Source organism: Phasianus colchicus, chromosome Z (assembly GCF_987193195.1).
Source record: "Phasianus colchicus chromosome Z, bPhaCol1.hap1.1, whole genome shotgun sequence".
Classification (NCBI taxonomy): domain Eukaryota; kingdom Metazoa; phylum Chordata; class Aves; order Galliformes; family Phasianidae; genus Phasianus; species Phasianus colchicus.
The window spans coordinates 34,784,848-34,856,936 of NC_143476.1; the positions used below are offsets into that span (position 1 = coordinate 34,784,848).

Sequence of the window (72,089 nt, forward strand, 5' to 3'; positions counted from 1 at the left end):
AATGATGTAAAAAGAATTGCAGTGGAAAAGGAAAGCTCTTCTGTTGGTCCTTTTCTATAAATTTTTTCTGAGACTTTTAAGACAATCATTCTGCAGACTTTACATGCAGAAACTAATTGATAAAATCTGGAGTGAGTAAGGCAGGATAATTAAAATGCAAATGATTTTCACTTTCTATCAGATGTAATGAAAGTCATAAATCACCCATATCGTTCAGATGTGAAACATTGATTTTCTGCTGTAGATGCTTAAAGCATATATAACATAATTACCTCTTAAGAGGAAGGTACAGAAAAAGGAAGCCTGCTGGGCACTTCCTGCCTCAGGAAGGACCTCAGCTGGGTGATGCATGGCTTGATGGTGACTGGCACTGCCAGTCATCAGCGTAGAAGACCTCAAGATGCACAGAGGTGGAGAAGGAGAAGCAAACTTATCTGGAGAGTGTTGTGATCTCATTAGAAATGAGGGCAGTCTGTGTTTTCCAAAGCAAAGTGATTCAGTCACACAGATAACAGTAAAATGAGAAATGATTGCAGCCTTGCAGGGCTGATGCCATGGGAGTGGGCTTGCAGGGTGGCTCCTGTTCTAAATGACAGTCAGACTCTGCTTCTGTGTGCCTATATAGGATCCTAAGATAGTTTCTCATCCTGCCATTTGCTCCGTAAGAGCAATGTTTTCTGAGAAAAATATGTCTAACATAAGGCATACTTACAGGTGAGAGAGAAAAGTCCTTTACATGATAGGACCCTATAAAGAATAAAAACATCTGAATGATTTATAGAATCCATACATCACCAGTACTTTGACTCAAGCAGAATATGTCATACCATAAGTAGGCTTAATCTGCACAAATTCTTTTGGCTTGTTTGACATTAATCCTTATAAACACTTGTAATTGTGGGAATGCAGATGGGTGCTGGTGTTGCAATCCGCTGCTGTGTCTCAAGTTTTATATGTATTACCAACATAAACATTTGTCTTCCACTGCTGAGAAAGGCTTCTGGACTCCCTTGCTCTTCCCCAGACAGCATTTTAGAAAAGTGAAAGTGAAAAAGGGCTAACGAAATAAGAGGATGAACAGCAAAAGGGAGATATGTGTGCTTGTAGAGAAGGAAGAAGTGTTCCCGATATTGGTAGCATCTGCACGTATTGATAGAATTTACAGCTCTTCAGGTGTAGGAGACACTCCTTGTTCACTTCTAGAAGTTACTTTGGGCCTCAAGCAAAACTCTAAATTTTATGGGAACATTGCTAATCATGTTAGACTACTTGTAATATCATTTGGGCAGAGAGAAAAAAGAGACTGGCAGAGGTCTTGCAGGCAATTCCTTATAAGCTTATTGATTAAAAAACTGTAGTTGTCCTTCAGGCATTCTCAGTGCTGGTCTGCCACTTAAATTAAGATTTAACCTCAGCATTCTTACACATTGCTTTGAGATCAATATGAATATAGATAGGATCCTCCCCTTAATTGATGCAGTCTTGTGTCAGTCACTAAAACAAAAGAAAATAAATTACGATATGATACATAAAATGTTCAATAAAATTAAACACTGGGTTGGAGTCCAACAGTTTCCTTAGCTGTAATTTATTTTACTGCAAAACATTATATTTTATAACATATGTATACCTTTTGCAGATGTCCTCAGACCAGATGACAGAGGAAATCTAGTTTCTTGGCCCTCCTTTGATTTCTCATAAAAAGTGAAGGAAATAAAAATCTGATTATCAGTGAGATGATCTCATTGGCTGTTGACCACACAACATCCACTAGAGCTTGAGAAGCAGTGGTAAAGTGTTCTTCAATCAGATAAAATAACTAAAAAGGTTATCTGATCTTTTCCTTGAAAACCATTTTGTGCATATCTTATTTAAAAAAAAAGTGGCTAGGCCTTCAGACCGCTTCATTTATTTGATTGAAATTGCTGAAGAATATCTTTAAAAAATCTAGATCTTCTTTTAGAGTCCTTTTTCTTGCCACAAATGTTATAAAAGTTTCAATATGATCTAATGTGCCCTTCTAATGAATAAAATTTTTGTCATAACAAATTTATTTTTCCCCTATCTCCATATCCTTAACGACAGATGGTGAGGAAAGACAGCGCATAAAATTTGTTACCAACCTCAGATCTTCTTTTAATTGGGGGAAAAAAAGCAAAAAGATGCTTTACAACAGACAGCCAAGAAATTGGACAAATAATATGAAAGCTGTGCTTTTTTTTTTTTTCAGCTTTACTTTCTTTTTAAATGAAAGATCTGAAGACAAATTGGGAAGTCTGATTAGCCTTACAACAGATAAAGACAACTGAGAAGGTTAGAAATAGGAAAGAATGTGTGATAAAGAAAATAAAATACAGCTGAAAACTCAAATTTGCAAAGGTGAAATGCCAAAATATATTACTTGAGTCAGAGGGAAAATGCAAACTGCAGCTCCCTGAGATATAAGAATCAGGCATGAGATTTGAGGGTATCTCCTTAGATACATTACCACAATATGGCAGAAGTACATGCTATTTAAGGCACAGTTAATGGGGGATGTTTAAAATTCCTTCAGATAACGGATGCTGTTTCTTCATTCTCAGTGTCCTTTTGATGAATTTGAAACATTAAGTGATAATAAAACTGGAGGAAGGCAATAAAGAGTATGAATGTATATACAGTAAGAATGTTAAAAGCAAAAATGCTTTACCTAGGATTCTCTAAGAAAGTCAAGCTGGCATAGGCTGAAGGTGTGCGTGAGTTGCATGAGTGTTTGAGGAAGAGGTCACAGAGGTGGGAATAACAAGACCGTATCATTAAAGGGTTCATAAAGTCTAATGAAATAAAACTTTGGAAGGAAGTACACAAAAATTACTTTGTATAGAAATCCCAAGATGTAATGCCTCAGGGAGATAGATTTTTGGGATAGCAAATATACTAAATGTACATCACAGTGGCACAGTGAAAAAAACAGTATACCTCTGCTGAAGAAATAGTGTTTAATCCCTCTCTTCTCCAAGCCAAGGACAAGGTTAAGGAAGCAGATTTGTAATTATTAGAACATTGTGCTTTTTTTTACCGAGGGAAATGAGAAATCTTTCCTTCCATAAAGCTGGCTCTGAGCAAATCAGCAAGCATATGCTCCATTTTAATTGGAGATATCCCACAGACTGGTCAAATTTGCAGTTCTGTAGGCAGGAGAGAGATTCTTCAGTTCATCTACCCACTTGCAGTTTCTTTGGGCCCCAGCAGAAAAGCCTACATTTTATGGGAGGATTGCTAATTGCATTAGACCATTTGTGATGTCCTTAGGGCAGAGAAAAAAGAGAAGCTGGCAGAGGTAAAATGATATCTGGTGGGCAAGAAGTAAAGAGTTCAGACTAACAATGTGCTTAGCACTGTCAGGTTCAGATACCACAAATCACACTCTAGAGGAACTTAAATTCACTCACTGGCTATGAAGTAGAGAACAGCCTTTTAACTCAGGCAGGTAAATTAGAAGATGCTCAAGAAACTACACATAGAGCCAGATGGTGTGCTTGCCAATTGCTAAAATAGAGAATTGATCAGAACTAACAGTGTTTGAGTCACTATCCTTTTTTTCACTGCTGCAAATTACAACTTCACCTCAACTCATAGAATCATGGGATTGTAGGATATCCTGAGCTGGATGCCATTTGTAGAATCAAATCCTACTCATCTAAAGTGAAATTGTCAGTTTCCTAGTGCTCTTCAGTTCAGAATAGCCCTGTTTTTAGCATTTGCTAACCAGCCACACAACACTGTGGCACACACATAGAGTTGGTACTCAGCAGTGCTCATATCAGACTCTTCAGCTCAGCCAAGTCATTTAGCATGGGTGTGCCTTGCTGTCTTCATTGCTCTTCATTTCAGTCACATCAGCACCAGAGCAGTGAAAGCCTTGATCTATGTCATTGTTCTGATTATTGCAGGCGACCAAAGAGATATAGAATATATGTAACAGAACCCATAGAAAAGTGGAATGTCATCTCTGGTTAATAAGTTCTGCATGGCTGCAGCATGGGTCTTACCCTGGGGGTCCAAACTGGCTGTTTGGCTGTCACCATCTTGCAAACCTTTGCAATGCTGCATCTAGAACTATCTTGAAACGTATTTATCCTCTTTGAGAAAAGTTCTGGTATGGCGATAAGAAAAATGTTCCTGTTCTGTAATTTTTATACTGTTGGTGTGTATGCCTCTAATGTTTACACTTCTACATTGTTGGATTAAGCAGATGATTTAGTCAGTTTAAGTAGTTTGTTGTTTTGACAAGAAAAATCTGTGCGAAACAAATGCAGTTTCATGGTCACAGTAGAAAACAGCTCTGCCTCAAATAAAACATGTGGCCAGATGGTGAGACAATGCTTGGACTTGGGTATTCTCAGGCATATGGGTACTGCAGTCTCCTATCCATTGAACACTGTAATACCAAGCACCCTAGGAATACGCCTTATCTTTTGAGTATTAAACATTAGTACTGCTATCACTGTTTCACAAAAGAAAGATGTAAGTGATATTGCTTCTCAATAGATTTCACTATTAAAAAAGAAAAAAAAAAAAAAGAAAAAAAAAAAGATAAAAGAAGAATCAGACTGAAAAGAAGCAGAATTCATGTTGGAGCGAGCCTCCAGACCAATCTCCTATTCAAAGCAAGGTCATCCCTTGAAGTAACTCCAGTGATAACCATCATCCTCAAGTCTCTTGTGCAATCTCCTGTCCCAGTAGTTCAGATAGAACGTGGCTTACTATCACAGACGTGAATGCAGTAATTAAGACTACAGAACATCTATCCTTCTATTAATAGATGGTCAAAGCCATACACTGCATCATGTTCACAAGTAGGCAAGCTGGACTGCATGTGAAAATCTTCAAGAAAAATCTGTGGCAAAAGTTACCCACAAAACATGCACCTTGAAGTGTTCTATTATGGAGGACTTGTCATGAGAAAAAGCAGTTGTGGAAAAGCAGATTTTTGTGGGGTTTTTTTTGCTACTCCTTTTGGAAATATCTCAGGTTTCTTTGCTGCTTTTGTCCTTCCCTTTTAGCAATGATATGCATATAAGCAAGTGAACTTTAAGCTTATCTCCAGGGTATGTAGTCTCCATCCATTTTCTCATCTTTGTGTTGCACAAAGTACTGTTTTTCAGTGGACAGCAAAGTGATTTTACCTTTTTTTATTTGTAAAAATACAAATGACATTGTATAACAAGCTATAGAGGATAAATGAAATAAAACCTGCTGTGTTTCTCCATGCAAATGTATGATTAATCACTAAAAATAAACTGTTTTTTTTTTCTTTTTTTTTAGGTGAGATGGGAGAGAAATAAAAGTGTACTAATACCACTGGTTCATGAAATCACAAAAACCAAGGGAAGCTGTAGCTAACAGAAGAGCCTTATATTTGATACAGGCTAAAACTAAGACTTTAAGATATCATAAGGCGACTGTTAGTCACTAAAATAACAAATATTATAATAACAAACAAAGGAAAGTAAAGACAACGTGTCATTAAAGGGACTCAGATAAAAATGGAAGTGAAAGAGAAACTTCACTTGTTGGATCTCTCTGAGGAACAGTTAGAACTTTTAGAGTTAGAACAGTTAGAACGTGTTTTCACAAGTCTCTTGGTCTCCAGGCAGCATTTTCTCTGCATTCTCCTTGAGCTTTGGACAACCTGAGGCAGCAAAAATGCTCCTTAGAACTACTTTGCTCCACAGCATCATTTAAACTTCTTAGACGATAAATCTTTTTGGGTTGGTAGGTAAGCTGGCTTACTTTTTTGTTGTTGTTGAAAGGACAATGAATGTTTAGCATGTAATCAGTATCTTTGAATTTGATTCAGATTTGTATTCTTTTGCACATCTCTGTTTTCTTTTTCCTGTGCCTCTCATTCCACTACTTCTGCTTGTCACAACCTATTTTTTGTTTATTTGCAAGAGAAATTTTTACCATTGGTCAAAGCGATAAAGTAAAAGAAGTTATTGGAAACCTTTTAATGGCAATGATGATTGTAAACTGCCAGAAGAATGACTTCTTGCACGTGTGTTTCTGGCATGAGGCCTACTTTTAAATCTCAGTTCTGTATCTTGACCCTTCAGCTGTAGCCATGTCAGATATTAAAGTACATCATCAGGAATGTCTAATCACTAGCAATTGACTAAAAGACCATCAATCATCAAGGCCCACATGATGTCCACTCAAAAGACAGAGTAATGGAGAGCAAGGTGATGTTAGACATGCAGGATATCGAAACATCCATCTCCCTGAAATGACAGATTGTTGGAAAAATAACATCTAGTTAGAAATTATTGGCATATTTGGAGTAACATGGAGTTTCACATTTCTGTCACATTGATAAGGAAATAATGAGAAAAAAGCTATTCCTATGCTACTGCCTGTTAGGCAAAAACTCCCCTGGGAGTGTTGAAAGTAAATTCTAATTTCAGATAATCTGTGAAGAGCTAATAAGGCCAGACTAGATGAAGATGAATGCATGAACCAGTAGTATCTTAAATTGCAGATCATGAGATTTCCCTCATGCCTTGCTTTGAACACTTTTCATGTATCAGAATTACATGTTCCCCTATTGTGTTTCAAATCAAATAAATTCCTTTATTGTATTGTAATGCATTTCATTTTATTTTTCTGAAGCTATTTTAATTACTTTGATTCTATTCCTGTTTGGAAAGGAAAAGGAGAGTTAAAAAAAAAAGCATTTTCAAACTGTGCCATGGACTGGAATGATCCTTTATAACAGTCATTTATTCTCTAATAAAGCAATCTCTAAAATTACTCGGTGAAGTCAGTTCTGGTGAGGCTGTATCTAGAGTTCTTTGGCCAGTTCTGAGACCCCGAGTTCTAGAGAGAAATGGAACTACTGGAATGAGTTGAGCAGAGGGCCACCAAGATGATCAAAGGAGTGAAGAACCTCTGCCATAAGAAGATGCTCAGCAATCTGGGACTGCTCAACTTGAAGGAGACTTGTGGGGGTCTCATCAGTGTCTATAAATTCCTGAAAGGAGGGTACAAAAAAGAAAGATGTTATTTTCAATCATGTCCAGTGAAAAGACAAGAGGTAATGAATGCAAACCAGAGCAATAGGGGTTTTCATCCGAACACCAGCATGCACTTCTGTGCTGCGTGGGTAGCTAAGCCCTGACACAAGCTGTGGGGTCTCCTTGAAGATTTCCAGAAGCCACCTGAACATGGTCCGAGCGCCCTACTGTGGGTGTCCCTGCTGGAGCAGAGGATGGGCCTGGTGGACCGAGAGGTCCCTGCCAACATCAGCCATGCCGGGATTCTGAGGTTCTGTGAAGCTGATGTAAAGAAATGTTCAGAATAGGAGTGTCAGTGTTAAATTTCACTTCCTGACGCTGAGAGAACAATACTTTGCTGCACTATTAGCAATAGTTACTCCAGTTGTCAAATGCACCCAAGAGAATTAGGCACATAACATCCAGTGAAAAGCATAAGTCAGAATATCTAGGTTACTGTGCTTAAGAATTCAGCAAAAATTCAAGCCAGACATTAAAAAGTAGGACACCGATTTAGGGAGTTTCTTTTTCCAAAGCTTTAAATCAGTCCTGCATTAAAACCAGTTTTGGTGTGCCATGTTCTAAACAAATCAATAATTTTCAATTCAGGATCATATTCATAATGGAACAATGTAACTTTTCATTTTACTGATGCAGTTTGATATTCAACTTCTTATCAAAGCTCACATACCTTTATAGACCTCAATGCTTAATAAATTCAGAGAGCCCAGACTGTGCTTTATATATGAGGTAATGCATGAGAGATTTCTCTGCAGACTTTTCTGAGGATTTTTACCAGACTCTTATCCAAAAAGATCCAAAAATTTAAGTTCTAGTGTACCTTTTTATTTTTTTATTTCTTTACATTTCCGCCAAATCCGATTCCACATTGAGAAGTTTCTGAACATTCATCACTGCAACACAAAAAGGATTCCTTGGTTGTAGTTATAATTTATTTTTTACTTTATTGATCAGTAATGTGGAACGGCAGTGAAGTGATTTGCAGTTTCACACACACCACAAATCTCATACACTGTATATCCAACCAGGGCTTTTTATGCCAGAAGAGGATGAGAGCCAAAAAGTACTTTCCAAAATGTGCATTGAAAGGGACATCAGAAGAAGTCATTTGTTTTAAAAATATGCCAAACCCACCATCATTATTATTCTTGGTTGAAATGGCAAAAGAAGAATGAAGAAAAATAGATAGGGATTAAGGGTAGAGATAGAAAATGAAAGAGAGAAAAACTCTGCATGTTTTGAGAGATTTTGTAAGACCAGGGGTTATATTATGTGAAAAGCTGTTGTTAAAAAGGGAGGTTTGTAATCGTCATGAAAGCTGACACCTCAAAGAAAGAAATGCATGTAGGTGAATGTTTCTGTCTAGTGTAACCTGCCGGAGTGCCTGCGAGTAACAGTTTGCTTATAAACCACTGCATATTATAAGAGCTCCTGGTGTTGCAACACAGTTTGAAAGCATACACTGTCCATCACACTTGCCCTGGTACAGGGCAGCTTTGTCCTGAGTCAGTACTGGTGGCGGGCACTGAGCTCTTCAGTGCACACAAGGGCACTGGGACATTGACCACAGAATGCATCCCCTACACGTACCTCTTGTGCAGCGCCACTGTGGGTGCTTTGCAGTGTGTCCTCTGTGAGCGAAAGACTGCCTGTTAGTGCTTCTGGTGAGGAGTGGAAGTGTCTCCAAGCATGGGCTCTTGAAATGGTTGGGCCACAGAGTGTGGTGCAAATATCCCTTTAGTGGTGCCAATCTCAGCCATTGCAGTACCATCCTATTATTAACAGTGTTTGTTATTAACTCAGAGGAGTCACTGAGCCCATGCAAAATAGGCAATATTTGGACTGCCTGCAATGCACCCTGTCTTGTGAAACAGGAAATAACTTTTTCCCTTGCAGTGAATGCAGTTGATTGTCTCAGGTATCCTTTCATATATTGTAATAACCAACGACATGCTGTTGACACATGGCAGAAATTTATTTCCTTCGTACAAGACACAAGTATCTCTCAGGATAAGTTCTGCCATTGTTCTCTATTTATTCAATACTCTCACACACAATTTCTTCTGTATTCCTAGTAATAGCTTGTTCACATAACCCATCTAAAAGCTCTTTTCCACCAATACTGAGTACTGTGGAACATGGTCAGGAACAGTTATACTATACATTTTCCAAGATATTAAGAAATATGTATTTATTTTCAAGAACATTCTTAATAACCCAAATCTGGGCTTAGTCCCAGTTTGAGAATAAATTGAAGACATAAACACTTCTCAATATGAAGCAAATTATTAACGTTAAAATGAGATTCAAAAGCTGTAGGTTTGAAGAAAAAATAATTCACATTAGTATATTTTGGAAACATTTAGTTTATATTTAGGGTAGATTTAGTACCATTCTATTTTTCAATAGAAAACCGTCAACCACTTTTGATATATATTCGTATGTGCTGTAAGAATTTATCAGAAATCTGTCAGAATTTCTTTCGAGTGTTTTTCTCCAAGGTACTGACTGATTGCAACTAAGACTTTGCAGTGATACAAAGGGAGCAGTAAAACTCCTTCCTATGCTAGTGACACATTCTGGATCTAACTGTGAATCCAGCTGTGGCATCCCTAATCACTGCAGGGGAGCTGAACTAGGTGGCCTTCTGAAGTTCCCTCTAAATCTAAGGATTATATTATTCTGTGATTCTACGACTAATAGTTCTGATAATACTACCAAAGAAGCACTGGTTTTGGTCACTGGCTGCCTTGAAGTAGTGCATTTGCTATTAATCTCTTGCAAATAAACAAGCAAACAAACAGACAAACCTATATCCAGTTCTCCTCCTGTTATGGTTGGAAAACTTCAAGATTATTTGCATCTCTTCTTTGTCGAATCCAATCTTCTTTGAATTTACCTCCTAATTCTGCATGTTAGACATACCTACTTGTGATCAAATTATTTTCCCTGAAGTTGCCTCCTCACAAAAGTACCTGCCAATAATTCTTTTTTTTTTTTTTTTTGTTCACTTTCCCTTAATGAGAATCTTCCCTTAATGAGGGAATAATCACTTCCCTTAATGAGAAATCCAGTTTCTATTCACTGGATGTCAGAGAAATCTCTTCCATCATCGCAGTTTGGCTGGCTTGCTTGTTTTCTAGACAGCCAGTTGTCCCAGCTTGCTATTTGGAAAGTCTGAGGTCAATATTATAGAAGTCTGACAAGTTTTCAACATGGTAATGTGTGAATCTAATCTTTAAAATGACATTTCATGGTTCCATGGAGATGTTTGCTCATGAGAGATGGCAGGGTGCAAAGCAAAGGGTCCTTCTCTGATTCCCAGACAGTACCAATACAGCAGCACTGCCTGCCTGCTGTAGGGCTGCCCACTGCTCCTACCTGCACTGCACGGGGCCCCTGTGAACCTATTCCTCCCTCATCCATCCCACTTGGAAAGCAGACCTGCTCAGGTGGTGTCATCTTGATGGGACCTCACCAAACTTTACACTACAACTCAATACTATTAACACACACATATATATATGTGTGTGTTTTTTTTTTAATTAATGAATTAGGGGTCTGAAATACACCACTTCCTATACAACTTCTGTGGTTTAATCATGAAAAGATGTGGTCAAATTTCTGTTTCCAGATAAGAGAAGTATATTTTACAAAGTGTTGAAGACAATTAATTCCTTCAGCACTTCCAACCTGGAAAAACAATGCTCTAGAAAAAATTTACATTAAAATTACTGAAAAAGGAGAAGTGACAATCCCATCCACCCCACAGCTTCTGCCTCCCAAATTCCTGTGCTGTCTTATACCAACTTTTAACAAGGTGTGGTAATTCCACTCATTACACACATAAAACAAGAGCTGTAGAACAGTAATAGCAAGATTATATGAGCAATTGCCTTTTGTTTTTGCTAGCTGAACAGACTGAATAAACAGAGCAAAGCAAATGATGCAAGATTAGGTGAAATATGCCTTCTTTGGGATTTATACAGCTTGTCTAGCTCTTAGCAAGCTGCAAAATTCTCAAAAGCAATGCTTATCTCCTATATAACAGTCTGCACTCTGTGATGTATTTCACCTGGTGCCTCTCCATCACACTGATGCAATCCTGATGAAGAGGTGATATCCTCTGTGTCCTTTTTCTCACAGACATCTTGCAGAACATGTTTAACTGTGTGCTGATGACAAAAAAAGAAGACCTTTGGAGAGTGAATATCTGGATAATCTCCTCTACCCTGTGACAGTGAGATTAATAGATTCCTTCAAAATAAGGGCAAATTTGTTTCTAGATGTTTCCCTCGGCCTGATCCCAGGTGGGACCTTGTCCCAGTTCTGTCTTGTGGAAAAAGCTTTTAGAACTGTTTAGTCATGACGAGGCTTTTTCAGTCTTACCTTTACAGAATTGCAGAATCATAGAACCATTTGAGTTGGAAAGGACCCTTACAGGCCATTTAATTCAACTCCCTGCATTGAACAGGGACACCTGCAGCTCCATCGGGTGCTCACAGCCCCCTCCAGCCTGCCCTTGAGTGTCTCCAGGGATGGGGCACCCACTCGCTCTCTGGGCAACCTGTGCCAGCGCCTCACCATCCTTACAAAAAAACCTTCTTCCTTGTATTTGGTATATACAGTACATATATATTCTATATACATTCAAAACACATACCTGAAGCTGGTTTATGGAGTTAAAACTCACTCTTCCCTATTCAAAACAAACATTTCATCCACTTGGTAATTAAGCCAATCTGTTATTTTCTGTCTGGACAAAAGATCATTATTTTTATAATTTTAATGTATTGTTTGAAATTCTACACATCACATTGCTTTTTGAGACAATTGTTTTTTGAACACTTTGTATATATGCAGTTATGCCAGTTACCACGCAGCCATGTGACAGCAGCTGGTTTTGAGTGCCTCATGCAAATCTTTTCTTCCTCTCCACTTCTCCTGGGAAGACGTTGTTTTTCTGACACTGCAATAGACATAAACTGCAAAGCCCTTTGAGAGCAAGGCTGAACATAAAATAGAATGGTTTGAAATGCCTCGCTTTCATTGAATTTTCTCCTGGAGGACTGATGTTCTCTGGCTAAACCAATCCATCACAGAAGTTAACGTGATGAGGGAGTTGGGAAGGTGGCAGGAAAGAGGGATGAGTGGGAGACTGGGGGCTTAAAGTGACAGTGCTTCAAGCAGAGGGAGCGCTGTGAACTTGAGGATACCCAAGAAGATGAAAAGCCCTCTCTGTCACCAGCTGTCCTATGCAGGTGTTTGGATTTCCCTCTGTAACCAGTACTATTAACCCTGCCAGCATCCAGCGTGCCAGCTCCACTCAAAAACTGTCACTGCTATTTACAGTCAAATCTCAGAAATGCTTTCAGCAGCATCATGTGAGCCATTGCTTTTTTGGAGTCCCCTCCAGAAGAGGGAAGGAGAGGAAGACAGATAAAATTTCAATGAAAAGCTAAAACAGCACTCACATTTTTTCCAAAAACTTTCTCTTGCTGTTTTCACGAGATTTGGATTTTGCCCTGCAGCAAATCACTGAAGAGGGAAAAAAGTTGGTCATAAAAGCAGCTTAGAATAACCATGCCTTATGAATAACACTTCGCTGGCCTTTGCACTACGGAAAGGGCAATATATTCACCTCACTCTCTTTTCCAACATCAGAAGTTACCTCTCTAAGATAATTTGACAGCTGTCATGACACTCTCTATTTAAAGAAAGAGAAAAAATGTATATTGAGTGTGTTTTCCCATCATATTCACTGAGCAATTTTCCTGAATTACTTCTTCATTGCTTTCTCTGACTACTCCTAAACGTATGAGCAGTTAAAGCCTTGGCACCATCTTGCTCTTCAGATCGAGTCTTTAATATTTTGAGAGCGTAAAAGGAATATGGCAACACAGGACTGAGATCTTTAAGGTCTGTTTCAACCTGAGCAGTTCTATGATTCTAAGATTTTATGTTTCTATGACTGACCATGCCTCAGATCTAACAAGCAGTAAATCTAAGATCACATCCTATAAGCTTTTGTAAGAGACATGAACAATTCAAGCCCACAACTCATTTTTGTACTGGTTCTTAAGGTTAATATTTTCTCTGCGAAAGTATTAAAGTTTCTAAATGATATGAAGCAAGTGTCATCCCTTGCATAGATGTGCTATCTGTCACACCCACCTTCAGGCACTGATACAACTTTCAAAGTCTTTTTCCGTTTTACTAAATTTCAATGACTTTGTGGAAAACAAAGCCATAAAAGGAGAGAGGGAGGCCTATCATGTAAATTAATTAGGTAGGTTACATTAGGTAATTTATTTCCAGATAGCATAGCAGGTAAATTATAAGTCTGTTAAAGAACAGAAATCACCAAATATTAACTACAGAATAAAATGTATATGGCTTTCTTAGAGTCCTTCCAATTAAATCTCCATCAGAGCTGCTGATATTCCACACTGTTGCAAATTATCACATCTAAAAAGCAAATCTTATATTTGGAGTGAGCCTGTCATCAAAACATGTGCAACCAATTTCTTCCAACAAGTCTTACTGGGAAGGAAAATGCCATTTCACAAAACAAAAGCTTTGGGAAAGGTAACAATCTTAGCTAACTGCAATCCAGCATTTTCCATTACTGAAAGTTTCTAGAAGGCCTATGAGCATAAAATGAAAGCAATTATGACTTTCAAACAGATGATTAATTGCATATTACACATCTATTTCCTCAAATAGCTAAAATCCTAAGAAATTCACAGAATTCTAAGAGATGAATCTTTCTAAGAGAAGCAACAGACTTTTCTCACTGGTCTTAAGCTCTCAACGATAATAAAAATCTCTTCCCTTGTTCAAAATATACCATGATCACAGTTCTGAAGGAAATAACAAATCTGAAGGAAAAGAAATGTAACTCTTCTTTTTTTTTTACTGTAATAACTTTCATTTTAAAATTTCTAAGCTCGTAATAATATAGTTCCAGTTGTGCTGTTAAGCCATGTGGATCGCACTGTTGGAAAATAGTTAGAGAGCCTGGGCATTCCTTTTACACTTGGAAAAAATTAAACATTCCATTTTTTACATTTTAAAATTGAACCAACATTACACTGGTAGAAATAGAAGAAGAGGAAATAAATATGGAGGTAAATATGTCATAGGACTAATGTGGAAAATCAACATTGAGGAAGTAAAGAACATGAAATCTAATTATTTTAAATAAAAGACTTCTTATGAGTAGAAAAAATATGTTGTTAGAAACAGACAATATTAGAAGGACCATAATATACTGATTTTAACCAGGGGGAAAAAAAATACTGATACTAAACAATGGAAAAAAGAGGGAAATCAACTTCTTGCACAGTCTGATCATGACAGGACAAGTGAGAATGGTTTTAAACTAAAGAAAGAGAGATTTAAATTGGATGTCAGGGGGAAGTTTGTCACTCAGAGAGTGGTGAAGCCCTGGCACATCTGTCCAGAGAAGCTATGGGTGTCCATCCCTTGCAGTGCTCAGGGGATAGGCATCCTCCTCTTGTGGATGGCAACCAGCCCACAGGGTTGAAACTGCATGAACTTGAGGTCCCTTTTATCCCAACCCTTCCAAGATTCTATGATTCTCTGAAAAGTACCATGAAATGTTACTATTTATTAATAAGTACCATTGAGCTCACACTGATATATTAAATTTTGCATGCAATATTACACATATTAAAGAAATACTACATTCTTATGAATTTTGAAGTCTTTCATGCCAAGACTTTCCAATTTTTATTGTAAAGAATATTTAGGGGAAAAAGCACAAATTGTGAGGAATTCTGCAAAAAAAGTTATTAAAACCTAGCTGTTCAGAGGAAAATGATAATAATAAATGGGAGACACGGGAAAAACTGTTTGTTTGTTTGTTTGTTTCTTTTAAAGGTGAGAGATTGAGTTATAAATCACAAAGAAGGGAAAAGCTGCTGATTATACTGTGCAAGAAATAAGGTAAGTAGGAATTGAGTTTACCAAGATTTAAGTAGTAGAATTAAATCAATATTATTCACATAATTCCAGCATGGTTGAGGTGTAAAGGAACCTCTGTGTTCATGTATCCCAGATTGCTGCTTGCTTGAGCAGAGCCATCCACAGCAGGATGCTCAGGCCCACTTCCAGGTGGCTTCTGCAGATCTCCAAGGAGAAGACTCCACAGCCTCTCTAAGTCCCTGTGCCAGTGCTTTGTCACCCACACATCACAGAAATGCTGCCTGATGTTCAAAGGGAATCTTCTGTGCTCTGGGTTGTGCCCACTGCCTGTTGTCATGTTCCTGGGGACCACTGAGAAGAGTCTGACTCTGCCTTCTTTGTATCCCCCTTTTAGATATTTATATATACTGATGGGGTTTTCCCTCAGTCTTCTGTGGGTCAGATCTTTCAACTATTCCTCACACAGTAGATGCTTTGAATCCCTTCATTGTACTGTTCAGTAGCTCCATGCCTCTCTCTTACTGGTAAGACCACAACTGGACAGAGGATGCCAGGTGTGGCCTTACCTGAGCTGAGTAGAGGGAAAGGATCATTTCCCTCCAGCTGTTGGCAATAGTTTGCCTTGTGCAGCCTTCAGTACTGTAAACCTTCTTTGTGGCATATTGCTGGCTCATGGTCAACTCAGCGTCCACCAGGAGCCCCAGTCCCTTTTCTGCCATGATTCATGTGACCCACAACATGTATTGCTACATGAGGTTGTCCTTCCCAAGGTGCAGGACTCTGCACTTCTTCTTGGACATCATGAGGTTCCTGTCATCCCACTTATTTAGCCTGTCCAGATCTGTATAGATGGCAATATGACCTTGAGATGCATCAGCCACTTAACCCATTTTGTGTCATCTGTTAAGTTGCTAAGGGTATACTCTGCCCTATCATCCACTAATTCAGATAACTCCTTACAATTAAATGTAGCTGTAGTGGCATATGCTTGGTGTAATTGATCAGTGAAAATGGAAAATATACCTAAACAGCATTACAGGAAACATAAGACATGAAAAAGGAGATGAGACTACATTTCTGACTTCCAAGATTGGATTTTTACAAAAGAAAAAGATGTTTCCAATTTCATCTGAGAGCAAACCATTTGAGATTCCTCCCTGTTTAAATGGATTACTAAATAATGTAAAATAAATAAATAAATAAATAAATTTGACAATTATTCTTTTCAGCTATTAGTGTATTTATCTTGTCTTTAAAATCTGCTACACTACCTATTACAGTAACTGCTAGAATAAGACAACTAACAAAATATGCAAATAAACAACAATTTAATACTCTGTTGGTTTCAGATGAGATAATTTTCTTCAAAGTGGTTGGTAAGGTGCTGTGTTTTGGATTCAGAATGAGAATAATGTTGATACATCACCAGTGTCCTAGTTGCTGCTGAGCAGTGCTGCATAGAGCCAAGGACTATTCAGCTTTTCCCACTGCTCTGCCAGTGCACAAGGAGCTGGGAGGGGACAGAACCAGCACAGCTGTCCCAAACTGGCCAAAGGGATGTCACATACCACGTGGAGTCATGTAGAATGACAGATCTGGGGGAGCTGGCCACAGGGCTGAATGCCACTTCTCCATAGGTGGTGAACAGCTGCGCTGTACATCACTTACTTTATATATTCGTTATTATGATTACTGTTCATTATTATTATTATTTTCATAATTATTATTGCCCTTCCTGTTCTGTCCAATTAAGCTGCTTTTATTTCAACCCATTATTTTTACTGTTGTTTTCTGTTATTCTCTTCCCCATCCCACTTGGAGAATGTAGATAGTCACAAAGTTCTTTTTTACAAATTCTGTTCAGAATTGCTCTTAAAAACCAGCTTTCCTGCAAAAACTTCCAGTAGCTAGCTTGTGCTAGAATATGAAAAGAAAAACATTTCAACATATTAAAATGTTTAAATGAAACCTACTCTAGGGAAATCTTTTTTAACAGGAATGTTGAACTAGACAGTCTCCAAAGGTGCCATCCAACCTGTGCAATTCTGTGATTCTGGGAAGGCAAAAATTAGAAGTGTTTCTCAAAAGCATATATATTTTTTTTCCCATTCAAAATATATTTATTTATTTATTGCTTCTTTCCAGCTCTTATCTACAAGTAACAGAAACACTGAGAAACTTTAAAACTCTTTTGGACACCGGAGTACTCACACGAGTGAGAATCCTTAAGCTGTATAATTTCAAATGTTTCACCTATGCAGCTTATGAATCCGTTATGTTCTTCTGCACTGCCTCAGTAACTGTCATCTACTTTTGAAGCTGGTCATAAGTCAAAGCAAGCTAAGATATAAATTTAGAATAAAAGTGTTCACCATGGCATCTTAATGAGATAAACAAAATAATAAACTCATGTTCTGTAAACTGTCAGCTCACTAACCCTAACAGCTCAGTGCATAACTATAGTTTCAAAGAATGATTTTAACCTATTGCTAATAAATCAGTGAACAAGACCAGCAGAAAAGATAATACATAATAATTTATGTTCAGTAAGAATATCATCACATTTATCAAGGATACAGTACTTTGTAAGAAAGCATATAATTTCCTCTTTCAACTTTTTTTTTTTGTCTTTTACTTCACATAAGTGAACTTTGAAATATTATTGCAGACATTTTCAGAATCTCCTCATTACTTTAAACTTATCAGCAATGTTCAATAACAAGATTAGATGACAGTAACAATAACAAATGTTTTTAGTTGTGTCAGGAGGTCAAACAAGCACACTGAGTTTTAATCGAACCTAAAAACACCTGATGCTTAAAATTTGTAAGTTTTCCATAATCCATTAAGTTATAACAGCAGGTTTTATTGTTGTGGTCCAAAAATAGTATTTCTTCTAGAAAAATGCAGGTTTTGTAATACAAGTTTTAAATATACTTGATGTTTCCTTTAAAAAATATAATTTTTCAGTAATCAAAAATTAAAGTTTTTTTCAATAAAAGTGGTGAGGCACTGGCTCAGAGTGGCCAGAGAGGTGGTGGATGCCTCATCCCTGAAGGCACTCAAGGTCAGGCTAGAGGAGGCTCTGAGCACCTGATGGAGCTGTAGGCATCCTGTTCTCTGCAGGGGAGTTGGGTCAGATGGCCCTTAAGGGTCCCTTCCAACTCAAGCTGTTCTATGATACTGAAACATCAAAAAAGCTAGATTTTTTTGAAAGTTCTAAATGTATTATTTTGAAATATTTTTTTCTCATTGTTATTTTCTAAGATGTCTCCTAAGCCCCTAAAGAAAATATCCACCCCATCATTACTTCCTCAGCTGAAAGAGTTTCCTGGCTAAAGTTTTGACCCCAACAGCACTTAGTATCCCTTCAGCTGGACAAGAGTTTTGTTGTGGCCTTCTTGGCACATGAAGTGCTCATGGAGACAGTGGTGGTTTCAAAACTGGAAATGTCCTTTGGCAAAGCATCAGCTAAGAACTTTTGCTGGAAGAAAAATATGTAAGGAAAATACCTAAAAATTAAATTATATAGTTATCCAGTCATTACCAGCAAAGAGTTTATGCTTTTCTGATAGTATCTGATTTTGGTCCTTGGATTTAAGGAACATTGGTTTAAGTAATTCAGCAGCTCTGGTCTGCAAATGCAGAGGCAAACTTTGTGTATTTTTATATGCTTCGAAGTGTCATCCTGTATCCGTATTACAGTGAAAGCAAAGGCCTTATTGGAGTGCTGTTGCTCGGTTTCTTGTACTTCAGCTCCTTTACAAACAGTGTCTCCAGTACAGAACAAACCTGCTACTTAAAGCTGTGAATCATCAATACTTTAACTCTTCTCCACTGTCAATGCTGAAGCATTTCACAGTCCTAACACATTCATTTTCAGTGGTGCTAAGACACTAAATGGAGTAAGAGATCAATTTTGGGTCATCCTATGTGCAGCCAGGGTTTGGACTCAATGATCTTCATGGGCCCCTTCCAACTTGGGATATCCTACAATTCTATGGTTCTTGTCAACATAAACAGTTTTCCTACAGCTAATCCAGTCAGTAACATTCAAAAAGCAAAAGATTTTGAATTTTGGCTGAATTGTTCCCTTTAGAGAACATGTTCTTTCTCCCCACCAAAAAATGGATACTCATTGAGAAGCTGTAGTTTAAGTACGGAAAGGGAGATGCTTGGATTTTTCTCTAAAGAAATGTGGGCTATGCAGGTGGGGAGAAATTCTCCTTTTAAAAGAATTTTAAGGATTTTTTTCCAAACAAAAATAGCTGTGTATTGATAAAAAGGCAAAGTTGGCTTCTTAGGATATTAGATTCTAATTCTTTTTTAGCTAGGCATCTTCCATATATTGGCAAGTAACATATTTTCAATATTCTTCTCTTTATATGCCCATTGTTTTAGTTTGAAAAGGTTTCAATAAAAGTGTGTATTACTTGATTTCTTAAATTTCTTAAATTGTTTCAGCAAGAAAATTCATGATGAGCCCAATAGTTCACTCTCATGTAAAAAAGTTGCTATTTTCCCAGTCAGCTTTCAACTTCTGTACTGGAAGGAATCATTTGAATTGCAACTGAACACAAAAATCAGACAGAACTTATTCATGTCTTCAGTAGTCTTACGATGGTCATGAAATGAAAAAGACCTTCATAAATGCTCATAACAACAATTTTATACTATAGGAAACAATAAAAATAGTGTGGGGGCCCTTGTAGCTCTCCAGTCATTTTTTTTTTACATTAGAGCAGGAAGCCTAAGGACCATTGCTACAAAGAAGCATGTTTTTTTATGCTGAAATTCATTTGATTGCAGAAATTAAGAAATCTAAATAACAGAAGAAATGTGCACAAAGGACTGAAATGGCATGGCCACAGGTATAAAACTACGCAGAGACTGAGAAGACTATAACCTGAAATGTCCTCAGACCTATGCCTCAGTCCTAAGCACTCTTTACAGTACTGCCCTTATTCTTCTGTAAACACAGCTAATTTCAGAGGTAGGGTAGTAGAGGAAACACATCAGTGATCTGCCAACCTTGTTTCTACATGAAGTTTAACATCCTTAGTTTCTACTAAGTTCAGCAAATATGAAAAGTTGAGATCAGCTTAGACCATGACGGGACAGTGAGACAAGCTCTTGCTTCTTCCATTTTTCTAAATACCATTAGAGATTTAATGACTGATATAATTATGATACAGTGCTTGTGAAATTCCAGATCATTAACCTCACCTGCCATGTGTAAAATGGAAAAACTGCATCCTTGCTATTAAAAGAACAATATACAGAAATAATTAATACTTATTATAGTAGTCACACTGAAAATTGCAAACTTAAGCAGCTGCTGAGACTGGAGCGCACTGTTTCTGGCTCTGCAAAGGGAGTACAACACCACTGAGCAAAGCTTCAGTGCCTACTGCTGCCTCAGTTGGGTAGGATGACCCACCTGACCTGCAGATGCATGTGGAATGCCATGGGTCTTCTGATGTTCAATCTCCAAGCAATAGCTTTTTTTTTGGAAAACCTTCTTCCATCAGTTTTATTGCTCATCATGACAATATACGATATGGAATATACCTCTGGTGAGTATAGGCCAGCTGTTCCACCTGTGTTCCCTACCAATCTCTTCCCACTGAGAAACAGAGAAGGCCTTGATGCTCTGCAAGCACTGCTCAGCAATAGCATCAGTCATTTCTCAGGACTGGACTGTAGATCTGAAACACAGCACCATGTGATCTAACTGTGTCCTAGCCAGACCCTGTAAAAGGAACCCTAATTTTTATTGTTTATTTTTTTACACCTTGAATGGCACAGAAGTGTGTTAGGAGGTGTATTTAAATTTGCCCAGAAATGTAATGGCTCAGTAAGCTTGTGATTTGTTGATACAGATAGACACTCCATTGGCTTACTGCTCCTCGGGAACTCTTGGACAATGACATGACAGTAATTAACTAGACAAAGCAGAGGCAATTTAGAGGAAAGGAAACAGAAGCATCCTTCCTAAAGAATTTTACTGCAGTCATAATAAATTAAAACTGAATGCTATGTTGAACATGGAAATCTGCCCTTAAAAGTAAAGGCAGATACCAGATGTAAAAGGACAGACTATAAATGAAATATGAGATATCAGCTGTGTTGATTTTAAAATTAGGATTGGTCTTTAACATTTTATAGAGGACAAAGAAATGTGTGCTTCAGTAACTGAGCTCTGGTGGAAATCAGTGCCTACTCTACAGGATCAGCATCGAGTGCCTCTGGCAGGAGTATTGCTTGCAAGGAAACAAAGGGAGGCACTTATTCTTTTTTGTAAGTGCTCTTATCACAGGAGACCACACAAAGCACTCAAGTCTTTTCACTGCTTCCTCATTTTCATGAGCTGCATACAGAGCATTGGCAAATTTCTCCAATCCACCAAAGATGCTAATTTTAGTTGGACTATTTGTATCAGTACAAGACAATTAGTCAGGAAAAAAGGCGAATGTCAAAAGCACATACTCAACAAAGTTACTTGCTTCTAAGTTCTGTAAAACCTATGAATAAGTCTTACATAAACTGGCTTCCTAAACCTTAAGTTATTGTACTCCGGGGTGGATTAGTTAAAAATATTAATGGCTACATACTATGGCCAGTATGTACTCTTCCTCCCTAGTTAAAAATGTAAATCTGCTTGTGTTTATTGGTTGTATAGGGAGGCAATTGAAACTCAAACCTGACTGCAAATACAGTCTAGATGTGAGAAGTGAACAGTTGGAACCAGAAGTTGCTGGTACCCTCTGAGAATAAAACTACATTCTGACATAGTGCTGGTCAGTCTACAGAACAGTCATCGTCTCCCAGACTGCTGATAGTCTGGATGACATACAGATGTGTACCTCTGACACAAAGTCCCAAATAACTGCCCACTATCTACCTGAGAGGGGTATTTGAAAATATTTTATTATCTTAGTAGATGTATGTCCAGTTTGCACTTTAATGTATTTCTTACTATCCGACCAAGGACTGAGATGGTAACTGAGTATAAAACAACATCTGGAACGGAAAGCAGTATGGTATGGTATGGTATGGTATGGTATGGTATGGTATGGTATGGTATGGTATGGTATGGTATGGTATACCACGATGCAGAGAGAACTTGAAGCTCCCTGAACACAAAACCTATCTGCTCTAAGTAACATAAAGCTGAATTGTGACTAAGATGCTTTTGTACCTTAGAAATCTCTTGGCAGATTCACAGTTATGGTTTTCAATGATTTTTGCCTAACAAGTTGGATAAAAAATTACTAAGATGTACTTTAAAATCTGAAAACTCTCAAATCCAAGCTATATAAAAGTAAACAGTTATTTCTTAATAATATTGCTTTTGGTTAAAAAGATAATTAATTTTCTTCAAAGAAGAAAAAATATATAATCATTTCAAACATTGAAAAACTATTTCATTATTATTGACATTTCATTGTTATTGAGATGAATGAGAAAATGAAATTGGAAATCATGAAACATGTTATTCATCTTAAATCTGACTTTTCAGCTCTGGCTTTAGAAATGTTTTAGCAAAGGAAGATAAGAGTCTATCTCATTTTACAAGTACAAATTTTTGACATGACTTCGCTAACAAAATTAGGTTACTCTGAATGAAGCAGAGTTACAGACAAGCCTATTCTAACCAAAATATGGCTGCTTTTTTTTGTTGTTGTTTTTCTTTTCCATTTTATAAGGAGTTATAGGCCAGTTGGACCACAAATTTAAAAATGTGTCTTTAGATTTTAATTACAAAGCTGTAAATGATTTTCTCTGTGTATCTCAGGGTGTTTCTTTCTCTTTTCAAAGTCATTGCAGACTGATTTAAAGCAAATAACCACAAACAAAACTGAAGTTCAGATGCCAACCAGGGAGGTTCCCAATGTCTCTTTCTCCCTCTCCTAACTAGATGGTATGAGAAATTTAATGCGCAGAGATTTAAAAGCAGTCAGAGAAACCACCAAAGAGTGGAGTGCAGAGATACACTCTTTCACTAAAAACATGCACTTGATAAATAGTCATGCAATTAACTTTGCATAATACTAAACCTTTATTGACCTCCTGTTGCTGCAGAGCTGCAAGTAGGAGCTTATGCTGCATCACTATATCAGTTTTTGATGTAACAGAGTCTAATTAGAAAAATGGTTAGTACCTCCAGGAGATTTTCTGAAGAAGTCAAAAAGGAGATCAGCAATGTTTGGTGATTAGCCAGATATTCAGACTGGGTTGAGTATGTGCGACAGAAGTATCCATAGCATGCAAGTATCTGTAGGAGTGACTGATGGTGGTATTTCAGTGTATCTGAAGGACAGCATGTCAACCATAATAGGGTCAGGGAAACATATGTCATTGCTACAGTCTGAGGTTTCCGATTTTAAAAATGCCATGCTTGCTTTCTTCACCTGGTTGAGGCTGACCTTGAACACTGTAGACAACGGTATAAACAATGTTTTTGCCAACTGTGTGATAAAGACCATTAGCAAGATAGAAAATAAAATATAAGACCTGCCACATCAGATCAGACATACTCTACATCAAGTCCAGTGTCATGTCCTGGTCAGCAGCCCATTCCAGATGCTTAACAGAAAAGTGAGAGAAACTATGCTGTTGGCAAGCTGTGAAGTGACTATTACACAAGAAAAATGTCACTGACATGTCTACTCTCAATTAAAAAAAAAAAGGAAATGGTCCTAGTATTTAGGTGTATAGCCCATGAAGCAGGCAAGATAGACAAGATTTAAACATAATCTCACTTGAAGATCAGTGTTATGTGATCAGCCCAAGAGTCCTACAGGAAAGCTGGAAATTGATCCTTTTTGATGAGCTTTAACAACAGCAAATGTAGAGTCCTGCACCTAGGGAGGAATAAACACATACATCAGTTCAGGTTAGGTGATGATCTGCTGCAAATGAGCTCTAAGGAGAAGGACCTGGGGTCCTGGTGGACAACAGGGTGACCATGAGACAGCAGTATGTCCTTGTGGCCAAGAAGGCCAGTGGTATCCTGGTAACATTAAAGAGCGTGGCCAGCAGGTCGAGGGAAATGATCCTTCCCCTCTGCTCTGTCCTCGTGATGCCACATTTAGACTGCTGTGCTTGCATTTGGGCTCTCCAGCTCAAGAAAGTCAGGGAGGAGTCCAGCAGAGGGCTACAAAGACGATGAGAGGACTGGAGCATCTCCTTTATGAGGAAAGGCTGAGACACCTGGGACTGGTCAGCCTGGAGAAGAGAAGACTTGAGAGGGAATCTGATCACTGTTTATATCTAAAGTGTGGAAGTCAAATGGATGTGGCTGGGCTCTTTTCAGTGGTGAGCAGCAACAGGACAAGGAGCAACAGGCAAAAACAGGAACGCAGAAATTTCCTTGCAAATATGAGGAAGAACTTCCTTACAGTGAGGGTGACAGAGAACTGGAACAGGCTGCTCAGGGAGGCTGTGGAATCTCCTCTGGAGACATTTAGTACACACCTGGACACTTTCCTGTGCGACCTGCTGTAGGGAACTGCCTCAGCAGGGGCTTGGACTTGATCTCCAGAGGTCTGTTCTACTTCCTCCAATTCTGTGACTCTGTGATTCTGTGAGGTGGATGCCATGATTGCTTACTCTGTGGTATGTGTTTCTGAACTGTAACTTGGGACCATTCTGGTTGTGTGAATTTCCACACATATGAAACCTCTCATGAGATCAAATGCAACAATAGTTGTTCACATTTGTATGATCTAAAGGCCAAATTTTTAAATGAATTGTCACTCAGATGCATGACCAGGCATTGAGAATGCCAGTTTGCCAAAAAGATAGAGTTTGTACTATTTGACTGAGTTTTATTCAGGGGCTGCAGGCTGGATGCTCAGCAGGCTGAATTCCTAAACCCAACCACAACCACAAACAAATCTCTTATCTGAGCTGAAAGTGATGTCTACATCAAAGCAAATGTAAATTTTCAGTTGGATGTTTGGAATTAGGGTGGCTTTAGTCAGTATTCATCCAGGGAAGAAGATGCTCATGACAGTAAGATAGTAAATACAATGTTTATCATGACTTTTGTTAACTACAAGCTCAATTCTGTAGTAAGGTAAGGACTCATAAAGTTAGTTCATCCTGATATTAGCATCACGAATGAAAACCAGTAACTGCATATCTTAAATCAGGAAGGGGGAGAAAGTAAGGAAAAAAGTAAGGAAGAAAGAAAGGGAAACATAAAAGGAATTAAAAATAAAAGAACTCTTCTGAATGCATTGTTTGTATGCTTTAATAGCAAGAAGTTTCAAGCTGTTTTTCATCATGCTTGCTAGCACTTATTTAAAGCAGTGAAATGAGGTTACTCTCAGCATTAATTTTAACTTAAGATTCTGCTACTTCTTCCTGCAAGATATTTGCAAAGTTAAATTTTAATTCATTCCAGTAATATCATATAGTAAGTTGTTGCTTATATTCAAAGAAGAAAACTCCACACTGCTGCTGACAATTACAGCAGCAAGCAGCTGTTTTCAGCTTTATTTTTTCTAGTGAAAGTAATGATAACACCAAGTAATGGATCCTTTATAAATTGTCCTGGAGAGCAAAGTATGAAATGCTTTAATGTCTGTTGCAGCTGCACATTGGATTTGGGAGAGTTTATCTGTTGCCAGCTCTCCTTATGTCAGGACACAGGACCTACACCTCTGTGACCAATTTTAATTCCTTCTGGAATTGAAAAGTTTATCTTGTGGTCCTTCTGTACCTTCCAGCTTATAGGCAGTACCCAGGCAACAAAAAGTGAGACTCTGCTCCTCTGTAGTTAATAATCATGCAATGACAGCAAGTTCAGCAGTAGCAAAGCCCTGTTCTCTTCACTTACAAGGAGGGGTACATGTTTCCACCTTATCACTTAGTATGTCTGCCATTGGCTGAAGAGCAGTTCCAAGGCTGAGGTGTTGCCAACATCAATAGTATCTGTTTTTTTCTGATGTACCTTTATTCATTCTTATTGTTTTAATCAGTTAAATGAACAGCAATTAGGAACTCACTATATGGAGAAAAAAACTTGCATGGAAGGGTGGAAATGGTCAATGGCATCACTACCAACAAATGCAATAATAATGAATGAATTATTTGTGTGACTGAGCTTCTGAAGGACAGAGTAAAGATCCTGATTCATTATTCTCTTCCTAATATGGACAGAATAAAATTGAGATAACATATCATGCACAGTATAGACTGTGCAACTTGAAACAAACAAACAACAAAACAACAAAAATAGGCATAAAGTTGTTTTTTAAAATTTATTTATTGGAGCAAATTCCATGTGTTACCTTTCAAACCTTTAATAGACAGAATTCCAGAAACCTTGAAGATGCAACTCACAATAAGAAGGTGATGGTCAGGCTTCATTGTGCAACTGCTGTGTAAAATAGAAGATAATAGTCCTAACACTCTAAATGAGTACTTTATTTGCTGAGATTTCACACAACTACAGCTACACGAAGAGCCTGACTGCTGAGAGTTAGTTTCATGTGAAAATGTAAAAGGGTAGAAAGAGAAGAGCTATATACCCAGTCATTCTTGAAATAGGAAAGCAGTCAAAATTTTTAAAATAAATTTTGTAATGGAGAGTCACAGCTGTCCATTTCAAGTGATTCATTATTTCACTTAAAATATCTTCCATTATAAAAATGCATCATTTTCCAAGATTTTTTTTTTTTAATTACAAAAGAAAATCAAAAATTCCTTTATGAAAGGCTCTGATGACCTGGTACTAACAAATTCTTTAATGTGTGCGCTCTCTTGTTTTGGATTACAGCTCCTATGTTGTCTTAAAAAGCCATGATGACAGAAGCCACTAGTGACAGAATATTTATTATGAGATATGGTTTGGCTTCAGCATAACTTGCTTTCTTTTTGCTGCTTGGACTCCATTTCTTTTTCCTATAATGTCCTATGACAGCACACATGTGCAAAATAAGATTTCCACACATCTGTTGGTGAATACAAAACATCTATTTTATTCTACCAAATGAGACAATTATCATAGAAAAGAAATTTTAAAACAGCAAGAACAAAACAATGTGTGTAGTTGACTGAAAAATACAACCAACTTGAACTCAATCTTTCCAATATATACTGGAAGGGTCCCCATTCAGAACCAAGCCAGAAGAAAACATTTGCTTTCCTAATGACCCCTCTGAAGTCCTTGACACAAAGTCAGTGTGGCAGCGCAGTGAGACAGAGAGCTGCTCTAGACCAGGTGCTGCCAACTGCCCAGCTGTCTGCCAAAGACACGTCAGGTCTCTTGCTCATTCCATGTCCCTTCTCACAGGCTCTGACTGACAGCTTGGTTCTCAGGCATTTGCAAAGCACACCTGTGACCTTGCTCTGACTTTCTTCTCTCGTGAATCCTGCATGTAACTGTTCTTCCATTAGAAGAGAAAGTGAATGGGAAGCAGATGAATTTTTCATAGGATGATGTTGCACTGAGGTTTCTCAGCAATCCACCACCAAAGGAGCTCCCCCCATCACAGCACCTGACACTACTCAGATGTGTGCGTGTTGAAGTGCTGCGCAGCACAGACATCCTTCACACACATTCCCCACACTCCTGCACTTTCTCCAGCCTTAAATAGGAAATGAAAAAAGGCTCAACGAACTACAGAATTACTAATCTTAACAAATCAATTATGACAGAGTAAGGTTAACTTACAATGTTAACTGAAAATGCTGCTTGCATGGCTGGAAATACAGATGCAGCAGCTCAAGAAAATAAGGATTTTGTATGGTTGAATACACATGTACACAATATGACAGATAACATTAATACGAGCAAAGACACTTCATGGACAGTTCTCAAACGTGTTTACAATAAAACAATAATTCCCTAGCTAACAGTATTATCCTATTGTATCCACCTTATTTGCCTTCCTGCTTGAGTGGAGTAAAGTTGAATGGCAATTTCAGAATCAATTTGATCTCCACAATACATTTAAATGTTTCCTCGAAAATGAGGAAACAAACATGTAATTCATCTGCTGAATGGCCACCATTTCTTGGGAATTGGCGGGGCATCACTCAGCTGCTGGTGGGTTAAACAACTACAATCCCTCCCTCAGCTCTTCTCTTTGCCTAAGCAGTTCAAACCTTTGCCTGGGGAGCAAACTAGACGCCGTAATATAGATTTACACAATCAGCATTTTGTTAAAAAGAAATAGCTTTGATAATGGGGAATTTAACATTTTAAAGGGTATGCAAGCTTCAGGGAGTGCTGGGCATCCAGTGCTCCTTTCAGTTAGCACACAGCAGAGAGTGCTGCATCTACAGCATTCGGGCTGAGATTTCCTTACTTGCTGCAACATATCTGACAAGTAATCATGTACTTTATTTCCAGCCTTTGTTCTCCTTCAACTGAATTACTTCTGGGATTTTGTTGATATTTGTAAACCACTGCTCTAGCCTTTAGACTAAATCAACGCATCAAGAAGACTTCTCATTCTTTTAGGAAAAATGTTCATGATGTAGGTTTGCAGCATTTGTTGCTGCGCATTGTTCATTGTTCTTTATTTCCAGAGTTGTAGATTACAGTGTCATCCAGTGACAAATAAGCCCTTTATCTATACCTAAAATCCCCTGAAGTACTCTTATTGTCTTGCTGTTCAGTGCTACTCCAGAAGTACTTAGAGAGAAAAATTCCCTGCTTCACTACACTTTTTGTTTATTTGTTTGTTTGTTTTTCCTTCCTGGAAAATACATCTTATGCGTTCTTTTAGAAAGCTATACTTGTGGTGTTTTGTTTTGTTTTTTTAAAGGAAGCTATAGGTACAAGGTGAAGGTCAGATAACAGTTCTGTGTTACCTTTCAGAACAATTGCTCCTAGTGCACAGCAGCTTCATAATAAATCATCAGCTGACTAAAATGGCAAAGCCTTGGGCCATGGGATGTCACTCAGTTTCTCTGCAGTGCAGACATCCTCAGTGAGTGTCTTAGTAAAGCAAAAATGTTGACCAGGTTATTACACTCAGCGTGCCATAATTCTAGCCATGCAGTGAAAATTATGAAGTTGGTATCCAGACTTTCCAAGAAAAAAAATCCTCACTTATGAAAAGGATCACATCACTGTCCACCACAGCTGACTTACTAACTTCTGATAGGAAACAAAAACCTCTTTGAAGTTCAGTGAGGATAAGAAAGATGTTTTCAACTGAACTGGCACTGTTATCAAATACTTGACATTCCAGAAAGCATGTTATATGTCCAGATATATGAACTTGCCCAAAGTATGTGCTGTCTCCTCAACAGAAGATTTTACCAAGGAATAAGATAGAGGACTGCAGCAGCTAAAAAGGTGGTTGCAGTACAGCATAAATTTCTCTCAAAACCAAATGCATGGTGTGGTGAAAGACCTGAGAGAATACTACCACAGGGACATTTACTAAGGATGAACTTTCAAAAATGCAGATCAGAGTTATCTTTGTGGTGTAACAGCACAGACTGGCAATACAACCCGTGGAGGCTTCCTTTATAGCACTACTCTCTGGCTGTAGAATGATATTTTATCCTAAAAATACCTACAGAATCTGCTTCTATTTACATAATAAGACAGTGGTGACTCATGTGCTTTCTCACACCTTCCTCAATAACAGTGAGATTCATTTTTTAAGTACTGAATTATATCTAGGGCTCAGATGTCTTCAGTGCAGCAAATAGATCTGCTCTGATCAGTGCAGCTATGCCTCCACAATCACTTAAGGCAGGAAATCACTGAACTGAGCCCTCAAAGTGTATTACTTCATCACAGTGAAGTTTTCTCTGGCCTCCATCTATGCTTGATGTAGTTGACAATCTTCTCTAGGGCAGATGGGTTTGCTCTAAGCTAAGCAAACCCAAGGACTTCAGCCACTCCTCATGCATTTTGGCCTCCAGATCCTTCCCTATTTTCATAGCCCTCCTTTGGACAGTCTGTGATAGTTTAATACCCTTCTGGCATGGTGACACCCAAAAGTGCACATGGTGCTAGAAGTAAGACTGCAACCAGCTGCAAGCTGAATGATTATTATGCAGCACAGATTATAATCATTAGGTATGAAAGATTATACCATTGCAGTAAAATGGATTGACTGGAAAACACACTTACGCAGCTATCAATGTAATTTGTTATGCAACCACTCAACAACACAAAATCTTTGTAGATGTGTCTAACTTCTGAATGCAGTTCAAAAATAATCATAGAATAGCTTAGTTTGGAAGAAACCTCAAAGATTATCTAGTCCCACAATCCTTGCTGTGAAATCACTATCATGTTGTGTTCTGCTCACGTAAGTCCCCTTAACAAAAAAAAAATCCCATAAAATGCTACACAATCATAGTAGCAGTTTACCTTCCTAATGTGACAGATTCACGTTTTTGTTGTTGCTGTTGTTCTTGCCCTTGACATTTCTACTTGGGTGAAGGAAAATATAGAAGTATGCAAGAAATACCAAGGGACAAAGGAAACGCATTTAAAATTTCAACAATAACACCATATTTTATACAGAGAAGCACTAATGAGAGTCTTCTAACTAATTTCTTTAAAAAAAATGTATTCAACTTGCATATTTCAAGTACAGTTTGTAAGATTGTATAAATAGAAAATCCTATCACAAGTGTAATTAAGCAGATTTGCTTCCAGGTGTGGTTTTTTTCTTTGTTTTTCAGGTTCATGATTTATTCACTATTTTCTCACAGGACAAAGGTTATTATGCTCACAGAGCTTTAGAATTGATGGCAGCATTCACCCTGAATTCAAACTATGAAATAAAGCCTTTTGCAAATTGATTCAAACAAATAAAAAAGTAAGTAAAATTTCATGGTGGATGGAAGTTGGAGAGGAGAACTTGGCCAAAAGATGTTTTTGTGAGAAAGGTACTAACCTGAAACATAAGATATTTTACTCAAGAATGTATGCAACTACGTTTTACAATGAAGGTTTTGGTCCTCCTCTTTATGATCTTCCAGATACAGAACTGTGAAAATTATTTTCATTCTGAAAACACTTCACTGAGCTGTTCTCTTATTATTATTAATCTAAAATTTTCTAATTACTAAAATATTGGAAGAAGTTGCGTGCAGAGGCTAAGCAGGAGCCTATTTAGTTTGCAGTGTCATAAAAAATCAGTGATACTAAATATAAGGTAGATAAATAACTAATGCTTTTAATTGGGATAAATGCATTGAACTTTTCTATTTTTTTAGTGCAGAACTCTACCACAATGCACGAGTAAGTCTGCAATTACTTCAGTATCAAAACCCCTTGCTTCTACTATTTTGAACATGTTAAGAAGCTCGAAAGTGATACAATACTAATATTATATCAGATCTTAATCATCTCAAATTCTTAAAATCTGCACTAGAGCACAATGTGAAAAAAATACATGAAGGCAACCTGATACAACAGAGTGCTACATAGCAAAAGATTGATACTATGAATACCACTGCAGAATAAATAACTTCTGGTTGAGAAAAAAATTGAAAATAAAATTTAAAAAAGAAAAGAAAGACTTGTTAGATTTTGTCCTCTCACTAACATTATTTTTTTTTTAAAGTAAGGGTAGGAATCAGTTAGAACATACAGAAATATCTATAAAAGACTTTACATTAGCTTTTAGATCTTTTACCATACAAAAGGATAACTCCTGAAGGTAAGAGGGAAAACTATTAAGAAAAAGCAAGATTAAAATCACAAAAGTGAAATTGGAGGCTAGAAATCTAATGCTTGAAGCTGTAAATCCAAGGATGCTGCAGCTTATGGAAAAATAGAAAGGAGGCTTTATCACCTGCGATCTCCCTTAGCTGCCACATTCATGTCAGGAAGCACCAGGCAAAAATACTGTTTTTCTCTCTGATATTGATCTTATATATAAAACCACCTTAGGAGTTGGCGGGGACTCAGAAAATAGACAAACTTTCTCTAAGGAGGTATAAACACAGGCCATGTTACCATCTGACACAAATTCCTATTGCTTTTCTGAGTTGGACTGAACTCTAGACTGAACTAGTCTTGAACGGATCTAACACTATGAATCTAAGCTGTTCTTTGCATTTCAATGGATTAGGAGATTTCAACAGCTGGTGTAGTACATTACAGATTAGTTTCCCTAGAGAAAAAAAAACAGAACAAAAAAGCAGGGAAACAGAACCAAGTTTTGCCAGAAGAAGCCAGAGAGAAGAAAACAGAACACAGACTTCTGCCTCCAAGCTGTATTCTGTGCAAACAGCTGTATGTTTCAGTTAGAGGGATTATAAATCACCAAACTGCCTGCTTTCCATACCCTGTGGCTTCTTCACTCAGAAGAAGTGTCCAGATTGCCATTGTGTTATCCCATCACCTCCAAGATACAACTCCTGTACAGAGCTCCTGCTGGGAACTCAGCAGGATAGGGTGTCACAGCCATTTCTCTGGTTTGCATCCATCAGTAGACACTGGTTCAGTGCCTGGATGGCTCACTGTGTTTCTGTCCTACAGCTCTCCAGACAACAAGGTACTTATGAACCCTCCAAACCTTCTGTCATGCCACTGCAGTGCTTGAAGCAAAGCTGTCGTGGCCACCAGCTCCTTCTACAGGGAAGGGGAAGAGAGAGGCAGTCCCAGAAGACCACACAGGCCCTTGGAGAGCTGAATCACTCTGAAGAAGCACCTCAGTTATTTCCACACAAAGAATGAAATGCTGTCATTGCTTCCAGACAGCTAATTTTAGCACCTCACAGTTCACTGACATTTGATGGCTCAGCTAAGTGAGTAAAATTGTGCAATATGAATGAAGTTATCTTTCCCACAGATTATTTTCTTTTGATAACGGGAGAATAGTTGCAGTGGGGTGAAAAATGAAATTCAGAGTTTGTAACAATCAATTCCTTTCCATCTTCCAGTATCATCTTTCCTAAGTTAACAATCTACCACACAGTCCATATTTACCAGATACTGTGCATATGATCATCAGCACAAGTCCAGCTTTTGTATGTCTTATGTTGTATGTTTTAACTTATGAGTTTTAAAATATTATTGGAAATCTTTTTTTAGTTTTGTATTGTTGTTTTAACAATGTCAAAAAACTGAAACATCACAGAGGGTAAAAGCTATTGCGCTATAATAGCTGTAGCATAATAAATAAAATGATTTTATTTTTTAAAGATTGCCTTAAAATAAGACCAGATAATACAAGCAGATTTCAGGTTATGTATTGTAGACTGCTCAAGCCAAACATTAGGCAGTGTTTTTCTAAAAATCATGCAGTTATTCTTTAAGTAAAAATACAACCAGCTATTTTTATGTCAAAGATGAACTGCAGTTTCAGCCTCACAATCAGCAGTTTGAGGAAAAGTATCCAATTAACATATAAACAAAGGAAAAAAATGCCATGAACTCTTTTTATTTTGGCTTTAGGTATCAACATTGTAATACTTTTTCTTTTTTTTTAAGGATCATGTACGAGATTTTGTTGCCATGCCACGATTTAATTTACTCCTTCAGTGAACCCTAATCACTCAAACTTTCAGTTAAAGCATTAAATGCTGTGTTAAACTTCCACTTAAAACCTCACGGGAGTTTACCCGGTGCAATTTTGTTAACAAAAGAAAGAAATTTAAAGCAGAGAGTCTGATTTTCATTTTCTGGATTTTGAAACTACAGAAGTATTGTAAAATAATCAACATTTTTGTCATCTACCTTTAAGGCACATTTACCAGAGAGAAGATGCAATTTTACAGCAGATTGTTGCAAATAAATAACTCTTTCTCCCTTCACATTTGTGTCTATATAAAGGTTTGTTTCCTACTTTCATCACTCAAGAGTCTGTAGATGGCAGTGCTGGGGTGTTTAGAAGGCTGGTGGTAGATCAAGGAGCATCCTGAACTCTAAACCAGAACTTCACTGCACACATTCATTGACAACGAACTTTTTCCTAACGGTCCATACCTTCTCACCACTCTTCACTACACAAAACTCTTTCAGCGTCTTTCAGACAGTTCAGCTGACTGTGTGTCAATAATACCACGTTGCAGAAGGGTAGCTGCAAACACTGCTGGTCGCAGTCCTCTATAGTTAGCTGCAAGGCAGCATGACTGCAGTCACTGTGGTCAGACTTGAGAGCTTCTTGATGAAAAAAACGCACATTATTTCTGTATCACGTTTCCTAGGCTTTCCTTGCTGTTCTGCATTCCTGGACCCTTTTAATCCTGGATGGAATCTAATTTGCTCCTAGTAAAGTTTGCCTTATTTTGGGTTTTGTCACCATACTTTTGTATTCACTATCATGTCTTACCCACTTTGTCCCTCATGCTTACGCTGCTTTTTATCACACAACCTCTATTCTCAAGTGCTTCCTAAACACCACTACATATGCCTTACCTCTCAGCTTGTGCACTTTTTAAAAATACATGAGCATTTTGTTGACTGTGACATCACAGTGCTACTAAATACTTATACACTGCTGCTGGCTACACAATTTCAGTATGTTTCTGTTTGGATTCTATGTGCTGTGGCCAATTCTTCTGTTGGGTTTAATTTCAGTCTTGATTACTGCATTTTCATGCATCACAGGCCTGTTTTGCTACAGGACTGAGATTCATAATTAGGGATTCAATTTTGCAGTGATCTCATACATTCATTTATCTGGAAGAGACTTTAGTGAAGTAACTGACAGCTGCATGAAGATTTTTCTCATTCATCAAAAAAGTGAGGCCAAACTGAAGTGTGGTACTTCCAATTAGTAACCTCGTGACATGATACAAGGCAAAGAAAGGCAAGTGTACCCCTTACAGAATAGTACTATAAACAAAACCAATGAAAATTTGTTTTGAGCTACCACAAAGAAAAAGACCTTTTTCAAAAGAAAATTTATATTTATTTAAACTCATTTGCTGAAATCATTTTCTGTCTTCTTCAAGAAAGATCTTGGCATGCACTCTTAGTCAATGAGAAACATGTATCAGTTTACATTCATTTCTCAAAGTGAGATGAGTTCTGAATGCTGTTTTTCCTAGAATTAAAATAGACATTTACATCTGGGCCAAAACCTCTCAAAAGAACAATCTATGCCTTCCACTCTTAATGTCTACACAGTAGAATGACAGTGTCATCCTGCTGCTGGTGGCTTTAATCTAGCTCCACTGTGTAACAACATCTGAGAAGAGATCATCTTGATGGTATCTACACACCAGAGAGTGTGACAACATTCTCTTCCCTTCTTCTTTCTCTTTGAAGCTGCTCAGGAAGATTTGTGTGACACAGTTGTGGGAAGGGGGAGATATAAAGGAATTACAGGATGTAAAAAGACAAGATCAGGCTGTGAACAACAACAAAAAAAAAAACAAAGAAATGATAGTGCTGTCCCACAGGGCTCCACATTCACTTGGAACTGAAATACAAATAGCAAGGCCACTATGCTGCCCAGTGTTAATAATGAAAATAGCTACAAAAAGCAGGAGCAGCTCATTATGACAGTTGGGCTAGAAATACAACAGAAAAAGCTTTTACTCCAAAGAGATTGTGATGACACTGTGCTGTATGAGCAAGCTTTGATCACCTGCCAGAAACATCTGCTTTCCAAAGCAATATTTTTCCTTCTATTTGCAAAAGTGATATAGATCTTCCCAGTGCCACAAGTAGTGGGAAGATCTGCCTCCAATTTTGGCATGGCAAGCATCTAGCAAAAGCAGTTGATGAGGCTGAGAAAATAATTCTATTTTGCCTTACAAAGTCACATATTTTCAGAAGGTATTTTTAAGCTCTTTGTTGAATTTGTTCAGTGACGTGCTCAGATTCCAGAACTTGGAATTATAAATCTAGCAGCAGTCGATGCAGTCAGAAACAAATGAATTGTTGTCTGTCTTTGATGAAGGAGAAAAGAGCTGGCATGCACTTGTTTTAGGAAAGGGAATATCTATGCCTTTCAATAAAAATAAGTAAGTAAATAAATGATTTTTAAAAAGGGGAACAAAAAGAATATCCATTTTCATTTATGAAATGTGAAAAAGATGAAAAAATACATAAAATGTGTGGAATATAACAAAGGAAAAGTCCAAAATAGAAAATACAAGTATGAAGAGTCAAAAACTTCTGTGAAAAATTCTGTTGGATCAGTATACTGAGTCCTACAGGAGAAGTCAGAAGGTAAAAGTAGAAGAAAAAGAATGATAGTGATGGCAAGCCCAAGGTCCCAGAACACCACCAAGATGAGGCATGGCCGCAGCAGAGGCCCACAGCAAAGGATATTTTAGCTTAGGTACGAAGTAGATTTGCTTCTCTCATGTTGGATACAACTATGGATAAGGTTTGAGTGCACAGCTTCAGCTGGTAGTATGTCTAGATGTCAGCTCTACAAGATGACATGAATAAAAAATTAAGGCATACTGTGGGATGGCACTTGGAATTGTCCTTTCAGCCCTAGATTGCTCCCCACATTAAGCAGTGAAGCAGTGTGGATGAGTTCACACCTATCTTGGCAAGATGGGTTAAAAATAGAGCAGGGCTTCAATGTCTGAGAGTAAATGCAGCGAAAAAAGGAGGGGTGAAGAGAGGAGGAAATATGTCTCAAAAACAAGAACAAACCACATTTTTAGCTTAGACTTTCACTGCAGAAAAGATATCATCTGAAACTGCTAAATCAATGTTTTGATGTTCTCTAATGGAAACACCTCTAGCTGTATTTTGTGGAAAACAACACTTTGTGACTCTGCCATCAAGTAGGACATTGTGTGTTGCATTGGGGCTAATATGAAATGTCTGACTTGTGAGCTGCTCAGCTGTGCTCACAGCAGCAGGCAAAGATCTGGAAATATCTCAGCCTGCATCCCTGAAAGAAAGGCCGTGGGAGGAAAAATATATATATCATTGATGATTTGTAATTGTCTTTCTTTGCCAGCGTAAGAATATATCAGGTACCCATCTACTGTAACACAGTTTATAGACTGAGGCAGAGCACAGTCAAGGCTTCAAGAAGCAATAAAGAGAGCACTGTCTCTGAGGGAAACGCAGATACAGAGGCTCCAAGAGATCATTTACAGCCCATGTCCTAAAATGAAACAGGATCAACGATACTTGAAACACCGCTGAAGGGTCTGCTCTGATAACAGCAGTGGGATTGAGGCTACTGTCTATTTCCAGCATAACACAGCTCACTGCTCCTAGCTCTGGCTGTATCACCTTTGGACAATGCACAGGAAAGGTACAGTTTGTATTCTCCATATTCCTGCGTGCTCAGCTGTTAGCACAAAGCAGTAAATCCCTTCCAGATATTCCTGTTCTTGGACAAGTGACTGTGCAAAGCTGCAGAGCCTGGATTCATTTCAGATTGCCACATGTAGTCAGAAAGGACAGAATGTGTTCTGCAAGCATCAGCATACCAGCCATGCTACTGCACCAGCAGTTATGTCTCCACCATATCTTCATCACTATGGAGCACACCAGCAGTGTGCTCTTGCAGTTTGGAAAGCAAATGGTATCGTGGGCTCCATCTGAAGAGGGGTGGCCAGCAGGGACAGGGAGGTGATTGTGGTGATTGTCCCCCTTTACTCTGCTCTTGTGAAGCCCCATCTGGAGTTCTGTGTCAAGTCTGGGGCTCCCAATATAAGAAAGATAGAGAGCTATTGGAGATGGTCCAGAGGAGAGCCACAAAGATGATCAGGGGACTGGAGCACCTCCCCTACAAAGACAGGCTGAGGGAGCTGGGAGAAAAGAAGGCTGCAGGGTGACCTCATTGCAGCCTTTCAGTACCTAAAGGGAGCCTACAAACAGGAGGGGAATCAACTGTTTGAAAGGGTAGATAACAGCAGGACAAGGGCAAATTTTAAGTTGAAGGAGGGAAGATTTAGGTTGGATATCAGGGGGAAGTTCTGTACAGAGAGAGTGGTGAGGTGCTGGAACAGGCTGCCCAGAGAGGTTGTGGATGCCCCGACCCCGGAGGTGTTCAAGGCCAGATTGGATGAGGCCCAGGGCAGCCTGGTATAGTATTAAATGGGGAGGTTGGTGGCCCTGCCTGTTGTGGGGGGTTGGAGATTCATGATGCTTGAGGTCCCTTCCAACCCTGGCCATCCTGTGATTCTGTGATTCTGTATGGGCAGGGGAGAAGTCACTGACAGCACACAGTGCACCGGCTGCTGCCACAGCTGGTCTCTGTGATGGGCATGAAGCTGGACAATGGCAGAGGAGATAAAAAGAGCCAAGGTCAAACTTAGAGCTTCATACTTTTCAAATGACAGAGTGAAAGAGATTTTTAAAGATACTGACCGTAGTTTTTCCTGTGAAAGGAGGTAACCTGCAAGGAATTTCCTGACTGACAGAACAGCCTCTCCTTCTCATAAAGTGGGAATGTTCATATTTCACTAGAAATTAAAATCAGTCCCTTCCGGGCTGCATGAAGGCTATGGAATTAGCATTTGCATCATTTGCCACAGATGCACAGGCAAAGTATTTATAGTATGATTCAATTCTCTCTTCCATCAGAGCCAAGATATAGATTCACACAGATTTGTTTTACATCACTGGATAAATGGGTAGCAATTAAATGGTTTGCACAACTGCAGTTCCTTTACAAGGTGGTGTATGCACTTGTGCTGTTTGGACTGATGTTCTCCAAGTCACTTCTGAAGATTTTCGCTACTAAAAGACCAGTCCACTTCATGGGACTGACATTTATTGCCCAGTGAGAAGCTATGAAAACACACATCTTATTCTTCCTGCAGCCAGATTATTTGCCGGTGCTTGATTTAACAGGATGGCCAATTAGATCTGAAATTGAGAATAACAACACTGACATTGAGAATTCTCAAATGTAAGAGTGGGCAAGAAAAACATCTGAACCCACACTTTATGTGTCTAAAGACTTAGGAGTTACCTTTCCAACCCTCCTTGCAGACTGAGTCATAAGAATTCTTAAAATTAAACTGTCATTAAAATTAATTGTACCTAAGTTCTGCTTCTTTGCATTATAAAAATGAACAGACTTTTATAATTTACAGAGGAATGTCTGTTTTCTCTGTGAGGAGGACTGGAAGGTGTAGAAGTAAAATCAGTAACACAAAGATGCAAGTAGAAATATGCCACAACAAAGAAGTATACAGATTCCCTTATGTTAATAGAAATACAGCTAACCTTTCAAATAAACATTCGTTTTTAATTTTTTTTTTAATTAATGTCTTATTCATAGATGCACACCAGTATTGTATAATCAAAACATTTCACTGTTATGACTTTCGTCTTGACCTTCAAAGGGAACTCATTTATGGAGAGGACTCCGTTATTCACTGGCTCCAGGAGGCACTTAGCCAAAGCAGGGGGTATAGATTGAAAGAATCCATGGGGATATCAGTTATATTAATTTGCTTCCTTGCCTTTGTCATGAGAGGCCTTGTTCTGAAGAGGCATTGAGATAGCAATGCTAGTTCTATCACGTATCTTCAGAAAGCGTGTGGATTGTAGCATTGTTCAGACTAACCACTGGCTGCAACGGGCACATATTCACACTAATTTTAGAGAAGATGTGCAATTATGATTAGGCATCATTCTCAGAGGATTTATACCATTGCCATTAATGTGTCCCAAGCACAAGGCTGAGCAAATTAAAAACATTAAATACTTCAAAAAATGCAAATTGGCCATCAGCTTCTTAGCAGTTGTTTGATTTTTTTTCATTCATAAAACAAGCATTCAAACTAAGAGTAGGTCACACAAAAATTTTTTTAACTTCTATACTGCTAATGGGCAGAGTGGAACCTGATGAGGTTGAACAAGAGCAAGTGTAGCCATGCACTTGGGGAGGAATAACTGCATGCATCAGCATGCTGCTGGAGTGGAGCTCTGCAGAAAAGGACTTGGGTGTTCTGTTGGACAACAGTTTGGCCATGAGACAGCGGTGGCCAAGAAAGCCAAAGGTATCCTGGGGTAAAAGAGGTGATCCTCCCCTCTACTCTGCCCTGATGAGGCCCCATTGAGAATATTGTGTCCAGTTCTGGGATCCCCAGTTCAAAAAACACTGGGAACTTTTAGAAGGAATCCAACAGAAGGACAGAAAGATGATAAAGAGCCTGGAGTATCTCCCTTTTGAGGAAAGGCTGAGTAACCTGGTCTGTTCAGCTTTGGGAAGACTGAGGTGTTTGGGATCTGATTAATATTATAAATATCTGAAGGGATGTGGGATGCAAATGGATGAGGCCAGGCTCTTCTTGGTAGCATGTAGTGACAGGACAAGGACTAATGGCCTGAAACTTGAACACTGGAAGATCCATACAAACATGTGGAATAACTTCTTCATGATAAAGGTGACAAAGCACTGGAACAGGCTGCTCAGACAGGTTGTGCAGTCTCCAATGGAGATATTAAGAACCTGGCTGGACACCTGTGTGTCCTATTGCAGGCTACCCTCTTTAGCAGAGGGGTTGAACTTAATGATCTCTTGAGTCCGTTCCATCTCCTGAAATTCTGTGATTTTGTAATTTCTCACATTCTGTAAAGAAATATAAACCTTGCAACAGAGTATTTAGTTACATGTAGTCCACAGAAAATACAAGCTTCCGTTCACATGAACTAAATGAGACATTCTGCTTGATATCAGCTAGTTCAGGACTTCTACAAGGACATCTATTACCTATTGCTCTTGAAGATCAGTTTCACTTCTCTATGTAGTAGTCCCTGGTGAATCTATGGAGACTCTGCAGTATCTGTTCCATGTTCCCCACTGTGAATTCTAAAGAGAAAAAGATTTCTGAACATCTTTTCCAAACAATTGATCATCTCAGAGTAACTTCAGCTGCCCTGGACCTATAGTATTAGTCCCATAGTAAGTTATACACAATTTTATTTAATAATTAACCCCAAACTTATTGAGATAAATCTCTCAGAAATTCAGAAACTTTTGGATAACAGCTTTTAGCAATATCCCTTATCTGTCACTTTCTCTGTACTGTCCCACAACAGAGCAAAATAACTTTTTACTGAATGTTTTTATTCACTTGTTTACTGTTATTTATCTGAGCACTGAAGTGTCCCTTTGTACGGGAAGGAAAAAGGAGTTGTTTTTGCTTCTATGCCAGTGTACATATTTATTGCTTCTTCCAGTTAATCGGAGGCAGATGAAGAGACTAATTCTCATACATATTAATACTTTACAAAAAGACAAAAGCTGCAGAGTTACAAAGCACATACCAGTATAACTAAAATTGGACAGTTGGCTGGCAGCATGGGCATGTTATAGCACTACAGGTGTGCTCACCCTGCTCTGCAATTCTCATTAAAGAACAGTCAAAAGTCACACATTTTTATCAAAGAAACTTTGTTCAGACCTTTCCAGAATATTTTAAGTAAGGAACTTTCCCCTACAGCCTTTCTACCACTTTTCTCTGCCAAAGTAGATGCATGATAGCTATGACTGTCCAAGGATATAAATGAGTTTCTAGATAAATGAAAAAAGGTGAATTAGAGGGAAATTTACAAGAAAGGATGTGCTCCAGTTTTGCTGGAAAAAGCATAGTTAATGAAAACTGAAAGGTAAAATCTTTTAAAATGGAAAAAGAAAAGGTATTATTTTGAATTACAGAAAGAATGAATTCATGGTAAGCCCATATGGCAGATTATATTAATATCTTATCAACTTTGATGTGAATGGAAGCATGTGAGAGGATGTCAGTGCAAAAACACAGGCAACCCTGATCAGTGTTCTTGCTAACAGCCCAAGTATGTGTGCGGATATGGAAGGTGAATAATTGCCCCGTAAGTCCCTGCAGGATCATTTCAGGGACCTGCTTAATTCTATGAAGGCTCAGTTAGAATCAGACAAATAAACTTTCATTTTGTTATAGTAAAAAATTTCATCTGATTTGAAGAACAAAAACTTGGGCTGCTTCAGGCAGTAATGAAAAGTAAAAATCCCACATAGATAAAAGCCAGAAAATGTCCAAGTGGAAACTTGTGGTTAAATAAACTCAAACAGCAAACACACTTGCAGAAAACAAGATGTATGCAAAGATGAGATATGTTTTTTTTTGCTTTATACAAAACTCATGAAGAGTTAATTAAGCAATAAACAAAATTATAGTGCTGGAGCAGATAAAGCAGAAGTCATTCATTTCTCATTAAAAGCATGAAAGGCCTAAATCCTTTTTGAAAGCTAACTCAGGTAGTGCTCTTTTTGGAGAAATAAAGCCAGAAGCTAGGTTAGGACAAAAGAACAGGTCTGTCTTCTCTCTTCTGACCATCTGCCATCCTCTATTTGCCAATGAACACCTACCTCAATTTTGCCAAAAAGAGCAATGTCATTTGCTCAGTACAAAAGAATATTTTTGCACATTTTTATAGGCTTTCTGAAATGCCAACTAGCAAGACCATCAGTCAGTGCCAGAATTGTCATATGTGCTCCAATGACTAAGCTTTTTATTGTGTATACCTGTTAAAATGATTTCAAACTGCAGCACAGCTGTTGCAATGCTGAACAAAACCTTATGATTTACTTCCACAGCACGTGACACAGTCTTAGGGAAAAATACTGTAATATCTATTGGTTGTAATCGTTATATGAACCTCTAAGTCTAGTGGACTTAATTCTTTTCACATAAGAAAGGGAAAGTAGAGGTAAGATCTAAATGGTCAGCGTGGAAATAGAGGAGGATATAAAGGATCAGAAGGCATTGAGGGGCGGCGATGTGCAAAGTGGGCCTACCTGGCATCTGGGAATTTTGTGAGGAATAACACCCGTGTCAGAGATATGATTTAATAGGGAGCAACACAAAACGGACTGCCTCATATTTTGCCCAAGCCAGAAACAAAAGATGAGTAACCATAGCTTTAGAAAAATGAAGCCTGTACAGATAGTCATGTCTGAGTGGGTTGACAGATGCTCAATAACTGGAGGAAAACTGCTGTTTTGACCCTACAGTGGGAAATTACTGTTTCTTTGACAGCTGGGTCACAGATGTCAATGCATTGTTCATGCACTCTGTATATCAATTTACTTTTCCCTCTCTTTAAAAATCCCACAATTTGATTTGAAGTCGTGGTTGTTTTCAGAGACCAGGAAACATCTACCATCGCCAGACTAAAACCACAGGCCACCCAGAAAGTGCAGTTCTCAGCCAGCATTTTGTTGGTGAAATCCTAAGATACTATAATTCCAGAAATAAGCCCATTTCAAAGCCTTTAAAAGGTACATATATGACTAAAACCTTGTATCTAACCTGCTAATCTTTCACTTATAGATTGCACGTGCCAAAAAGAGCAGCTGTAATCTATGTGTCTTTGTGATAATTAATTTATTCCAGTGATGTTGGATTAAACATAAAGATCAGAAAAATATGCAAGCAGGTTATGCATAAGGTTAAGCAACTGGCACCTATAAATTATCCTTTTATACCAGGAATCTTGGAATCCTTGTTCTTAACACAAGAAGAAAGCAGACCAGGATAAGCTGGGCTCAGCCAATCTGTGAGACACTGCAGCTTCATCCTGTGCACCAGGGACCAAATGATGCTGCCTGTACTTCCATACTTCAAATCTCTTAGATGTCTACCCGTTATAAACCCAAATCCCTATCAGGTTTGCAAGTTCCGTCTTGCTCTGATAGCTAGCATAATAAATAGACACCTAGATTGCTTGTAGCCCTGTAGTGCTGCCTCTGCAAGAGGTACAAATCTTACAGGTTTAACAGTGGATGGGGCTGGTAAAACACCTATGAGGAGATGTTTTTATTCAGAGTCCAAGTAGTCAGAAGGCAAAGAAGAGTGTCATTGTAAGAGAAATTCCATTACAGTTTTTCCTCCATGTAGAAGATAAGTAATTTCACTGGTAGATTTTACTAGGCAGAAAGACACACAAAACAGTTTTCTCAATGTTAAGATAGATAAGCCACTCCAAACAATGTTCATAAGCAACTTCAGTGACAGAGTTTGTCATGGCGTTTTTTACATTTTGTTATGCATTTTGTTAAATTTTGTGTTAGGTGACTTGTCTTGCTTTCTCTCTTTATCATTCAAGGGCAATATTGGAAGTGAGAAATTTTATTTTTAATTATTTCTCCCCAGTAAAAAATTTTGCTATGGAAATATTGCTTTCAGCATAACTCAGATTTCACTTCCTTTGCATATTTTGTAATTACATTTGCTGAATGAATGTGTCCAGTGTGCAAAGGTTAGCAAGTACAGGTTTCTATGAGAAGATGGAGCGATGCAAACGGCTTCGGACTGCAGGGCTAAGCTGAAGAAAAAACATCATGAGCTAATGATTCCAAGATGCACAACATAAGCTTCCTGTGTCCTCTATTGTGTGGGTTTCAGTCATTAAACTCACTCTTTTCTTGAGGGCAAAGGGACAAGACAGCACCAGTAGCAACAGAAAAGGCCATCAAAATCCACTCTTCCATTCATGAATTTTATATCTAGTGCATCAAAAAGAGAAGATTAAATTGCACAGTCTGCTGCTGACCTGACGAACTGTTCAATTTTCTAGATTCTTGTTACTAAGTACATGGTTGTCATGCTCAGGTGCCATACCAAATATGTTTCTGAAGAGCACGAGTATCTCCAAATGCTTGTTGGGCACAACTCTTTTTAATCCTTTTTTTCTTGAACCTGCCTTCATTTCTTGAACTTTGTTTAAAATAACGTTAAATATAGTGTGGAAAGGCATTCAAATGGATTTGATTTTAAGCACCTTCAGGCACAGGGAGGAACAGCATTTGATTTTGTAAGGTTCTACTATCGTGTTCCCCTTTCTGCTGCCCCTGACACTTTGAAAAGAGATGATAAAAAATAATTTGTTTCACTTCTACAGCTCTACTTCTATTAAAAATGAATGGTTTTCATTATTATCAAATAAAATTGAATATTTAATTTCTAGTAAAATGTAACGGGCTGTATCTTAACTTTTGTTCTCTTTTGTGATTGAAATGGAAATATACCCTTCACTCTAAATAGAAACATTTGCTTCAGTTTGTTTCAAAACAAACAAAACAACCACCAATATTTATTGTAGGACAGTCTGCTGGCAATGGAAAGTGAAAAGTACATACAATTTGGTAAATAAAGCACTGGCCTACTGTTGAAACATTTGGAGGACTTGGATAAAAATCATGTGCTCGAGACCTATCATTTATTATGATTATTAAGCAAAGTTAAGTTTGACTCTAAAGCACAATGCACCCCTTTGCTGACCTAATGAGTGCGCTGGAGAAGTAGACTCTCTGTAATTTTAAGGATTAGATAAAAAAACAATAATCAGATCATTTGCTGAAATCCATTCATGTAATAAATGTCCTGCTCCAATGTTTTCTGCATCACATCTATAATTACAAAATAAATAGGAAATTGTGTACACACCTCTTAGAATAGCAAAATGGCTGAATAATGAAAAGTTAATGTTTGCTGACTCAAATCCTAGAATCTTTCCAGTTTTGCAATGTGTGACAGCTTTTACTCATATTTGAAATGTCCTCTGATAAGTGTTTTTTTCACCTCACACAAAATGTGTGAGAAAGCTGCACTCCATAAAGAGAAACATTTGGAAGGAAATGCAGCATTTTTCTTTTATTATTGACCAAGTACAATATATTATTTTTTATACTATATTTTCAAGTGAGGCCAAATTTCCACTCTGAGAGCAAATCAGTACAATCTGTCTTTAGATGATCAGACATACATTCTAAATAACTAACAGAGAATGTTTCCAAACATTTAACAGTTCTGAAACACAGCTGTGAAATTGTTCCTTTATAGATCAATATGATATTTACCAACATCTTCCAAGTGAACAAAATAGCCTGAGTTAGCCACTGAGGAAATCCCCCATGACAGGAGGGTTGAAGCTAGATGATCTCCAAGGTCTCTTCCAAACCACGTCATTCCATGTCTCTGTTGGAATATATTGAAATTTAAACCAAAGACATGATTTAGATGGCTCAAGTATCATCCCAGCCAAGCAGTTTTGCATCAGCCTGACATTTAAGTCCTCCAGACACAAGGGTCTTCCAAGCAAGAAGCATCATGGAACCACAGTCATAGCAGACTACAGTAATTAACGTACCTGTCTGCAGTACATCTGTGAAATAAGTAATTGCCATTATTTCTTTTATAAACAAGAAGCAGACAGCAGCAGGATAACATGAGAGCAAGTCTCTCAAACTATATTCCCTAGACTTTCCTTATCCTCACAGTTTTAACCGTCCTTTGTTGGACATTAGATGAGACCACACTAGTTGCAGACCTGCTTAAGTCAGGATTGTAATCACTCACCATATTCAGATTGAATCTGACTGCTTTCAATGATCTAGAAATTCTATTCTTTTTGCAAGAAAGAACTAAACTTTGGCTAGTTTGCAAATATTTAAGAGCTCTCTTCAAAACTACTACAAATCAAAGCTGTTAGAAGTAGCAGAGCAGAAAGCAATGGGGGGCCTACTTAGTAATGCTGGAGGCTGACATTTCATTAGATTCATGACTCATTCCTGGCACATGATAACCATAGAAGGAAAGCAATTACTGTTCATCTCAAAATACAGTAATGTACTAAACTACTTTATAAAGAATATATTCTTTTTTAATCATAAACTCATAGAAATCACTGTTAGTTGCTAGAGAGAAACATGGAAGAAAAGAGTTTTCAACAAGACAAAAGAATTATCAAGTTCTTCTCCATGCATAGGAGTGTTTCACTGTTATTTCACTAATTTTTCCTACTCAGAAATATAACAATATGAAAATCTCAAAGACACAGATCAAATGGATATATACAGGCAGCACAACATCTGAAAATTGTACCATTTATTTTGATTGATGTTTCATTTATTCGCAGTTGTTATTCTTAACAACTGTCTCTTGTGTCTCTTTGCTGGTCATACTCTAAAAAAAAAAATCTTCCAACTTAGTTGTCTCCTGTATCTACAGTTAGCCAAAAAAGCCCCTGTTTTTTTCCCAATATGGTTCCTTATTAATACCCGTCAAAGGTTACAAATGCTAACTACTCACAAAGATATCATTTTAATTATAAAGCACGCTGCAGTCCCAACAGAGAGATGCTGTAAAAGTCAATGTCAGGTTATTACTGATGGAAAATAAAAATTAAATGATTTCATCTAGTTTCCAGTGTAGAAGAAATCCTCTATCTTTTATGACAGAAATTGCATTGAGGTAATATCTTCATTACAAAAGAATCATTAAAAATGAATAACCAGGCTGGCTTATAATTGTGATGATATATTAAGAACTTGAAATAAAGCAGAGTATTTGCTATTGCTTACACAGTAAGAACAGATCAAAGACAACACCTCATTTACTTTGCTCACTTTGCACTGGATAGTAGTAGTATGTGTTAAAAGGCCCATTAGTGTCTCCTGTGATCTCACTTTGAGTTGGAAAGGACCTTTAAATGTCACCTAGTCCAACTCCCCTGCAGTACAGGCTGAGCAGGTGCTCAGAGCCCTGTCAGGTCTGACCTTGAATGTCTCCAGAAATGGGGCATCTAACACCTTTCTGGGCAGCATGTGGGAGTTCCTCACTGCTCTCATTGAAAAAACAATTCCTTGTATTCATTCTAAGTCCTCCCTCACTTTTAGTTTGAAACCATTCCTATCTACTCTTGTCTCTTTTCTCCTTCTCTCCCCCCTTTAGATACTGAAAGACCACTGGGTCTCCCTTAGCCTTCTCTTCTCCAGGCTTAATACCTTCAGCTCTCTCAGCCTGTTCTTGTAGGGGAAGTATTCCAACATTTTTGTAGCTCTCCTCTGGATGCACTCCAATAGATCCATGTCTCTCCTGTGCTGAGGATTCCTCATCTGAATCCAATACTCCAGATGAGGTTTAATCAGCACAGAGAAGAGGGCAGGATCACCTCTCCTAACCTGCTGGCCACACTTCTTTAGATGCAGCCCAGGATACAGTTGGCTTTCTGGGCTGCAATGGCACATTGCTGGCTCATGTCCAGCTTGCTCTTCACCAGCTTTCCATCCACCCTGATGACCTTTTTGGCAGGACTGTGATGTATCACTTTGTCCCCCAGCTTGTATTGATAGTGGGGGTTGCCACAACCCAGATGCAAGACATGGCACTTGGTTTTCTTGAACGTCATGAGGTTCACCAGGGCCCACTGGTCAAGCTTGTTTAGGTCTCTGTGGATTGCGTTCCATACTTGGGAAGTGTTGATTGCACAGTTTGGTGTCATCTGCAAACTTGCTGAGGATGCACTTGATCCCACTGTTGGTGTCACTGATGAAGGTATTAAAGAGCATCAGTCCCAATACTGACCCCTCAGAGACTCCACTTGTCAGTGATCTCCATCCAGACACTGAGTTATTAAAACTAATAGATGTCTGAAAACTCACAATAATGACTGCCTTAGAAGATATAATTCATTATCTTTGTGTCCATACAGGATAGGGAAAAGCCAATTTCCAGAAAATTTGCTTTATATTTTGTTTATCCATAATATATTTATACTCCACTCAACAGAGCAACTTTGAGGCTTTAGAAAATCAGGCTGACATTTAGATGGAACAGAATTAATCACAGAAGGTTGGGAAAGATCCTTAATTTCATGAAGTCTATTGACCTTGCATTACCAAGACCACCACTAGACCTTGTCTATTTTGAAGTGTGATGGCCACATGTCTATTTTCAAGGAGAGAATGGTCAAACATTGGAACTGTATGCTGAGGAAATGGGTGCATGTGGACATGAGGCTCATGGGTGCCTGTATTAGTGATTTCCATTTCTGTCTTCAAGTGTAATAATATCTGTCACCATTTTCAAAATGTCTTGTATCTAACTGAAAGCTGGAAATCTTGAAAGTCTGTGTCTAAAAGAATGCAGCCTTCTTCCAAATAAAAACTTGAACCCATGTCAGGAAATTACAAAGAATAGACAATGATGCCTTTATTACTTTCTCTTTCATGTAGATATCTTCAGCAATGTGGTCAGTTATTCAGACACATTAAACATCATTCAAACATAGCAAAGGCACAGAGGTTCCACATTACCTGCAAGATTTTTGAAAACTATGATTCTATGATTCTAAGCTGCAGGAAAAAATGATCCAAATATTCTTTCACTCCTGGAGAAAAAGCTCAGCTATACAGTACTGGTGAACCACTTGGAAAAGGTTCTGCTACTCATTGCATTTCTTTTCTCTCAAAAACTGGCTTAGGCTCCTTCCTGAATCCTTCTGCAGTCACTTCCATGTACATACTCCATTCAGATAAATTTAATGGCTGTATATCCTTCCAGTACTTGAAGGGAGCGTATAAACAGGAGGGCGAACGACTGTTCACTTGGGCTGATAGTGACAGGACAAGGGTGAATGATTTTAAATAAGACAGGAGAGATTTAGGTTGGGATATTAAGAGAAAGTATTTCACACAGAAGGTGGCGAAGCACTGGAAAAGGTTGCCCAAGGAGGCTGTGGATGCCCAGTCCCTGAGGGCATTCAAGGCCAGGCTGGATGTGGCTCTGGGCAGCCCGGCCTGGTGGTTGGTGACCCTGCATATAGCAGGGGGGTTGAAACTAGATGATTGCTGTGGCCCTTTTCAACCCAGGCCATTCTACAATTCTATGATATCGACCTGTTAACTTATTTGTTTTTTATCCCACACACAGATGAAAGTTTTGCCACATGACAAAAAAATGAAAGAAGCAAATAAGGAAGTAGTGCAAGGTTTTAAAAGAATTAAGGAAGCATGTTTTCATATAAATTTTAAAGAAGCCTGTCACAGAAGTGGTCTACAGTAGCTAAAGATGGGCAAGTAAAATGGGGAATGAAAAAATACTAACAATTTGAGCTTAGTGTCCTCATCAGAGCTCCAGACAAGTAAAATAGTTTCTACTTTTAGAAAGAAAGAGAAAACAGAATAAAGAAAGTGAGGCACAGAATAAAAAAGATTTAAAAGGATGTTCCCTATTTTGAGCACTCCAGGGTTGACCTTATTTCTAATACTTAGCAACAAATGTCAGTAGTGCTTAATAAGTAATCCCCAAATTCTTTGAGGTTTTGCAGTGCAATGCTTGAAAAATATGTCTTATGAGGTAGCATAATGTTAAATGACAAAATATTTTAACACAATGAATAGTAAAACAAAAATGATTGTAAGATAATTCTACTGAAAACTACGCATAGCAAAGGCAATAATTTTAACACAACTATTCCAAATAATAAAGATGATTATTTATTTATTTATTTATTTATTTATTTATTCACAATATATCTAATACTAATTGGTGACAACTTTTGCTGCAGTGTTTCCCAATAAATTTTTTCAATCCTGAACATAGTTGAGTAGAAAGTCAACTTTGGAAGAAGACTTCTTTTCTAAAAATGAAAAAGGAAAAAATGAAAAAGAGAGGGAATATTTTTAGCTCTGTGTCATGATCACTTTGCCCTATTCTTTTGGATAAACAAGTTTACAAGTATGTGTGGTGCTATCATTAAAAATAAAGATTAATGTGGAGACTGATGCAGAACTGTCCTTTGGCAGCATCCTGCCTCATGATGAAGAAAAGAAGCCATCAGAGAGCTTCCGTGACAACTCCAAAAACAAAAAATACTAATAAAAAAAAGTCCTTTCACCAGAAATATCTCCTTCTGAATTACGCCTGAAGCGTAACGTCGACCACCATAGAAGCCTTCAATCCTGTCATCTTGGTTCAAAGAAAATGTTTTAATGTGGTTGCAGTGCTGTCTTCAAAAACAATTTGTATCTGATTCTGTATTTTCTGTTTTGAATGGGTTAAAAAAAGAAGTAAAGTGACTGCAGAATAGTACGTAATTGGCTTAATTCACAGTAAGAAGCCATTCATCTCAGAAATCTGAAGCTCAGAAAATTGGCTGAAACAAAGTTGACTGTGAACTGAACTGCAGTGTGTGATGGATGCCACAGAGCTCTAAGCAGAGCAACCTTGCCATCTCCTTCAACAGCACTTGACAAAGCCTTACAGAAGGCTAAACCCAATTATTTTAATTCACATGGGTAATCACACTTGAACTCTAAAGAGAAACCTAAGTGAAAAAAACAGGATTTGATTGTGACTGAAACCAAACAATTATTTTGTGACAGGTTACTCTGTACAGACATTCGGTGCTTCCATGATTGAACACACACAGGTTATTGTTGTAATGTCAAATTTATGTTTAAGCTCCCACTGCAGGTAAATGAGGACAACAGATAAAATAGTTTATGCTGAATAAAAATTCAGTACTTCTGTGCAATTGGCTTTTTGCTTTTCTCTCCAACAAAATTAATTCATCTGATCATATAATAAACACAAAACACCCCTTTAAGGTAGATAAAATTTAAATACTTACTTAATTGGTGGGGAACTCAGTCACTTTTAGATTATCAGAGCACAATAGGCTACAGGGAAGAAAATGTAAATATTTAAAGATCTTTATATATCCGATAAGATGCCCAGATATGTCTAAATAAGCAGGGTGTCTCTTCAGAACACTAACATTCTGTTTGGAGAATTACTAGTCACAACAGTTATTCAAGCCATGTTAGAGTTGGCAAAGAAAATAATAGGATATTTTGTGCCTTTTTTTGTCTTCAAACACAGAATCATAGAATCATAGAATCATAGAGGTTGGAAGGGACCTCCAGAGATCATCGAGTCCAACCCCCCTGCCAAAGCAGGCTCCCTACACCAGGTCACACAGGTAGGCATCCAGGCAGGTCTTGAATATCTCCAGAGAAGGAGACTCCACAACCTCCCTGGGCAGCCTGTTCCAGTGCTCCGTCACCCTCACCGTAAAGAAGTTCTTGCGCACATTGGTGCGGAACTTCCTATGCTCCAGCTTCTGGCCATTTCCCCTTGTCCTGTCTCTACACACTGCTGGAAACAGTCTGGCCTCGCCACTCTGCCCCCCACACGTTAGATATTTATAGACCTGGATCAGATCCCTTCTCAGTTTTGGCAATCACCAAGAAGTATCCTGTTTTGTTTTTTGTTCTTTTTCATCAAAGCCAATAGGAACCTTGAGCTTGCAATAAGGCAGATTTTACATTCACATTTGAATCATTGTTATCCAGTGAAGACATAAGCAGACCAATATCTTGAAACTATGACAAGAAATTATCAGAAATAATTAGGTAGACAGCTTTTCTCCTTTTCCCATTGTACTGTCAGGCCTTCCTACAGTCTTCCACTTACTGTTAGCCTAATTATTTTAAGAGACACTGGTCTTTCTCTTATAATAAGAACATTCACACAAAAAGGCCTCTTCAGTTAGCCTCTTTTGAAAGCTGTCATATTTCCATATATCATCAAGCTACTTTTCATGCCCTAGGAATTGGAAGGAGATCTATTAATGAGCTCTTAGGTCTTATTTCACCCTATTTTAAAGAGTTCCACTGGCCCTGTGCCAGCCAACAAGACATCTTTCCCAGAAAAGAGTATAATGTCCCCTTTAGTGCTTCAGTCTAAAAGTGAAGAACTTCATGAGGAGTTAAGTGGTCCACAGGCACTTTACACAATCTGCCTTTATTGAAATAAATACAATTTTAAATAGAAGAAAAAGCAGTGCTTCTGCTGCTTGTCCCTTTTGTTGTTGTTGTTGTTGTTTTTGTCTTGTCAATTGCTCCATTGCTCCCTACCATGGATCTTTTCTCAACAACACTATTAAGTATGTACTTAAACAAAACCTTAAGATATTTTGCTGTACTGGGTTCACAGTAATGTATAAATCATAAACTTATTAACACCATCTTTATATTGATAGATGCTAAATGAGACTTTAGGAATTAGGAATTTCTTTTTCTTCCTTTAGTAATTCAGTTTTGGATGAACAGTATGAGTAGTTGCTAATTCTCCTCTGTACCAGCCATTCTAGAGAAAAAAATGTGGGAAAGTTTGAGAAACTATATTTATAGCAGAAAAATATCTGTATAGAGAGATTTTGGAGTTTTCTAGTTTAGTTTCAGTATATACTTGACCATCTGTACTCTTAAAGCTCAGGGTGATGTCTGAATCTCAACAAAGAAAGGTAACTAACTTCATTAAGATTTCATCATTGTGTATTTTTTTCCATCATTAGGTGAAAATTCTTTAACATGAGGAACACTCAAAATGCTACCTCTTTTGTTAATATGTCGTTTCAAAGCATTTAAAATTTTGCAAGCACTTCAGTCAGAACACAGTCCCTAAGACAAAACTCATCCCTTCCAGTAGGTGGTTCTTACTGTCATCCTGATTAAGGTAAGAATCTAAACATTTTAGATACTTATTTCTATTTAAGAAAATATTGCTTATAAACTGGAAGAACGTCATCCATTGTAATTGGAGAGCAAACAATTGATAAGACAAGGCATGCACTGTAAGAAAACTACATTAAATTAAATACCTTTTTCCACATAGTTTAAAATTCTGTCTTTTAACAGATCCGGATGAATGACAGTAGGTTTACATATTCTCATATTTTCACATCACAATTGCTGAAAATCATTCAGGAAATATACTTCCGAAGACTTTTCCTCTACAACTATAGAAAGTATCATAATGACAAAGCATAGGAATCCAAATTTTATTTTTTCACTCCACACTAGGGAACCTAACATTTGTGAATTTTGGGATGTAATTAAGTTCAGGATAGACTTCATTTATTTTACTCACCAGTTCTATACTGACTTCATTAGGATTATTTGATCTGTGCTTAAACAGTAAATAAAACTGTGTGGTCTTGTTGATATTTTAAACCACTTCTAAGTGCTGGCACTCATCAATTTCTGTAGAACTAATGAGTACATTTTAAAATAGATGACATTTGAGAAATGATGAAAATGTCCATATATAACTATTTTTTTGAAAGGAATGAGTGTACACATTAAAACTTAAAAGACAAATGTCAGTCTTGTACATGTATGAAGCATGGATCGCATCTTCAGCAGTCCTTTTCTAGATGCATCTCCATAAATATTTGTTACTCTTACTTCCTATCAAACATACATAAGGCTTGTTTGTTTCTTCTATTGTCACTCTTCCAGACCTAATTCATTATTTTTACAAGCCACTGAGATTGGAATGAAATTCTCGGGTGATAGTATAGATAAACACTTGCATAGCATGGCAAATCAAATATGCATAAGTTGCTTCAAGGCCAAACATTCACAAAATCAGCAAGGGAACTTGGCATATTTGTTTGGCTTCGAAAAGCATTTCTGTAGAAAACATCTGGATCATCTCCACTCACATCACAGACATGTCTCAGAGCAGACAAACTGGCTTCCCTCCTGACAACACCAACCCAAGCAATTAACTCCAGGACTGTGCCAAATATGCTACATCTGCTAGCAGACTTTCAGCCTTCAAGATGGGACTGTTGTAAACCTGAAGCACAGTGCTAAAACACTGTGTCCAACCTTTTGGCTTGCGTGGTCCGCATTGAGTGAAAAGGAAATGTCTTGGGCTGCGTATGCCTAAGTTCTTCTGAATGTAATGTCTCCTATTTCTTTTCATGGAAACCACAACAGATACAATAACTGCAGTAACTGATCAATAGAGCAAATTTTCAGCTACAAACCACAGTTTTTCAGTATAGTCACCACCATTAGCTATGCATTTTTAGTAGTAATGAACTGCCTGCCATGGTAGTCAAAACCTTCACCAGCAAAGTTGATCCAGTGTCACTGCTTCCACTGCTGAAATGCACCACCCACTCCTCACTGTGCTTACATCCATGGGTTGGTCTCCACAAATGATCAGCAAATGTTGGTGGATGTTAATGAGTGCCATTTCTTCTGCAAGGAAGAATTCAGTGACACACCTTTGCTTCGTACATGCTTCCATGTCAGATGCCATCCTGCCTTTCTGCTGCTGTCACACAGTGACTAAACATAACAAGATATGAGCGGGAAGGTTCACCCTCTACAGTCATACCAACAACATCCACCTCTGGTGGTTATATAGCTAATGTACACAAATAACAAAACATACTCTAATTTTTAATATTTTTATTAACACACAAAAACCAAAGGGAAAAAAAAAAAAACAGCCCATAAAGCTAATGGGATATGTGAACCTGTTTTTGTGAAACTGATGTCTCAGTCTGGTTTGATGGCAGTGGCTGCAATTCTCAGTGAGCTCTCAAGGTGTTTGTCAGAGATTTTTGATGAAATTTTAATCTTCCTGTGCTTCATCCTTGAAAACAGTTGTTCACAAATGTATTTATTTCCAAAAAGTGATAACATGAATGAGGTGTGATTGTGAAGCGAGGGGTATATCTCTGTGATAAGAAAGGGCTTGTAGAAGTCTAGTAGAGACATGATCAGATTTTTGAGTTGAATATCTGATTGCAACTCTATACGTTCCATTTGAAAATCTGCTGGTAAAGTACTTATGATGACTGAAAATTGACTTACAAGCATAAATTGATAATATTTTTCAGCAATCTTGAAATCTATTCCGAAATTCCTTTATCACAATGGAAAGCACAGCTGCCTATTTTCACAGGACTGTGTTCAGCCAGTGTATCAAAGTGCATACAGTTATGTGCCACCACTGAATCAGCACTGCACTGCACCCCATGCATTCCTTTCAGCCCAAACAGTGCCCATTGCACACTGCTGTGGGGTTGTTGTGAGTGTTGTGGGTGTGTGCCTGGGGCTGGGCTGGGCCTCTTGTTGAGGCAGAGCCACCACCATGATGACCCGGGGCAGGGGACAGCTGCAGGAGGGGCTGGGCTAAGTGCAGACTGTGGGCTGTGGGTTAGACATGCCTGCTCTAAAAGGTACCTCATGTGGATGTGCAGTGGCTTCAGAGATGTTCCTATTCACAACCTGTCTCCATTGCAATGCTGAGCTTCCTGGTGGAGACACAAAGTTTTGGTCCCTGGCTGTTTGGCTGTTTGACCTGGAGTGAGCATGGGGAATCTGACATGTCTCAGGCTCCTAGGGATCAGAAGATTGTCAATATCAGTAAATTACAGTTTAGTTGTAGTTCAAGTCAGTCCTGTAAAAAGTTTCTGAGACGCTGAACTGAACAACCCTACATTCAAACCCTTGGTCTGCAAGAGTAATTATCTGATCATCCGATCAAATTATGATAGGATCTTAGTGCCAAGAGTTTGGCAAAGAAAGAACAAAAAAATGTCATATGAATTTATCTCCAAAACACTTGGAAATTCTGTAGCTGTCACAGAAGATAGAATTGAAGAAATGAATACTTTCTGATTTGCACCTCGGATGTTTCTTTTTAAATCCTAGCATTAAGGCAGCTTTGAGAAGGAAACTTTGGTTATGAAGTTATGAAGAGAAGGAAGATTTTAAGATAAAGTTCTAGAAAACAAACCATTTTCACCCAGAGTGTGACAGAGGATAAAGTTGTTATTGAACATACGACACGGTTGAGAAGGCAAGTTCATTGCCAGTTCAAAGCAATTGATATTTTTCAGATGATTTTGTGGTTATGTTTTTTCTTTGGCTTAAAAAGCATAGTTCAATTCAGTCTTAATTTCAATTTTTTTTTCATACTACACCTTCTGAATTGCAACAATCTAATCCCTCATTCTGCCATGCAAAACGTGGTAATGAATTTATTTCTTCCTTGTCTTGTATCTTGTTATATTCAAATTCTAGAAAATAAGTATGTAAGTTAAGCAATTTGGAGCTAAACAAAATTCTCCATGAGAACTGTAAATCTACCGGGTGTTATGGTGTACATCTCTTTTATACTAAATTTGAATATCTTTTTGGCTGTGGAGAAATTTGTGAAAACACCAATAAAAACATAATATTAGCCACAATTGCAACAAATTCGTGTTTTGAAAGGAAGCAAGAAAAGTGCAATCAGACAGGCTTGACAGTGATGTCTGCATTGCTTGATACTAGGCCATTATTCACATACTGACCTGATGGCAGGAACTGAGCTTTGAAGGCTGAAGGATTTTGTTGTCAGATACACTGAAATGAATTTTACAGTGAGGTTAGGTTAACAGAATAGGGCATAGTGGATCTCTCTAGAGCCGGATCTGATAACAATAAATCACTTTAAAGCCATTATATTCAAGTTCTCTGAGTCACTACTAATTTGCATTCATTTCTTTCATTTAATACACTGATTTAAAGACTTTCAGAGTATGCCTGTTCCTTTGTAGGGCTTTGTTTGCTTCTACCATTATGTACAATAATGAGAACTGATTACACAGTAGTGTCCTGTTTCACTGGGGAAAAAATAAGCATGCCACCTTGTCTCAGAAAATGCAGGGAGCAGAGTGAGCTAAGCTTTATGTCTCCAACACATAGAAAGAAATGAAAGCTCTCTAGTTGTTCTGTCCAAGTATCTTTCCACAGTTTAGCTAAATGGACAGTTTAACTTCAGCCATAACACCTTATATAAGAAAAAAATCTGCTAGGTGTATTTTAGATTACATTTTAAATATGGCTGATGCTTTTACACATTTCAGCATTTATTCTATAGAAGCCTCCCTTTAAGATTAAAAATAAAAGCAAGCATTTGAAAATACATTTGCACAATTGTAATGCACCTCATTATATGCAGATGTAGAATTTGACCTCTGTAGCTGTGGCCTAAGAGAATAAAATGAAACTTGGGAAACTCTAATTTCAGCTAGCCTTGTCCTCCCCTTCCCCACCCTATCATCCAGCTGCAGAAAAACATGAGTAGTCCAGGACAGCAAATCTGACCTGCTCCCTTCAAGACTACAGGATTTCTTCTAAGTCCTTCTGTTTGCTTAGACCAGAATTCAGCATAAAGCACACACCTCTAAATTTAGAAAAGTAAAAAAAATAAAACTATACCAGTTCCAGTTCATAATTATAAATAATGCTGGAGTTTCACCTCTAATTGGAGCTTTGGGAACTGCAGGGACCTAAAAAGACATACCATATGATGCAGGTGAGTTTGCTGCATATGGTCCTTTTTGCACCTGGGCTTTGTCCTCCTCCACAGCTTTGACAGGCATCCTGCAGGTCTGCACTGATCCCTTATCATGTATGGACAATGTCTGTCTTGCCATGCAATTTGTTTTTTCAGGCAATTAATTGTGTCTGACCTTGCTCCAATTCTAACAGTCATTCCTCTGTTCTGGTTAGGAACTGTTCCTTTCTCTGAAGGTTTCTGAACTTTTCTACTTCTTTCTCTCTTTCACTTGGTTTAGTTACTTAGACATCTCTTACAGCATTCATATATATATTCATAGATGCATGTACACGACGTAGATTTGCAATCCGTAAATCCCCAGTGTAAACTAAATTCAAACCAAATGTTTTGTTAATCACTCATGCAAACAGTCCTCATTCCTGGTTTTAAGTAAGTCTGCACTGGGATTATCTTGGGATAATTATTTCTTAGTTAAAAGACAAAAAAAAAAAAAAAGAAAAAAGAAAAAAAAAAGGGGGGGGGGGGGGTCTTTTGAAATACAGAAATGTTTCTTTCCCTAGAAATGTTATAAAGAAAATGTAATACAGACCCCCCAGGTGTTTACCACAGACCCTGATGCCTGCAGAACCAAGATGAGAGTAAAGATTAAAGTTTTGAAAAGTCCATCCAGGGACACCATTGCCTTGTAGGTATATTGGAGTCAACTTGCACCATGGTTTACATCCTTGACTCCTCAGCAGTGTGTTGTGATAGGAGACAAGGACAAATGATTTCAAACTAAAAGAAGAGGGATTTAGACTGGATGTAAGGAAGTTTTTTTTACAATAAGTGCAGTGAGGCATTGGCACACATTGCCCAGGGAGCTGGTGGATGCCACATCCCTGCAAACATTCCAGGTCAGGCTGGAATGGGCACTGAGCACTTGGTCAGTCTGTAGGTGTCCCTGTTCACTGCAGCAGAGGGATCTTAAAGGTCCCTTCCAACTCAATTCTATTATTCTAAGAATTTGTCTATGTCTTTGTCACGGAGTCTTGCATTCCCTAGCATGAAGCACAAATACCACATGCCAGCACCCAGTTGGTGCCACAGTGCCCCTGACCAGCAGTGACACTGTGTTCAAGCAGCAACCCCCAACAGGTATTTCCATGTCCCCTCCTCTGAGCTGCAGCAATGAGCCAAGTGGTCTCTTGCAGCATGCTGGGGAAAGAGAGAGCTGAAAGGTCTCATCCCTACCTGTCTCCTGATTTCAGTTGTGAGGAAACAGTGAGAGCTGGGCAACCAAGTGCTTCATCCTTATGGTGAAGTGGAAAGAACAGGTATTTTGTCTTGAAAAATCACACCAGTAATTGCATTGTGGGTTGCCCATGCATTGGTGCACATGTTCAGTTCCAGGTTCAGTGGAATTTTCAGCAGCTATCCCTAAGCTGGTCTTCCAGTTGGGCATCTGGGATCTCAGGCTGAGGATTTATATGTCCTTTGCATGTCAATGGACAGCATTATTCTCTTTTTTTTTCTCTTTCTCTCTTTCTTTCTTTCTTTCTTTCTTTCTTTTTCTCTTTCTTTCTCTCTTTCTTTCTTTCTTTTTTTCTTTCTTTCTTTCTTTCTTTCTTTCTTTCTTTCTTTCTTTCTTTCTTTCTTTCTTTCTTTCTTTCTTTCTTTCTTTCTTTCTTTCTTTCTTTCTCTTTCCTTCTTTCTTTTTCTTTCTTTCTTTCTTTTTCTTTCTTTTTCTTTCTTTTTCTTTCTTTCTTTCTCTTCCTTCCTTCCTTCCTTCCTTCCTTCCTTCCTTCCTTCCTTCCTTCCTTCCTTCCTTCCTTCCTTCCTTCCTTCCTTCCTTCCTTCCTTTTTCTTTTTTTTAACCTAAAGTAAAATTCTTTTTTTTCCCCATCCTGTAAGACTTACCTTGATACTGAATAACCCACATTGTTTTTGATTCATGTAAATTTGCTTTTTTAAACTTCTGTTAACGGAGTGTACAGGTATGACCTCTGCCAAATAAAAGATGAGTTGCGATGGTGTTCATCTTTCTACCACAAATATGTATATATATTTGGTAGAGGAGGAGGTAGAGGGGAAAACAGAATTTAATAGAAATCAATAAAAAGATGAGAATGGTCTTTAATCACATTGAGATTTAATTCTCTGCCTTCTAGATGAAATTTCCAATTATTTTCACCATGTAATAGAAATCCATTGTACTTTTGTGTGGCTTGCCGTAGAATTGGATCCCCCCACCAAAGATCTGAATGCAATTCAGCGCTGACATTCAGCAACATTAATAACATAAAAGTGTACAAAGTGACTTGTTGGGAGAAGAGCAAAAAGATAATTACATTTAGTGTCTCTGTTGTGAGGTACTAATGAGATGAAAACTAAAAAATTATAGACAGAATTTAAGACAGAGAGGTAATACAAACATGATCAAGGACTCTTTCTCCCCACTATAGCACCAACTCAACATATTCTTAAGCCTCACAGTGCAGAAGTGAAGGCACTTTGTAGGAAAGCAGTATTATCACTGACACTGTGGCTGTGACTTCAGCAGCAGAACAAGTGTACATGCTGGGGCACATCGTGACAGCTTCTCATCCAGTGGAAGCTGACAGTCTTTTCTAAATTGTTGTTTTATTGTTTTACCCCTAGGGGTTCATTGCATATATTCAAGCCTCAAGCCTAATAGCTTGTGGCAGGTCAGAGAGCCCACACAACATTTCTCCTTTGCTCTGATTGGATTAGTGTATGCTTCCATCAAGAATAATTGTGCATAAAAATTTAAAGGATGGTTTCCATGACAACCGGAATGCATGACTTCAAAATCTGCTTTCTGTGAGCACTTTCTGCCACAAAACTGGGTTACTGAAATACCTCACAGGGAAAGTGTCTTAAACCATGTTTAGGGAGAAACTTTGGTGAGGTGAACTCTGTTTAGAAGACAGCTCCAAACACAAATCCGGCTTATGAATGGCATTGCTACCATAGCTACAGTGAATACATGTGAGAATCAAGTTAAGCTAAGGATGATGCTTTTTGTGAAAACAAAACATTGGTATTTATTCAGTTAATCTTTAATGAATTTATCGTTTGTATTTGCTCTAGGGTTTTTGACATTATCATGACTTAATGAAGAAAATTCCCCAAACTGACGGCAACTTTTGCTGGTAGTGTCTCTAGATAGATTTCTTTCAAATGTATATTTTTGAGCTGACAGTCAACAGCCATTTCTGATACGGAAACTGCAACATGAAAACAACAATCAGCTGAGGACAATGTGTTTCAAAATGAAACTGAATTCAGAAATCAAAATGAGATTACATCTTCACCAATACAGAAACTAGTTCACACAGCATAAATAAATTCTATTAGCCAGTGCTTAAAACGTTTGTGTTTCTGTGTTGTCAACTACATTCCACTAATCACTGACATTTGGGGATCTTCAGATCACGCAGAGGTTTGTGCTGCTCTTCACCAGCTTAATTCTGTCCCCACTGAATTCAGCAAGAGCCCTCACTGACTTCAGCATTGGCATCCAATTAATGATTGGACTAGAGGATCTAAGTGGCCTTAAGTTTCCAGCCTTAATAATTGCATGATTCTGTGATTCAGTCTGTAGATTTTAAGGCATGAAATATATTTATCCATGGATCTCACACTGTGTGGAGATTTCCCCTTTGGTAGACAGTTACTAAAAGGGTAAAGAAAAAGTTATATTCTGATTGTTTTATTTTAACCACAAGTATGTATGTGTATTTTTCCCTGCACATCAGTTTCCTCAGCTTCCAGAGGTCTTTAAAAGAAAAATAATGATTTAAGCAGTATGACATCATTTTTTTCCTTCTGATGTCAGATATATTATTTGGACCACAACGTAGTGCAGCTTGCTAGCAGATGAAAAATGGAATTTTCTTCTAAAATCTCTAATTTTCTGAAACATCCAGAATTCCAATCACACTTATTTACGCATTAAAGATGCTATTTATTACATATATAAGCAGAGCACATTAAGTGTGCTGTCTCACAACAGAAATATGACTATACTTATATTCCAGTTTTAGACAGCTTGTTTACAACTACTTTCGATGTTTAGAGCTGACTCTACAAACACTCCAAGGTGACAACATCTGAAGATCTAATATTTATAAATACTAACCAAATGGCTCATTGAAAATACTTGTATTTTTCTTTTTCGTTCTTCTATAAACAAGTCATTTGGATTACCATGCTGATTTTTCAATATTTGCTCATTTTTAGCAAGTGCACAGCTTGAGATTTGATTAGTTGCACTGCCTTCTTCAAGAACACAAACAGTGCTCTGTGGGGAAACTGCATTCTGAAGGTTGCTTTTTTCCTAGTTTTGGGGGGAAGAAATAGAAGCAAAGAGCCATATTTGCCATGGTAGATATTCTTTAATGAGCACTGCATCTGTATCCTGAATAAGATTTTTAGCATGAAATCAGAAGCACAACTTTTAATGGCAGTCTTTCAAAAACTACATGTTTTCCACAGCATCTCAACAGACTAAATTGTTTGTTTCTGGGTGAGAGCAGATTGCTGTCAGAAAAAGAAAATGGCAATCTGTCCTGTGGCTTTTTCATGGCTCATAGGGCTCAGTCTGAGCTGTCAATAGTTAGTTATCTGAGGACATAAAAAGAAGTACTGATCTGAACTGAATACTTGCATGTGTCTAAGGGAAAAAAAATGCAGCCTATCTCATCTGATTGAACTGCCATGGAACATTTTACATTTTAAAAGTAATGCAAACTTACAGTTTGTTCTTAATAGGAAACTAATCAGGTAACTAACAAAGCTAGTTGAAAAGGCATGCATGCATAAATTGAACAACTATTCTCACAAACCACAGAGAAATGAACTACATTAACCTGGAGGTGCCAGTCATCTCATGAATTCCACAGTGATGGGAACTATGCTCCAAAACGTTTTATGAAGGAGTAAATTATTGTTACCAAAAACCTAAGCTGACCTGGCTGGAGAAAGAGGTCATTAACAGAGATGTTTTTAAATGCCTCACCAGAACAAAAACACTGACATCTTCAAAAACCACATAAACATAAAAATTATGACAGATATGCCTCGTACTCTGCCACACCATGCCTCATTCTTCCTCCTGGTTTGCTTGTAAACGCTTGGCTGTTTGTATCCTTCTGTTGTATTTATACTGATTACAAACAAAACTTCAAAACCTCAGTAAATGAAATAGAAAAAAGAATTAGGCACAGACTACAAAGCTTAAAAAGAAAAATCATTACATGTTTATTTTTTCTTAACATCTGTTTTTATGCCTAAATTTTTCCTGGTTTAAAAACTGAACTGTTCATTTGTTTTTTTACTTATTCCTTTAATTTTTGCAAGATTTCTGATGTGAGAAACAATATATATATATAAAGCTGAAATACAGCTTTACTATGAATATATTATTCTCCTAATTTCTATCAAGCAGAAAAATCTTGACAGCTTTTCCTTACACAGAGGGGAGATTGAGAGCTCATCTCCAGGAACAGCAGGGAGTGCAATGGCACAGTGCCTGCAGGAGTATCCCAACAGCCAAGCAGACCCCAGCCTAGATGCCCCAGGGGCTGTCACCAGAGGCTGACCATCCCCATGGGCTGTAGGGGCAGTCCAGAGGGTCAGAGGGAGGGAACTTCAGCTCTCCCTGCAGAGTGAGGGCTCACTGTCAGATGGGAGGTAGGACGCAGAGTGCATATGTAAGTTTGCTTCTATATATACTGTGTGTGTGTGTATCTTTGTGAGTACAGCTTCAGCCTCACGACTGGTTGGGCCTTGGAAAACAAAGCTGCAGCACTCTCACATGTGTTGGCATACTGGATGCATCAGAAACAAGCAGAAACTTATTTTTGCTACCATGCCATCAGGATCTAGTTGTTCACATTTTGTAAATGACCAGATGGCAAAATAAATAAATAAATAAAGCTTTGCTTCATCCATTTCATGGCAAAACTTCTGCACTGCAGCAGCCAGCCAGAAACACAGAGAGAGAGCCAGATGTACCTCTCTCTCAGTTCACCTGCTTTGATCTGAAAACTGACATGAATGCTAAAAACCTCCAGAAAAGGGGATCACTTGGAAAAAGTTCTAAAAGTTGAGATGAAAAAAACTGCCAATTCACTGAGTTGCTTTATATTACAGACATCTTCAAAACATCTTCAAAACTCCTTGCAGGCTTGAAACATGAAACAGTTTTAAAATGAGTAGATAATGAGGAACGGGGTAGAAGAGAAGCATCTTGGCTAGCGGGAGACTCCTACCTTTCTCAAAAGAATGTGTACAACACTTGCAGATAAGCAGTGATGATGGCTTCTCACAGTGCAGAAACCTCTTTTAATGAGGGTGGAAAAGCTGGAAGGAATTAGGAAGAAGGCTGACATGAACATCAATGTAATGTACCTTCAAAGAACAGAGATAAACAGTGTTTCTCAGGAAAGCACATTTGTCAGTACAAGAGACAATGATTTGCCCAGAGAGGCTGTGGATGCCCCCTCCCTGAAAGCTTTCAGGCTGGAGGAGGCTGTGAGGAACCTGGTCTAGAGGGAAGTGTCCCTGCCTATTGCAGGGGGGTTGGAACTACATGATCTTAAAGGTCCCTTCCAACCCAAACCATTCTGTGATTCTATGAGTCTATGACATTTATATGATATTTACAGCTAACTCATTTCTGTGTTACTGTTTGTGTTGCCCTATATGAGAGCAGCTTTTACTGTTGCTGAAATTTGGCTCTTGAAAGAAAATGTCTTTTACAGATTCTTCCATTGTTACATAAAAAAATGATAAACTTTTGCACTTCTCCAGTGGTTTTCTTTATATTTCTTTATACAGGCAAGATTTTGTCATGTGAAGATAAAGTTTCTGGAAAATCTCAATGAAATTATTAAAAGAACTAGAAAAATACTAATATATTTTAATGATACATGAAAGGCAGTATTTCTTCCTTTTGAGATCTGGATCAATGATCCCAAATCAGTCAAATTTTTCCTTCACCTAAAGAGGAAGTGGCATAGTGGGAAACAAGCAAAGATGAAAAGAGAGGAGGGCATCCCAGAAGATAAGGAAAGAGACAGGTTCTTCAGCAAGCTCTGAGTTTCCTGAGATATTCTTATCATTTTCTTAGAAACCTTTGCAGCAACTTAAGAAATGCAGTCAAATTAATTTTGGCTTACTATGCCAACAGTCTTTGTCTTGGAGCACTTGACTTTCTTGAGGCAGCAAGATGCTATCCAAAGGCTTCTTACACTGAACTACCATGCTTTTAAAATAAAGGAAATAATGAACCTGAATACTTGCAGAAAGATACCCACAGCAAATTGCTGGTAAATTCATTTCCTGATTTGCCTGCATTGCATATATTAATTACATTTTTCCCAGATGTCATGGAAAAAGATAAGTAGTTTCGTGTCTGTCCAGGCTAACAGTAGAGCAAACAGAAGAAATAACTTACTCTGACTATCAAGTAAAAGGAAAAAAAAAGACACCACATGGATTTATACATATGAACAGAACACATTTAATATCAAGATACCTCAATTCCTTTTCTATTGTAATATTTATTAGAAAGGATAACTTATTTTTACTTAAATTAAGGAGCTTGGGAAGTGTTGTACTTGATAGAACACAGCTTACAATGGAGATAATCTTTTTAAAACCAACAGACAGATTCATTTTTTGTTACTCCATACCTCTGGAGGTAGGTCCAGTACCTATCATCCACTTCAAACGGCTTTGTGCTCTCTCATTTGCAAGGTAACTAATTACTTTAAAACCAAAGACAGATCTGCCACAGTGCCATCCCTAAAATTCTTAACTTTCATTGTCTTCTTCAAACAGGGAGAGGGCTAAAGAAATCAATGCAGTTAAAACAAAAAAACATGAATTTCTTTTGGTTCAGATTACTGTACCTAAACAGCTCTGAGAGAGACAGAGAAAATAACAGAGAGAAAAAAAAAGAATACTTTAAAAAATGGTTTTCTTTGCACACAAAGCAAGTTCTTGAAACAGCATCGTTAACTTTGGAAACAGCAAGGACTAAGCTTAATGAGATTTCACATAAGAAAGAAGTGCTGTGATATAACCAACTGGCCAGTGGAAAGGCCAAGATACATTACATATCTGTGGGGTGCATATGAATATGCATATTTTCCTGCTGTTACTTTTTATTTCTCCACGCATGATTGTTTCTGAGATATTCTTGCATTAAATGTTTTGTTCTCTTTTTCTTTGCTGTTTTTTTCTTTTTCAGCCAGTTGCAAATAGACCTTCTCAGCCCTCAGATAACTGCTTCATTGTGGTCTTTCCAATGCTCCAAGCTTCCTAAAATATCAGAGCCTCTTTTATTTTTCCTTCAGAAGTATATTTGTACCTCAGACCTTGCTGGAAATCCTTTAGGTGAAAATAAATTAATAAAAAGGTGAAAATAAATTAATAAAAATAAACCAGGAAGCCAAGGTGAAGGTGCAACAGTTCACAAACTTACAGCACACACTGTGCTGGCAGGGACTTAATAGCAGGGAAGCAGGAGAGATGCATGAGTGACAAAAGCCTGATTCATTCATCAAGTCCACCGCATTAAGTCTCCTGAGCCACAGCTTGGCCATAATATAGAAACAGCCTCATTTACTCAGCGGCCAGCATACCAGATGATAGAAACCCCTCTGTTTTATACTTCTTTTACAGTATCTATCTTGACTAACATTTAGAGTTTCTAACATCACGGAAATGGGCAGCTAGGGCCATACACCCGAGTCTATAACCATGGAGGTGACACTTGACTTTCTATTTGGATCACTCTGGCAAGCCATAGGCAGTTCAGCAACATTATTTTATAGTCACTGCTATGCAAAAGGACATCGCCAGTACAAAGACTAGCTAAATCTTTTGTATAAAACTGTTCAGAGACATTTAATTCTTTTTGCCTGGTACATTTAAATGAGATAAATATTTCTTCTCAAACAAGAAGAGATGAGGAGGTTACATGGCAACTGGAAATACAGCACTTATGGAACTCCATTATACATTTATTTATGTGTCTGTCAGTGTGGAACTGCATAATGCTTTCATACAACCATGTCAAAACAGATGAAAAAACACAATTTGACTTCCTACAAAAAAATAAAAATAAATTACCTGCTCTAATAATATGTACACACACACACACACACAAAAAAAAAACCAACCAACCAAATAAAATCAGCATGACCTAATAGAAACGTACAAAGGATCTCCTGTGTGTTCCACTACCCTAGGAGGTGGGAGAATTGATAATAAAGAGGCTTTTGCATCCCCCTGATATGCAGAAGTCTTCTCTGAAGGCAGAGAACTGTGAGAACTGCCACCAGCTGCCCTGGGGGGTGCTTGGCTTTGCGAGTCAATGGGCCTGGCGTACCCAGCAACATGTGGAGTCAGTTCTAGCTTATATGGGGATTTTGCTGGCTGATATCCAGATATGAAGAACTGGAGAAAGCTGCTACACAGACATGAGAAGGAGCGGGGGAGAGGGATCACAGTGGGGTGAAGCCCCTCTCCAGCCTCACCAAGCTGATTGCCCCAGTCAAGATTAAGCTCTGAGAACATTTTATTATTTTTATACATGTCAAACAAAGGATTGGGACTGAACCTCTTATTGCTACTCTGTCCGTCCTCAGGGAGGTTTCACACTGACAGCAATCATCTATCTTCTTGGTAAATCCATGACACCATTTGCAGATCCCAGCCTGCAAATGGCTGAGGAGTCTGGGCTGCTTGGCACAGGCTCACACACCAGCCTCTGGCTCGTAATCATGTATCTGTGCTTGTACTTGTTCTTCCCAATTATCTCAACACATTTTGAGTCAAATGTGACTAAGCAGTATAGCTTGCACATAGATTTAGCCCACAAAATTTTGTGAAGAGACATCAGTCAGACGAGCAGTTTCATTAGTAGTCCCTCACAGGAAAACTTACACTGAACTTTTTTCAAAAGCCCTCTATCACAGGGCAAAGATATATAGAAAGCCTTGCTTCATAAATTCTATTTCTCATCAAACAGCCTGCTTCATTATAAGCTTGCATCAGAAAAAGTGTTTCTTACTCCAGTGAAGCACTGGTAACAGTTTCAGAGTTCTGTCATTATCAGCTCGATTCTCTGTGGCTCTACAGAATCATGTATGCAAGAAGTGAGCATTTCTAAAGTGGGATTTTCTGAAGAGCTTGTTCCTGACTATTATCCTTTGATGTGTTCACTGATAGGGAGATTCTTTAAAAAAGGTCATTTTCCCTCTCCAAGCCTTTACAGAAATTAAAGTTAGGCTTTATACCAATGTAAACCAATTTGAATTTTATGCTTCAGGATATCACAGATGATTATAACTGCTAGAGATCCTCAGAGATTCTACATTTTCACTTCTCAATTAGAGACCATAATTGTGGACATATGGGCCATTCAAATTCCTAAATGGAAATAAAAACTACCTCTTTTGGTGACAACAATTTCATGCCTGTAGGAACATTACTTTATATTATTTCCTTCCCTGGAATTTGCAAGACCCGTATACTTCAATATCTTCATCTAGTTTTATCAACACAGAGATTGAGCACCCATCCATGGTCAGACTCTTTGTTATAAATTACAAAGGCGTAAGATCACTAGACCAGCAACTAAAAGCTTATAAGCTATGGACTGCTTCCCACAGCTTTCCTACCTTGTACCAAAAAGTGCTGAAAGCATCAAAATACGAACTTGTTATGATTCTTCCAAATCAGTAATGCTGTTAGCTCCTCATCCATTACTCTTGTTTATAGATACTAGTACAAAACAGGCTTATTTTCATTAAATTCAGATACTGTCATTAATATCATATGAAATTTGGTTGGATTAGCAAAATCTGCTTTGCACATCATGTAAGCTTCATTATTTTCAAAACCTCCATTGCTTAGAAAAGAGTTTAGGAATAGCTCTCTCTGTTCTCATTCTGATTAATGTTTTGAACCAAAACAAAGTGACAGTACTTGAGAAATATTAAGTTTTAGGACCAGATGCTCACAAAAACAGCTATTACATTTTTGCTTTTAAGATACATTGCAGGATAAAATCAACTTAGTAAAAGGTGTGAAATTTTGATGTTGACAGTATCTTTGACAGAGCTCCAAAAAAAAGACTCCAGTTTTGAAGATCATAGCAAAAGTAGTTTGTGTTTGTTTCTCTCTCTCCCGTAGTTTCACTGGAGTAGTGATGCTAATATGATACTGAGTACTATCTTTTTAAACTGCTCCTTTACTAGAAAAGCCTGCAGTCAATCCTAATACACTCCTGTGAGAAATTGATGCAAAAATGCCTAAAGACTGAGGTTAAATTGCAAAAGACATACCTCCATAGAGAAACACTATCAAATGACTCAACAAGACATTTCATGCAAGAGTCTGAGCTAGAATCAGAAATAAGCAAGGGACAGAGTTAAATGCAGCTTTGAGGCTGGTTGATGGGAGATAGGGTGAGGTGAAGATGGGGGGCATGTATAGAAGTCCCAGGTGAGGCTTGTCAAAGCAATTACAGTTAATTAGTGCCCTCTGGATCCTGACAGAGACCTGCTGAAGATCATTCTGCCTCTTCTCCGTGTTCTATTTATGCAACTATATATTGAAAATCTCATACTGTCTTTAATGATAACATCCATACTGTGTTCAGTCTCAGCCTTCTGAAATAATAGTAGACAGCAGCTATAAAATGTAAATTAATAAATGAAAGGAAACAAAAGGAAAAAAAAAATGCTCCACCAAACTCCTTGATTTTCCCTTCACATAAACTTATTGAAATCTGTCCTGTTACTTATTTTTTCTGTGATGTCCCAATTCCAGTGGGGAACTTGGTGGAAATTTTATTGTTATCTAGAGATAAAATAGAGAAAACTGATTAATGAAATGTATTATTGGGGAAAAAAGAAAAAAAAAAAAAGCTAGAAAAATTTTCTAGGACATTTTCTGAGTTGCTGCAACTGCAACTGCAACTGCAGCAGTTTTAATACAAAAAGATCCACTAGGTGAGACTGTTTAAAAATTAACTTAAAGGATACTGGAGACCCACAAAACCCCAGAAAACAGAATAATTCTGGGTATGATTACTAATTAAATTAAACAATAGGAAGAAAGTGGATGGAAAATGTAGGTAGTTTGGATGAATACCTAACTGATTTACGATTATATTAAATAGTAATTGCAGATGAGTTGTACTCCCACTAAGTCTTGTCCATGCCCAGAATCAGCTCATATAACAGGTACACAAAGCAGGAGATTAAGAAAAATGGAATTCAATTATCACTCATTTTAGAATATAAGAAAAAACTGTTTTTTAAAAATGTTTCATGTCAAACACCAGGGCTGCACGGGAGGCATGATTACTTTCCATAATGTTGTTTTCATCTTAACCATGCTGTCTCTGAAAAAGTAATAAACAGGTATAATATGTCAAAGTCTATTTTAATGTGTATCTGCATAAAGAAAAACAGTAGGAAGAGCAGGATAGATCATGAGGAACAAAATATCAGCAAATATCAGCCTTAAGTTCAGTCAATCTTGAATAAGACTAAGTTTCTTAGCTTGAAGGAGATGTATCACAAAAATGAGAGCTCTCTGCAACAATTAGACAAAAAAGGGCTCATACATACTGCAGAACTGATCTTCTTGCACAACACTGTTTACTGTGGTGTTAAAATGGTCCTGTTTTTCTTTTAGCTGAGTTCTGAAACCCTTCAGCAGACAGGACTCTCTGGGGTCAGCTCCCTGATTATGTTGGGCTTCCAGAGAAAAGAGTCATCAAAATGCACCAAAGATTTCAGTAGTGCAGTCCAAAGCCAGTTGCCTTTTCCATAGTGCCCTTCCAGCAGCCTTTTCCAGTTCTATTGAGGAATTTTAAGTCCCTGAATCTTCATGAGATCCACCATGCATGAGGAAACCAAACCATGCAACAGTTAAGAGGAGTGATGGGGTAAAGAGGTACCTAGAGAAAGCAAAGATGTAAATGCTGTATTTTTTTCTTTCTTTTTCTTCTTCATCAGCCAAATCAGCCCCAGAATGCCAGAAAAGTGGTGACAACACAGCCACACCATACCTTAGAATCACAGAATCATAGAATTGCTCAGTTGGAAAAGACCTTCAGGATCACCAAGTCCAACCACAACCTAACCATGCTATCCTAATTTTGCCAACCCTCCATTAAATCATATCCCTGAGCACCACATTCAAACTGTTTTTAAACACATCCAGGGATGGTGACTCAACCACCTCCCTGGGGAGCCTAATTCCAGTGCTTATCAACCCGTTCAGTTAAGAAGTTTTTCCTGACATCCAACCTAAACTTAGCCTGGCACAACTTGAGGCCATTTCCCTTCGTCCTGTCACCTGTCACCAGTGAGAAAACACCAACCCCACTCTCACTGTAAGCACCTTTCAGATACTGGAAGAGAGCAATAAGGTCTCCTTTCAGCCTCCTTTTCCCCACACTAAACAGCCCCAGTTCCTTCAGTTGCTCCTGATAGGGCATATTCTCCAAGCCCTACACCAACCTTGTTGCCCTTCTTTGGACCTGCTCCATGTCTTCTTTGGACCTTGTGTCATGTCAGCCAGGTAAAATGATGTTGGAGGACAGCCAGCCTCACCCATAACAGAAATCTTCCAGTTCAACATTGCTATGTTGAGCTTACTGTGTTGGTTCAGCCTGCAGTTAAAAAACAAAAAAAAAAAAGTACACAAATAAACACACAGACACATGAATATTTAAAAAAATGTTTTGAAAATAAAATAAAGCTATCTATCAATAAGAACTTTAGCAGTCATTCAGTATTCATTCATCCTGGTTAATGGCCTCTCCTGCAGCTGCATAACCTCAGATAAACACTGCTTGAAAAGAGGGCTCTAGTGTGTCACAGGCTTCTTGCTGTATACATATATTTCAGGCTGCATCACAGAATGCCTAAATTATGGACATGAAAGTGGAAAAAAAGGTAAATTTTGATACTGAAAGATTAATTGGCCTTTTCCCAAACAAATGCTGCATGTCCTGCTGCCTTTGATGAACTCACAACAATTTAAATGTGTATTTTTTTTTTCATTTTGTAACCTCTAAGCTATAGAGTGCCTTCTCCTTTCCTATGAACTTCACATCCAAAAGTGTTTTATGCTCCCTGTTTCACTCAGTGTTTTCTCCACCTGACTCATCAAAGGGATTCAGAATGACACTGAGCAAAAGTAAAGACCGGAGAAGACTAAAAGGGCACTTGGCCCAGC

General features: G+C 38.0%; 2 long non-coding RNA genes across 3 annotated transcripts in view; one reads left to right on the plus strand and one right to left on the minus strand.

Moving 5' to 3' along the window:
- The first annotated feature begins 5,668 nt into the window (after positions 1–5,668).
- Positions 5,669–30,807, plus strand: LOC149912845 (uncharacterized). 2 transcript variants are annotated; one of them, XR_016461473.1, is made up of 3 exons: positions 5,669–5,761; positions 14,961–15,026; positions 30,678–30,807. It is a non-coding gene; the product is annotated as an uncharacterized LOC149912845 (long non-coding RNA). The 2 variants fall into 2 exon arrangements; XR_016461472.1 differs by lacking the exon at positions 30,678–30,807 and adding an exon at positions 16,037–16,133.
- A 39,061-nt stretch (positions 30,808–69,868) lies between these two features.
- LOC149912846 (uncharacterized) overlaps positions 69,869–72,089 on the minus strand; it is a 3,087-nt gene continuing 866 nt past the window's right edge. Inside the window, exons 2-3 of the long non-coding RNA XR_016462143.1 lie at positions 71,369–71,520; positions 69,869–70,803 (exon numbers count right to left, since the gene is read on the minus strand). This is a non-coding gene — a long non-coding RNA (uncharacterized LOC149912846). The remainder of the gene's footprint in view (positions 70,804–71,368; positions 71,521–72,089) is intronic.